This window comes from Silene latifolia, chromosome 2 (genome assembly GCF_048544455.1).
Source record: "Silene latifolia isolate original U9 population chromosome 2, ASM4854445v1, whole genome shotgun sequence".
Classification (NCBI taxonomy): Eukaryota; Viridiplantae; Streptophyta; class Magnoliopsida; order Caryophyllales; family Caryophyllaceae; genus Silene; species Silene latifolia.
In genome coordinates this window covers 197,756,329-197,828,417 of record NC_133527.1, presented here as the reverse complement: position 1 = coordinate 197,828,417, position 72,089 = coordinate 197,756,329, and the positions used below count along the sequence as shown (strand labels likewise).

General features: G+C 36.3%; 1 protein-coding gene across 2 annotated transcripts; it reads right to left on the bottom strand.

Moving 5' to 3' along the window:
• Nucleotides 1–48,701: 48,701 nt before the first annotated feature.
• LOC141644328 (uncharacterized) lies at nt 48,702–51,495 on the bottom strand. 2 transcript variants are annotated; one of them, XM_074453826.1, is made up of 2 exons: nt 50,929–51,495; nt 48,702–50,193 (listed from the first exon to the last, which is right to left on the bottom strand). In XM_074453826.1, exons 1-2 carry the CDS (start codon nt 51,046–51,048, stop codon nt 49,102–49,104), a joined length of 1,212 nt encoding a protein of 403 aa, XP_074309927.1. In that variant the 5' UTR covers nt 51,049–51,495; the 3' UTR covers nt 48,702–49,101. The 2 variants fall into 2 exon arrangements, with proteins under 2 accessions (XP_074309927.1, XP_074309926.1); XM_074453825.1 differs by having other exon boundaries at nt 48,702–50,196; nt 50,929–51,481.
• Nucleotides 51,496–72,089: the final 20,594 nt, after the last annotated feature.

Below are 72,089 nucleotides of genomic sequence, written 5' to 3'. Positions count from 1 at the left end.
TTCATCTTATATATATACTTATATTTTATAGGAAAAAAAAAATATGGAGTCCACAATTGTTTCCGGTTCACTAAGAAAAATTAAAATTTTTGGATATCGTTGTTGAAAATAATTCAAATTTCACATAATTAAGTGAAATTAATGAAAATTAGCTAGTGAAAACTTAAAAGATCAAATTGGAATAATTAATACGGAGTACTAATCTTGAAACTTAAATTATTTTAACGGATTTTCTAACATGTGCCATAAAGGAATTAGAATCTTTTTTTATAGACGCGAGTACGCGACCCAAATTCATCTGCGAATCTAACAATATATGCCATTTGTAGGTTTTATTGGAATTAGAATCTTGAAAAGAAGATTCATGTAGAAGAATTAACGCTCATTTACATTCAATAAAGTTTAACTAGTGCGCCGAAGTATAAATAAATAAGAATATAGTGGACGTAGACTTTAAGAGTGTAGGTCAAATCACTTTAAAATCGCTTGTGTTTATTTCTCTATAATTTACTTTGTTGTTTTAGTTTCTTATTATTTACATATAATCTTGCACGCTTCCGTGAACACAAAGACTCAACATATAGTCTTTTGTGTTTATCTATCACGATTATTTTCTAAAGACTACAAACCATTTCCCCATTTTTTTTGTTTTAGTTGATCAAATTATCACGTATACTCTACAGACAAGTCATTAGAACAGTCAGATAGACTGTTCAATTCTTAAGCAGCACTGATAATTTGTCTTTAAGATTCATAAGCATCGAAATTTGTAAAAAAAGTACTCAATTCACTCCCTTCTCTTCTTGAATACCGGATCCATAAACTCAACATCGCAAATTTTCTTCATGTTGTCTTATACATATATTAAGATCAACATATATTAAGATCCACATGTAAGATCCACATATATTAACATTGCAAATTTTCTTCATGTTGTTTTACAAAAATGAGTTGTTAAGTTTGATTGAAAATTTCAAAAAGTAATAAACGGAGTAGCAAAACTGAGGTGTACTTGTACTTTACCACTAGACCACGTAGATTCTAATTCTAATATAGAAACGTATTATTTATTTATTCATTGACAAAAACCAGAGATACACGGAGTAGCAAAACTTCATCTTCTTCGTCAAATTTTCGGGATTTGGGGTAACGGCTGCTACCCCATGCTACTATGGTAGTTACACACCTCTTGATAATTGTTCGTGTTTCCAACAATAATTACATTGATCCTCATTTATAGGACTCAAAACATCTAAACACAAAGACAATATCATCTAATATTAGTAATATACTCTCTTTATCCCGATCATTTATTATCCTTTTTTATTTTGTGTGTCTCAGTGAATTATTTTCCTTTTCTTGATTTTTGTGCTAAAATCAAATAATAAGAATTGACCGGGAGTAATAACTTATTCAACAATATCAGTATTATTCTGATCACGATATAATCTCCTCTAACAGAAGAAACATTATAGCAAGTATTGAGTGAGTGGATCTCTTGAATTGGTTGAAATTTTCCACGTTTTGAGTTTTGACAGCACGCTGCATGCATAGTCAATTAAGTACTGTTATTTGATGTTACGTATTGTGAATTGTGATGTATCTTCTCGGTCTCGATTATTTATTTACTTGTTCTAGTTTTGAATATAGCTTTACAAGTGTTACCCAGGGTTTTTCTAGTAAATTAATGCCATTTTTAAGGTATTTTTAAAAGGGTTTTTCTAACGTGTGCTCTTAGGGCACACATTAATAACCTAAATTTGTTAAGATTTGCAAGAGATTCTCATCAAATATTCAAGTTTAAACTTATTTTTACCATAATCAGTAAAAAACTTTTACAAATCTTACCATATTTAAGTTCTTAATGTGTTCCCTTAGGGCACACATTAAAAAAAACCATTTTTAAAATTAATGCCACTTTTTACTTTAGGAGGGTATTTTAAGAAGTTTAACTATTTATTTTAATACATCTAGACTAGTTCCAATTGAATAGTTTAAGAATTATTAACATCCTCAATATGTTGGGGATAATTTTAGTAAATCCGGGAATCAACCTAGGGTTCATCATTAAAACATATTCCGTACAACTCTGTGCTATAGGAAATTAAATTATTCCTCATTTGATTTTCTGAGGCCATATGGATTATCGTTATTGAGAATCTGAGTAATCAATCAACCAAATTTCACAAAGTAATCCCATGCCGCAAAATTGTGATTCCTGATTTTGTAAACTTGAAAAATATTCACCATAATTAAAGTCCTCATAATCCATAAAAAAAAGTTGTATATGAATCAACGTGTTAAATTGGCCAACTTGGCAAAATTAATCTCTATTATAGATGGATTTTTCTTCAATTCATAACATTTCTTAAATTTAATCAGGTTAAGTTACCGTATTGTCCATTAAATTTGGCACAAAATCTAAAAGTTGGTTCTTTTTTTTTTTTTTTTTTTTTTCGTTTCATTAAAGGTTCCCTTCCTTTTAAATATTCTAATCCAGAATGAATATTAATGGATCTGGGGAAGGTGATTTGCATGTGATTTGCCATCCTATTCCTACAACAGATATGATGCTCAATGGATCAAGATTATAGCATGCACTAGCTTAATCTATTTTTTATTAATATATATTACGATATTATAGGATATTGGTATGATATGGGTCTAATAATTTACAAATGGTCTTCTCTTCTAGCAATATTCCATTTATAACTCAACTTAAGGCCGCGGCCACCTTCTTTTTTTGGAACACACTACTTTAAGCGAAGTCAACAATGGAGCCTTATTATTCTTTGTAATCCCTTCCCACATAAAATTCCTACATATGGTATCTACTTTGTTCATTACTCCCTTAAGCAAGACAAACATAGATGCCTAATAAGGATGATCTCACCTTTTTAGTTGGAACTTTAGGGGATTCCCGAAAAAAGATAGCGAAAAAAATGATTCCTAGAGTCGAGACTAATAAAAATGTATAAACCAATGCTTCCATAGATTTGATTGTGGTTTACAATTATAGCTTCCATACCTGTTTACTCGAGATTATTTTCTCGATAATGATGAAAGTGCCAAAATTTTGGTAGATAGGGATCTCGTAAAAACGTTTTTTGAGGAATGGGCCAGACCCGGCCATTTTTCAAGAACAATAGCTAAAGGCCCTGAAACTACTACTTGGATCCGGAACCTACATGCTGATGCTCACATTGTATAGAAAGGACAACATTAACAAGGATGACTGTCAAAAAAAAAAAAAAAAAAAAAAACATTAACAAGGATAAACCTTTCTGCAAAGGATAATTTCTTAGCTCCAAGACTTCTAATCCTCTTAACAATTTTATCTATCAACACACTACAATAATCTCTTTTTTTTAACCTTCCAGTAGTTATGGGCACTCCCAGATACTTAAAAGGCAGTTTGTCTTCCATGAATCCATAAACTGACATAATATCCTTCTACAATCCAGGACTGAGTCCATTAAAATTGGCAAACGATTTCTGTAAGTTCATTTTCAATCCCGAGCCACTGGAAAAAGAGGCAAATATCCTTAACGTACAATATAATACCATTATTATATTGACTGTGCGTCTTCCTTGCAAACCATTAAGAGATCATCTGCGAATATTAGATGAGTTAGCTTCATTTGTTTGACAAACCGTAATCATCAATGTGTTTGGTTTGTTAGAAGTCGTTCAAAGAAGGTGTAATGAACGTCTCATCGAATAATTATTATTTCCAAAGAAAACAATAAAATTAAATCGTTAAATTAACTAATCAATTATTAACATAACCCTTATTCGATGTGAATACGTGATTACAGTTTGTCCAACTTGAGGCACACCGTATTTATGTTAATCCGACTGCAAAACCAAGCATCTTTTAACACTTTAATTAAGTGATTAACTTTTAACCCTTTAATTAAGTGATTAAGAGTGCTAATTGGCTCATGAAGATAAAGTTATGGGACAAGAAATTACACCACCGAATTATTACTAATTTAAAATATTACCCTAAGTAGATTCTCATTATCCTTTGGTAAGACGATGTGATGGTAAATTCGAAAGAGTGCTACATTGGAAGAAACAATGTTAATGTACAAAAAAGATGAGACTTTTGCAATTATTCACATGAGCAACACATGTGATTGTAACATTTATTTATTGTCCATAAAATATGCATAAGAGTGTTTATAAATTAATTTATTGCCCATGAAATATGTATACTTATTTTTAGTCTCACTCGATAATCTATTTTTTATAAATGAAAAGGACAAACACGGTCAACAATTGAATCGATCTCAAACATAAGCCATAATTTTTAAGGATTTATATGCAATATTACATCAAAGAGTGACATTTTAACCATTTATAGATTTAGTTTGACATATTTACATCATATTATTCTCGTTTAACTAAACTCGAACCAACACTTAGAAACAATTAGAATAGACATTATTTACTCTCTATAAATACTTTTTATTTTTTTTTCATATGACATACAATATTCTTTAACCTACGTTATGATACGAATTGAAGTAGTACATCTTATTTGACGATTTTTAGCAACAATAACCACAAAAATTTCCTATTTAAAGATGAAACTTTTATATATATTATCATTTTTTTGCTTTATCTTTCGGTTTGATTCTTTTGTTGCAAGCAACCCAACTATAGGAAATACGAGTAATAGATGATGAATCAAATATTAGCATATGCATGGCATCACCTAAGACACCTATCCTTTTGCGTCATGGATCATGACGTCATTGTAATTTATACACTTATGTAATGGCTTGCTGACGACATATCTTTCATGACTCTATCAAAATAAGTTAGTCGACATATGTGTATGAGTTATTAAAACCGATTGAAATTTTCAAAAAATAATAAAAAGATCCACATAAACTTTGTTGATCACATTTTTTCTAAGATTAAATAACGAGTTGGTGAATTGTGCCTTCGATGTTAGCGATATGGTAAAATAAAAGTACATCTATAATAGTTGTGAATAATACTTCATCTGTCTAAATTACTCCGTATCAGTTTGTCTTTTATTAAAATATTGTTAACAATAATAAAATAAAATAAATAAATAATTTATTGTGACAGATGGATTATTGAAAGGGATAGTAATAGGACGCCATCTCGTGATACCTAATTTCGGCGCCACCATAATTAAAAAAAAAAGAAAAATAGATAAAGAAAATTTTAATTTTCGTTTTTACGCCAAAATTTAAAGGGTAGATATGTAATTCAATATCTATTCAATTAAAATAAAACTCTAACTAAACGTAAATTCATCTACAACATTTTACACCAAAACAATTTATCCGATATTATTCTAATTTAGATTAGACCATCATCATCTGTGAAGTCCGTGATTACGTTTTTTCATTTACTTCAATTCGTTGATCATTTACAAACCTATGAACGAGAAAATTTATCACGATCCCTCGATGAAGAAAACCCTAATATTATCGATGAAGAAGACCCTAATATTATCGATGTTTTTGCGTTTCATTCGAACTCTAATATATACAGTAGGTAGTATTCACTGCCTTTTCCACGAATCCAATACTACTCCGCCATTCTTTATCCGAAGTACATGGCACTATTTGTTTACAGATTGCCGGCAAACCAATTTATTATTGTGTTGTTATTCTTCCTCAAAATATTGCAAAAAGGTTGGAAAATCTTTGCCTACAGATTTTTTTTTATTTACAATTCATTATTGTTACAAGTTACAACTATAATTAAATACTCCCTCACAGTCACTATAATGTTCTGTCTTTCCCAAAACGGATTATTCAACTAATGTTCCCCTTTTTATTTTTAGAAATTATTACTCTTATTTTATTCATTCCTCTCTCTTATCACCAAACCCCACACAACTATTTTACTACTACTCCCTCTATTTTTCTATATATGACTTTCTCACATTTCGAGACACACTTCTCTCTTCAATATCTCTCAAATTATATGCTTAAATATAGTGATATGTATACTCATATGAAAAAGTTTTTCATAAGGAATTTAATGGTATAATTTTTAAAATTTTTTACCAAATATATTTTTGTAAATATTAAAGTCAAAGGCTCGCGTCGAAAAAGTAAAACGTCATATATTAAAAAATGGAGGGAGTATTTTATTACTTTCCTTTATGTTTTGGCCACACAATTCTTTATTTAACAACTACTCCCTCTGTCCCGGTCATTTGTTGTCCTTTTCCATTTTGGGGTGTCTCAGTCATTTGTTGTCCTTTCTATTTTAAGAATGAAGTTGATGAGTAATTTGATCATTCTCATTCAATTTGTTCCACTTGTCATTTTGTTATTGGCCTTTTCCTCTTTCCTTGGTCTTTGTACCAAAACGAAAGGACAACAATTGACCGGGACGGAGGGAGTAATAATTAATTCCTTTCTCCTATCACCAACCCCACACACTTCTTTTACTCTTATTTTAATATTTTTCCTTAAGTATTGTGCCCATAACAAATGGGAACAATATAGTGACTGAGAGGGAGTATGTAATTTAAGATTCCTAAAATACCCTTTTTTACATATTTATTTAAAATTCAAATTTTAGGGGAGGAAAATAAACAAACTTACATAATTTACTATAATATCCCTGGTGGCGTATAATATGAGTACCAATGGGTGACGTCATCTCATTTTTCTACGAAAAATATGCGGAGTACTAAATTAAAGATAAACAAGAGAATAGGGAGTATAAATTATGAACAAATGAAGGAGAGCTCCACCACTCGTTTTTTTTTCGAAAAAAAAAGAAAACACAATACAGTATTATCGCCATTAGTAATACTCGAGATCAGTCGATTTAAGTAACACCCGACATTCAAGTAAATTACTTTGTACATCATATTCAAATTATTCATAGAACACACTATAATAATAACTTGACGCTCACATCACTTACTATTATTAGTTATACTATGACTCGATATTATCTGATGACGCTCCATCATTTTCATAATTATCATAGCGAATCTGGCAAACCATACAAAGCCTTTTAGGAGTACCAAGGAGTAAAACCCTAATAAAGTGCGACACCAACACATTAATCCTTTTTAATGGTTGTCTTGCTAAGCAATAACCTCCTATGCTTCTCTCGAATGAAAACTTCAGCATCACAATCAACATTTCTACTCTGGCACTCATTATTGACCTCGGAAAACTTCACTTCTCGCTCTTTCGATTTCTCCTTCTTATTCTTGTTCTTGTTCTTCCTAAAAGGCGAAAATATGTAAGCGAAATAACTCTCTCGTTCGTCTATATAGCGATTCATGGTGATAATATTTTTTTCAAGTTTAAATTCTTGGAATTTTTATTTGCTTGTGTAGTTTGATAGTGAAACAAACAAATTATGGGTGTTATATATATAGCAATAAAAGCATAGTAGGGATTTATTCTTAATTATATAATTTTACTATTTATACGTAAGTTATATTAAATTATTGATTAGTGATATGAGGGATCTAATTCGTTTTGCTTTTTGCGTGCATGCATGCATGTGCGTTGGAAGAAATTGTTGGAACTATGCCCCAGAGCAATCGTTAATGAAACGTTTTTGAACGAATTTCATACAGTATAATTATTAATGGAGATTAATAATTAGATGGCATTTTCATATTATCTCATTAAGGTGTTAATACGATAATAAGTCCTTGATTAAACTGGTATACTTGACATCATAATGGAGTTTATGATAATGAGAGTCGAGTATTATAGAGTTTAGTCTAAAAGTGTTCTTGGTCGTGGGATTATCAGAATGGGACTATGATAATCCGGATAGACCAATATATTGATAACGGTACTCATAGGATGAGTATTAATGGATCTCATTCATTAAGTTATAATATAAATAATGCATATGTAGATATGATTATTGAACGTGATCAACAGTGAGATTTCTCAAATGGTTATTATTACCTATGCACTGTCAATGTGGAAATTCTCTTAAGGAATAGTTGTATATTTTATCCTTTGACCTGAGATCATCATTGTAGTTAATAGACTACTTATTGTACTTAGATACCGGACACCTAGTGTGTAAAAATGCTAGTTGAATGGTCATTGGGTATAATTAAGTACCTATGTAAATTAGTGGTGAGTCAAGATGGAATCCGTCAGCTCAAGGTAATGAGTTTGAACTCTATGTTCTCATTAATCTTATTGGTCATATAAAGACCTTGGCCAGGGCATGTTAATGATTTAAGAAAGGAGTTTCTTAAAGTCATTCCCGACCAATAATGATTGACATGTAACATAGTGGTCGTCTAGTGGGGTTTGACAATCAAACCATACCCTAAGATGATCCGGAGTTGGAATGACGGAGGGAAATAATGATTTCCCGTCACTTTTATATACGGAACACATAAATACTAAAATACGGATTATATAATAGGGGATGGTTAATAGTCCGGAAAAAAAAAAAAAAAACTATTGTAAGCATACATTAATTTACTAGAGAGTATATTTTGTATTTGGGTTTTTCTAATATGTGCTCTTAGGGCACATGATAATAAGCTAAATAGAGAAATATTGTCAAGATTATTTCACTAGTTATGGTAAATATGAGTTTCAACTCTAATTTATCATGAAATATTCTCAACAATATTTCTCTAATTAGATTATTATCATGTGCCCTCAGGCACATGTTAGAAAATCCATATTTATAATTATTCAAGCCCATAAAATAAGGAGGATTTTACAAATATTAGAATCTTGAAAAAAAGATTCATGTTGTATATTCTAGCTCATCTACATCCTTTAAAGTTTAACTAGTGAATAATAATGCTAATGTACCTTTTTGCAATGTGGAAATGTATTGATTATTTATAAATCTATCGACCTATATGACCTATATATTCAGGGACCTTGCGGCTTGTTTTGTTGAAGCAGTGCTAAATTGATAATGTCGATAAATATAGGATTATAGGTCCATTCGTCACAGTGATTTTTTTTATTTTTTTTTATTTTGTATGAGGTATTTTAATTATTAAAGTTAAATAAATTATTTAAATAAACGTAGTGCATTGACTGCATAATAGATACTTGATGGTTACATATGCGACCATGCATTAAGTGCATAATATGAAAATGATACAGAGTATGATCATAACGGACAAATAAGAAATACTCCGTATCAAATTAACAAGTTATTATTGCTATAAACAAATTAAATACTTAAATTAACTTGGACGTAAAATCTTATCCAATATATATCAATTTATGCTCGAGGTCCTTGTGTTTTTGTCGAATGAAAACCTCCGCTTTACAATTGATGTCTCCGTCACAACATTCTTTCTTATAACCACCATTCTTGGCCGCGTACTCCACTTTGTGGCCGCCGCTTGGACGATGTTGCACCGTTTTAGGCGTTTTGGGAGCATATAAGTATGAGAAATAACTCTCTTGTTCATCTATGCTATGTGCCTATGTGGGTTGTTGCCATAATTGTTATTTTGTGGCTTCATTTTTTTCACTAGATTTTCGGTATAAATAAATTAGAATTGTTGTGTTTTTAATTGAGAGATGTTATTTGGTAGATGCATATTATGGAGTATAATTTCGGCATGTTCCCTAATAACTCATTAGCATCATTGTTCTAATTAAATATAGAGCTCCACTCTCATGTCGTTTAAAAAAACAAATAATCTTCTTTATTATTTTCTCCTTCTAATAAATTGACATAGAATAAAGCATACACGTAGTGTTTGTGATTTTGCACCCAAAATCATATTATTTACTAAAAGATCTATATACATCACCATTCTTATATTAGAAAACAACGAATCTCGATGATTGTTTCACTTAAATTTAATAGTTTATCAGTTGGCTTGCCTAATGGTACGTTAACATTAGCCACTCACATGGGTGATATTCAATTTTCTAATCGTTTAATCCTACGTGATGTGTACTTTGCGGCACAATTAAATTGCAATTTAATATCACTCTCTAGTTTGCTACTCGATAAATCGCTCACCATTCAATTTTCCCATAAACTCTGTCTTATACAGGACCGTTCCTCGAAGATGGTGATTGGTGCGGGTGAGCAAGTCGATGGGCTCTATTTTTTGACTGGGGTTCGACAAAGCACACTACAAGCGAATTCCGTATCCGTTCCGACTAATAACGAAATTTGGCATCGGAGGTTGGGGCACCCCTCTTCCTCTATTTTACGTTTCCTTCCTGGTTTTAATTCTAGTTCTAAAACAATTTTTTCAAGTTCTCATTGTGACATTTGTCTTCGAGCTAAACAAACTCGTGAACATTTTCCTTTAAGTTCAAGTATTGCGGATGGTATTTTTGATTTGATACATTGTGATTTATGGGGCCCATACTCGGCTAATGCTTCATGTGGGTCACAATATTTTCTAACCATCGTTGACGATTTTTCCCGGTCCACATGGGTTTATTTGCTTCGACGAAAAAGTGACACTCGACAATTTCTATTAAATTTTTTCGCCATGATTGAACGACAATTCCACAAGAAAATTAAAATTTTACGCAGTGACAATGGCACCGAATTCACAACTCTCACTGATTTTTTCTTTGAAAACGGGATTATTTTTCAAACCTCCCAAGTTGACACCCCTCAACAAAATGGGAGAGTAGAACGCAAACATCGACATATTTTAAATGTAGCTCGTGCCCTCTTATTTCAAGCTAGTTTACCTATATCTTTTTGGGGGGAGTGCATCCTAACCGCCGTATACCTTATTAATCGAACCCCATCCGCCATACATAAAGGTAAGACCCCTTATGAACTCCTCTTTCAAAAACCGCCTCCCATAGGCCATTTTCGAACCTTTGGTTGCCTTTGCTATGCACAAAACATCAACCGATCTAATAACAAGTTTGCCCCGAGAAGTAAGAAATGTATATTCATCGGGTACCCCTTTGGAAAGAAGGGATGGCGAGTTTACGACTTGGACACCGGTACTTACTTTTCCTCCCGTGATGTTGTCTTTGTCGAGAATGAGTTCCCCTACCAAGCCTTACACATTAACGACCCTTCTCCCGACTCCACATCTTTCCTTGATGACACAACACAACATCTCGATCCTCTCCTTCTTTTACCACCCACCTCCACCACCTCCAACGCTCACCCTCACGACCACACCACCACCGCTTCCACATCATCCACACACACCACGGCCTCCACGACAACTTCTACCGCCTCTCCCGTCCCTAACCCAAACACCACAGTCACGCCCGCTACCACAACCACGACGCAACAACCCGACACCCTCACCCCCGAAGTCCAACCACCCGACCCTACCACTATGGGCAAAGGCAAACGCACCAAGTTCCCGAACTCTCGCTTATCCGGCTTTGTACAACCCCCACGAAATCCCTCGACTCATGCTCTCCTCGCACCGGCACCATCTTCAGGTACGAAGTACCCAATTTCCCATTTTATTAGCTATGATAAATTTTCACCTACTCACAAATGTTTTCTAGCGGCCGTGACTAACAATCACGAGCCTAGCACTTTTCGTGAAGCCATGCAGGTCAAGGAATGGCGAGAGGCTATGCAAAACGAAATTGACGCGCTCGAACGAAATAAAACCTGGACTCTCGAAGATCTTCCACCAAATAAGAAGGCTATCGGATCCAAATGGGTTTACAAAATCAAGTACAACGCCGATGGGTCCATTGAACGCTATAAAGCTCGCCTTGTGGTACTGGGTAATCGGCAGGTTGAAGGCATCGACTACAACGAAACTTTTGCTCCAACAGTAAAAATGGTGACGGTCCGAACTCTCCTTGCGGTAGCCGCCGCAAAGAATTGGGATCTCCATCAAATGGACGTACACAACGCATTCCTCCACGGTGATCTTAATGAAGAAGTATACATGAAACCTCCTCCCGGATTCTCTTCCAATACCGATGGTAAAGTATGCCGCTTACAAAAATCCCTATATGGTCTCCGACAAGCGCCGAGGTGTTGGTATGCAAAACTGGCCTCTGCTCTTAAGTCTTACGGGTTCACTCAGTGTCCTTATGATCATTCGTTATTCTCCATTACGAAACCCGATAACGAAATTCATGTGCTGGTCTATGTCGACGATCTCGTAATTTGTGGCAACAACTCCTCCACGATCTCGCACTTCAAAAAATATTTGAGTGAGTGTTTTCACATGAAGGACTTGGGGCAACTTAAATACTTCTTGGGCCTTGAAATTGCACGAAATAAATCCGGCCTCTTTATATCTCAAAGGAAGTATGCCCTCGACATACTCAACGAAACAGGATTGCTTGGCTCGAAACCCACTACAATACCAATGGACCCCAACCATCAACTTACTCTCTCGACCTCTCCGTTGGTAAAGGATCCTCAACCTTATCGCCGGTTGGTAGGCCGGTTGGTTTATCTCACAATTACCCGACCCGAACTCCTTTACTCCGTTCACATTCTCGCTCAATTCATGCACGCACCACGACTCGATCATTGGCAAGCAGCTTTACAAGTGGTGCGGTATATCAAAAATCAGCCGGGTCAAGGTTTGTTATTCCCACGAGACACTACCTTATCATTGCATGCTTATTGCGACGCCGATTATGCAAGTTGTCCAACAAGTCGTCGTTCCTTGTCCGCCTACATTGTGTTTCTCGGTGGGTCCCCAATCTCATGGAAAACCAAGAAGCAATCCACGGTTTCAAAATCATCCGCCGAAGCCGAATACCGTGCCATTGCATACTCGGTTTGTGAACTTAAGTGGCTCAAAGGTCTTCTCTCTTTTCTCGCTATCAAACACGACAAGCCCATCGATCTCTTTTGCGATAATCAATCTGCCCTACACATTGCCCGCAATCCCGTGTTTCACGAAAGAACTAAACACATCGAGATCGACTGTCATTTCGTACGCGATGAAATACTCAAAGGCACTATTCGTCCAGGTTACGTCCACACAAAGTCCCAATTGGCAGACATATTTACCAAAGCACTTGAACGCATACCGTTTGATACATTACTCTCCAAGTTGGGCGTTACGTCTCTCCACGCGCCAACTTGAGGGGGGGTATTAGGCCAAACGGCTAGCTCACACCTCCAACGGCTAGTCAATCTTCTATCAAGGCAATTATATTATTCTTTGCCATATATATTGTAAATATATTTACTTCCATGTATATGTATATGTAGCATGTATATATAAACAGCATGAGATGTAAATCAAGGCAACGAAGTTGAATACAATACAATTCATTCTCATATATCGCATTCCGAATTATAACAATTTTGCACCCAAAATCATATTATTTACTAAAAGATCTATATACATCACCATTCTTATATTAGAAAACAACGAATCTCGATGATTGTTTCACTTATATTTACCCTTTGCAAATCCACAATATTTCACAAAAAGAATTTGACTTCTTACAAACATGAAATCAATCATCAAAATCTCATATAATGTGGTGTAAGCAAAATGTAACATAAATAATTGAACCTTACGCAGCCATTATTTATTGACATAGCCATTATCCAACAAATTAATATTTGTAATTTTGGTTAAATTAGTCACGTATAAAACATGCGATTATCATTTTCTCTACACCCTCACAATCAAATATATACATACTCTTCACAAATTATAATATCAGCTCTAAACTTGATGAATAATTTTATCAAATAAGTTGAACGTCTTCCCCCACATGTTGTCACGCCACTAATTAGTGATAAAAATAATCGTTCAAACAAAATATACACATTATTCATTCATTAATCATCTCAACGTTCAGATATCATATAATCATTGAAAAAAAAATTATGTTCTCCATAATCTACTTTTATGAAGCTTTGACAAATAATCATTTCCAATTTTTGTCACATATCCAAGATACTATATCAATTTAAAACAAAATATTTAACCCCCACATTTGGTTCATAACTCAAATATCAATTTTAGTTTATCTTATAATCAAAACTAAATAACCAATCCAAATGTGTGAAATATTTTGCTTGATAAACATATTGTACACATAACAATATCTTGGACACTTAATCATTCTAGCTACTTGTCAATCAAAAATTTTGGAACAATTTTATTCACATATTCTTGAAATCAATTATCAAAGAGTTATTTTGTCAGTATTATAGACATATCATAGCAAATAAAATAGTAGCTTAAACATACGAACGATTAAGGCATATATAATTTGACCAAACCTTCATATTTATCATCATAAATATTTTAAAGGAAAGTCTCGAGAACATACCTTAACCACAAGAATGGAATTGAGCAATAAAATTATAGATAATACCATTCTTTATAAGTCTTCATAAAAACTTTCAGCATACTACCATGACATTGGTGTCTATTTTAAGAATGAAAGATGACCGAATCTGCTCATGGCTTCAACTACAAAGTTGTAGCCTTTCTTCTTAGCTTTCCAACGCCATCTTACACGCCTCAAACAAAGCTCTAGAGACCGAGTTATGGCCAAAATACCAAACTGCTGTCTCACCTTTCGCGGCCTGATTCTTATACCCGAAGAACAATATTTTTAGCCAATAGAAATAATTCTAATGACAAAAATAATGAACATAACAACAATAATAGCGCTAAAATTTCGTTTCTCAATTGTTGGAAATATAGTATCACTATAGGGGCGAAGATATAATTAGAGAATATTTGTTGTTGTGTCGTGATATGGTGGCCACTGAATGAGAAACGAAATCGCCCCGACTGCGGTCCAAATCGATATAGGCGTCGTCCCCCAAGGTCACACAACACTCCTAAAAGTTGTATACTCAACCATTAGGAGTTGGAACTCATATGATATGCTCAAAATTATCATAGAGAAGTAGTAGAGATATATGGAAGATGTGTATCTCAAATGACTACATGCTTCTCAGTGATTAATTAGCACTATAAAGAGGCATAACCACTACCATAAACATGGAGTTAGTGGGGTTATAAACATGCATTTAGTTGTGAGATGCTTTTACGAGATAATAAAAGGCATCTCACTAATACAATGTATTTAGACACATTGCTAGCCTTAGCATTACTTCCAATATAAACTGTGTGTACATACTACGTAGGAGTGTTCCCGTAAATTTGACACAAATTTACGTGAAGTGATTTATTTACTTTCACCGACCAAAACTACAATCACGTAAATGCATGCGCCCATGCAGTTTGTAGTCAATAATTTCAATAATACATCTTCGAGTGCGTTATAACTATTCTTGATTTAGTTTGGTGTTTTTACATCATTATTCTCATCTAACTAAAATTCGAACCAACACTTGTTAAAAAAACTAGAAGAAACATCATTTGCTCATCTTCAAATACGGACTTAAATAAGACCATGTATCATACGATATGCATTATATATTCTTAACCTATGTTTGACGATTAGCGATAATAACCACATATTATTGTGCACCGTATCGTATAATAGACTTACATAAAACTAAGCGTTTCAAATTAACTAGATGATCATAATTGATGTTGATGGGGCATATTCTGCACCCGCTGACCAAGTCAACATATTGAGCAAGGTCAAAGATATCCACAGCAAGTCAACGGCTTAGACAGCCCAACCAACGAGGCCTGTCGGCCTGTCTCTCGGGTCCCGGCCGGGGGAACTAGCCAGCCGGGGCACACATCCGCGTTCTCATATCCAAGACCCCTCGGCGGCGAGTCAACAGGGCCCGCCGGCCTGCCATGGGCCCCTCGGCCGAGGGTAGGTCAGTCTTTCCACCTGCTAGCCACTTGGCCACTTGGCCACTACGTGACAAAAGGTGAAAGTCTATAAATACTCCTCAACTATCATTGAGGAAAGGATCCACAATTGAACCTAAGAATCACTATTCATCTGGTAATATCTTCTTTATCTCTCTACAATATATACTTCGCCAAGTAACAACAACTTATCTCTCTAAGTTTACTGACTTGAGCGTCGTAGTGAGTTCGCTCGGTCCAAAGCCGAGCCCTCAGTTTGCTCATCGTTTCAGGAGGACTCAACTAAGGACGACATTCTACAAGCACGGGTGGTAACTTATAACTGCTCTGGAATTACACCCGGAACAATTGGCGCCGTCTGTGGGAAAAGATACTAGAAGCTAGACACATTCATTCCCAAAAAAAAAAAAAAAAAGAAACTCACCCAAGAAGCTAAAAAGATGTCGAAACAACCAGAGAAGGTATTGGTGGAAAACGAATTCTACCAAGACGACACATTCCACAACTCAGAAATCGAGCAGTCCCCCACCGGCCGTATCACTGATACGACGAACGGGACGCCAAAGGAGCAAGATATGCCGCTGCCCGTCGACCAGGTCACCATCATGGGACATGTGGTTGATGCAGCAAAGCTGAAGCTACTCCTGGACATAATTGGTAGTACGCCGGCTCACACTGTCACACCGACAAGAGCGGCGGAACTCGTCCAGGAGACCAGGGCCCAGAATGTGACTCCAAGAGACTCGAACGGAGCACAGGAAGAAGCTTGCCCTGTCAAGACGCCGGGGGAGCCCAGAGCGCTAGTGGTAGACCTTAATCCTTCCCGCACTCGCGGGAGGACGGCGTCGCCGCAGCGCCAATGAGGCACCCCCCGGAGGAGTAGAAGAAGCCCGACTCACCAGAGTCGGAGAAGAAGCCCTTCCCGCCACGGGGAGAAGAGCCGGACTAGGGATGTGAGGAGCCGATCGCCGCGTGTCGTTCGACACGTGGTCAGACAGCCCTTCAGCGCCTACGTCCTAGGTACCCCGGTACCGACTAAGCTGAAGTTGCCACCCATAGCATACAAGGGGGAAGGCGACCCAACCGACCACGTCGAGGCTTACGAGTCTCACATGTCGGTCTGGGAACAACCCGATGAGGTTTGGTGCCGAGTCTTCCCAACGACACTGCATGGGATGGCACAAAGTTGGTACAAGGGGCTACCCGACGGGTCGGTATACTGTTACGCCGACCTAAAGGACACGTTCTTAGCCCAATATTCTTGCAACAAGAGGAGGGCCGTTGAGACATCGGACCTCCTTGCCATCAGACAGGAGGGAGGCGAGTCTCTCCGGAGTTACGTGAAGAGGTTCGACGCCAAGGTTCAGCAGATTCGTGAACTGAACAGCGAACTGGCGGCCTTCGCGCTAATGAAAGGCCTCCCGAGAGGAGACCTAAAAAACGAGCTTATCAAGTGCGGCGGCCTTAACTTAGACTCCGCCAGGAAGTTGGCCGATCAAGCCATAAAGGTGGAGGACTACCACAAAACCTGGGTGGGCCCCAGCGAGGCCGAGCACTCAGAGAGTAAGAGCCGCCGGGAGAACAACCCGGACGAAAGGCGTCGTGACAGTAATAGGTCACGGTCTGACAGATCCGCCAGGAAACAGGACTCGGCGGGCGCCGGAGGGAGTTCAGGACCGAACTACCAGAAACGTTTCAATGGCCACACCCCCTTGGTCGTATCTGCCGCCGAGGTCTTCGCCCTGAGCAAGAACGAGGGTCAGAAGTGGGAAAGGCCTCCCAGGCCGAGGAGTGACGGTGACACGAGCCAGTACTGCGAGTACCATGGCCACACCGGCCACTTGACTGACGACTGCCGGCATCTGAAGAATGTCATCGAAGAGCTGATCCGGAAGGGGAGCCTCGGCAAGTATGTCGCCAAAGGCCAAAAGACTGATGTCGGCGGCTCGAATAAAAAATCCGTCTTCGAACGGATAGGAGTGATCAATGTCGTCATCGGGGGCAACGAGAACGGGGGGTCCGCTCATGGGCACAAAAGGCATCTGAACGAGCTGTATCAGGCCATCAACTTTGTGCCCAACACAGCGGCCACCGCTTCCAACATCCCCGATATAACTATTGGGAAGAAGGACTACGAGGGAGTCATCGCCCCTCACAGCGACCCACTTGTAGTCCACTTGGACATATCCAACCACCTGGTCAAGAGGTGCCTGATTGACACAGGCGCCTACACAAACATTATGTTCAGGGAGTGCTTTCTGGGACTCGGCCTGAAGGTTGAGGACTTGAGCCCCCGCACCAATCCATTTGTACGCTTTCTCCGGGCCGGCCTGGTACCCCTGGGTCAATCGACCCGGTGATGTTCGGCGAGGGGAACGCGGCTAGGAATGTCCTAGCTGAGTTCGTGGTCATTGACGGCTCGTCCTCCTACAACGTTCTCATAGGCCGAGTCACTCTGAGCGAGACCGACGCCGTGATGTCCGTCCGGGCCCTGACACTGATGTATGTCTCGGACCGGGGGGAAGCGCATAAGCTCGTCTCCAAGGACGAGAAGGACGAGGTGGTCAACGTCCAGGTATCTGCCAGAGGATGCAACATGCAATCCCTCAAAGTGGCAAAGAAGTCAGAAAAGGGGAAGAGCCCATCCTTGCAATAGGAGGGCGACTTCATGGATTCAAATGTCGGCATGGTCGAGGGAGCCGAGACCGAAGAGGTGGAAATTGACCCAGGGCGCACCGTGACTATCGGTGTCAACCTGGAGCCAAAATTTAGGGCCGCTCTCCTGGACTCGCTAAGGAGAACAAAGACGTCTTCGCCTACTCGGCGGCCGAGATGCCGGGCGTGAGCCGGAGGTAATTGTTCACAAGCTGAACGTACTCCCCACCGCTCGCCCTGTCAAGCAAAGGATGAGGAACTCCTCAGCCGAAAAAGATGAAGCCATCAAAGCCGAGGTGGATAAATTACTGACGGCGGGCTTTATCATGCCCTGTACGTATCCTGAATGGTTAGCTAATGTTGTAATGGTGAAGAAGTCGTCGGGGGCGTGGAGGATGTGTGTAGATTTCACCAATCTTAATAAAGCGTGCCCCAAAGATTGTTATCCCTAGCCTCGGATAGATAGTCTAATCGACGCGACGGCAGGCTATACTATGCTGAGCCTGCTGGACGCCTTCTCAGGGTATCATCAGGTATTCATGGCCGAGGAAGACATGCCCAAATGCGCATTCATCACTGCTAACGGCACGTACATGTATAAAATGATGTCGTTTGGTCTAAAGAACGCCGGCGCAACTTACACAAGACTGGTGGACAAGGTGTTCCAAAATAAAAAAGGGCAAACATTGAGGCTTACGTCGACGATGCTATTGTAAAAAGCAAGTCCGACAGCGAGCACTTAGCCGATTTACACGAGACATTTTGTTCACTAAGAAAATACAAGATGAAGCTCAACCCGATGAAGTGCAACTTCGGTGTCCGGGCAGGTAAGTTCATCGGCGTACTTGTCAGCGCCAGGGGAATTGATGCCAATCCAGACAAAGTCCAAGCAATCCTGGATCTGCCAGAGCCGAGGAATCGAAAAGAGGTTATGATGCTGACCGGGAGGATGGCGGCTCTAGCCCGTTTCATCTCTCGGTCAGCCGACAAGAGCACCCCATTCTTCAAAGTGTTGAAGGGGAATAAGGACTTCAGCTGGGGGGAGGAACAGAGCACAGCTTTCAAGCAACTGAAAGCTCATCTCCAGACTCTCCCAACCCCGTCCCGGGCCGATCTTTGGGGAGACGCTATATCTGTACATAGCGATTACCTCGGCCACGGTCGATCCGTGATCGTCAGAGAAGAGGACAAACAGCAGCACCCAATCTACTTTGTCAGCCATACGTTGTTGCCCGCCGAGAGAAATTACCCGCTGATTGAGAAAGCAGCTTTTGCTGTCGTCGTTGCGGCAAGGAAACTGAAACCCTACTTCGACGCACATCCCGTGACGGTCTTAACCGACCAATCATTGGAGAAAGCATTGGAAAAATTTGAGCAATCCGGCAGGCTCATCAAATGGGCAGTAGAGTTATTCGGCTTCGGCATTCAGTACAAGCCGAGGCCCTCGATAAAGGGACAGCACCGCGATTTCTGGCCGAGTGCACATACCAAGAAGAGCAAAACCCCGCAGTATGGGAGGTATACACCGACGGGTCCTCCACGACGAACAGCTCAGGAGCCGGCATACTTATCATCAGCCCAAACGGGGACGAGTTTGAGTATGCCTTGAAATTTACCTTCTCGGCCTCAAACAACGAGTCCGAATACGAGACGGTGATAACCGAGTCGAGCTAGCTAGGGTGCACGGGGCAGAGCACATCATTTTGAAAACAGATTCACTATTAGTGGCTAATCAAATCAGAGGAGAGTACGAGACTCGGGACGACGGGATGGTGAGATACCTGGAAAGGGTAAAAGCCGACACTTCGAAGTTGAAATCCTTCCAGATACAATGTATTCCCAGGTCTGAGAACAACCGAGCCGACGCTCTCTCAAAGCTTGCCAGTTCAACCATCAAGAATATCAGTCGAACCGTCTTTGGTGGACATCGGGAATGCCAAAAGCATTACTGAGACCGTCGGAATGGTGGGCGACATAGAGGCCGAGACGACGTGGATGACTCCGATAATGAAGTACAAACTGATGAACAAGTTACCGGAGGACCGCAGTCTCTCACAGAAGCTAAAGAGGATCGCAGCAAGGTACTTGGTGTTTGAAGGAGAATTATACAGGAGATCCGTGACAAGGCCACTCTTGAAGTGTGTCGGTCCAACCGACGCGGAGCTGATACTGACAGAAATTCACGAAGGCATCTGCGGCCATCACATGGGGGCAAGAACACTAGCCCACAAAGCTCTCCGAGCCGGCTACTTCTGGCCCACCATGCTTGCGGATTCCAGAGCCAAGACCAAAAAGTGCAACAACTGCCAAATGCATGCTCCGGTGATACATGCGCCATCCCGAGACCTGCAGCCGGTACTTAGTCCCCTTCCTTTTGCACAGTGGGGGATGGATCTCCTAGGGCCATTTCCGACGGCATCCGGCGGAAGAAAGTTCTTGATCGTCGCTGTGGACTACTTCACCAAATGGGTGGAAGCGGTAGCAGTACCTGCGAAGACGACGGCGGCCGTAAGAAAGGTAATCTGGGAAAATGTCATAACTCGTTTTGGGTTACCCCAGGTCATGGTATTCGACCACGGCCGAGAGTTTTGGAGTGACACAATAATGAGCTGGCTGGAGGAACTCGGTATCAAATTTGCATACTCCTCCGTCTGTCACCCACAGAGCAACGGACGAAAGTGAGGCGACCAATAAAACAATCCTCAACGGTTTGAATAAGACAGTTGAAGACCTAAAGGGAAGATGGGCCGATGAACTACCCGGCGTCCTATGGTCCTTGCGAACCACGGAGAAAGAAGCAACGGGTGCATCCATTCCACCTAGTCTATGGGTCCGGCGTCCTACCAATTGAAGCAACGGTGCCACATACGTAACGGCCACCTTTAACCCGGTTGAAAATGAGGAAGGTTTAAGAACCTCCCTAGACCTGGTCGAAGAAAGCCGAGATACAGCACGTCTCAACTTGGCAGTATACCAGAGCCGAATGAAAAGAGCCTACAACCGAAGAGTCCACAAAAGGGACTTAAAAGTAGGAGACCTAGTCCTAAGAAAGTCGGCCGCCACCAACAAAGGAAACATCCATGGTAAACTTACGGCCAACTGGGAGGGCCCCTACAAAGTGGTTGAAGAAATGAGGCCGGGTACATACCGGCTGACCGACATGGAGGGTGTACCTCTGATGAGCCATTGGAACACTGACAATCTCAGGAAATACTTTGTGTAGCGGCGGAGGTGTCCAAAACAATTGTTGGCACCCCAACGCATGTTTACATCTAATGAAGAATCACCCAATTTTTCCATCAAAGTGTTCATCCCCTCCGCAGTCGCATCGAGGTAGACGCCACGGCCCAAGCCGTGCAGTCAGCCCAAGAACGCTGTCGCGCCGTAACCTCTAGCCGCCTCGGCCCGCCGAAGGCCTGGCAGGGGACACAACGGTCGATACGCCAAAGAATGTTGTCGCGCCGTAACCCCTAGTCGCCTCGGCCCGCCGAAGGCCTGGCAGGGGACACAACAGTCGATACGCCAAAGAATGCTGTCGCGTCGTAACCCCTTGTCACCTCGGCCCACCGAAGGTCTGGCAGGGGACACAACGGTCGATACGCCAAAGAACGCTGTCGCGCCGTAACCCATAGTCGCCTCGGTCACCCGCAGGCCCGGCAGGGGACACAACGGTCGACACGCTAACATGTTCACAACGGCGGTTGGGAAGCGCAAATCCGACGCCTCGGCTAGACCGAGAGTGAAAGAGGAAGCGACCAACACGCTAACATGTTCGAGAAAAAGACGTTAAAACGCAGTTGAGATACGCATCCTAGCTGCCTCGGCTAAGCCGAAGGTAAAAAATGAAAAAGCGCTCAATTAATAACGCAAGAAGACAAGAAAAGACCTCGGCCAAGCCAGAGGCAAAACAAGCAAACTTTCATTAATGATAAGATTACAAACGAGAAGAATGCAGACGACGGCCATCCCCATAGGGATAAGCCAAAACACAACCTACCAAAGTTTTACATAAACAAGGAAAAGAAAAGCAAAAGGTTACAGACATGACATTTGAAGCGCCAAAAGATGGCAGGGAGGAAAGGCTCGAGTTGGCCCCGAACAGCTAAAGCTATCCGAGACGCCGGGTGAGTCTGGAGACGACCGCCCGTCTCCCTACGCTTGATGCTGCCCACCATCGGCTGCAGCAGCGTCAACTTCGGTGGCCGGCCTAGAGGAAAGCAGCTCATCTCCGCATGCCTTCAGCCTTTCAGCCTCCTCTTCGGCCTCCTTCACCTTCGCCGCCTCCTCCTTTTCCGCAACCGCTTTTTCCGCGGCATCGGCCATCTCATCCAGAAGCTGTTCAAATTTCTCCCACGGGAAGGAGCCTTCAGGAATGAGCCTCTTGATTGCCTCCCTGGTCGCTTCCTCGGCCTGATCCCGGAATTGAGCGCACAGGTCAGGGAGGATCTTATCTTGAAGCACCTCAATATCTTTCTCCCTTTGGGCAAGAACAGCCCTAGTGTCCGCGAGCGCCTCCGACTGAGCCTCATACATCCCCCTTCATTCTTCCCTTTTGGCAACAACGGCGTCGTAGCCACCCTTATACATGTCCCGCTCCTCCAGCAACTGGGCAGAGGTGGCATCAGCGGCCTCAACCTTGGCCCTCTCGGCCAGTAGCTGCTTCTCAGCTTCCTCCGCACGCTTCCGAGCAGCAAGGAGGTCAAGCTTAGCCTTCCCGGCTTCTCCCTTCGCAGCAGAAAGATCAAGCTTAAGCCGTTGGATCAGCGGCCCGGCCTGGGCCATGGCCTGTTCTTGCTCCATAATGTAGGAGCCGGCCAGTTGAGTCCACTTCGCCAGCCTCTTGTGTATTCTTGTACCCTCTGCCACAAGCTCGGCGGGAGAAACCTTCTGAAGTACGGAGTCAACGGTGACATTCCCATCACCCGCCTTCTCAGGCTGCTTCTCTAATTGCCGCTCAGTAAGAACGGCGGCTGCCGACGGCGGATCTACAAAAAATTTACACAGCGCATCCATGTCAACATTCATTGACACATCAGAGAGTCTGTCATCGGGAATGCATAACGAACCAGCTAAGTCTGAACCACAAGTTAGGTCCGTACCAGTCCGGGCCCTCTTAGACGGAGAGCCGGCTGAATCTTTCTTTTCCCCGGCAACGGTAGAAGCCGGCAGTGGCTCGTTTCTCTTCTTCGCAGGAGGAGGGCCCTTCGCAACGGTCACCACCTCCTCGGAGACATCGATGACCTCCACATGCTCCTTCTGGGCCGACGGGGTTGAAGAAGGAGTTGGGATTGACGCCGTCGCCAACCTGGACGCCGCCTTTGGTCTTCTCTTCGGCACGCCTCCGAGAACCCGTGCTTGAGCCGCCGCCGGATCCAGTGTCTTCAGCTGCTTATCCATAAGTTCGTTGGGAGCCAGTCTACGATCACGTCCGTCAGCCTGAGGGTGCCGCTCAACGACGTTCCCGTCCTTATCAAGCCCTAACCTCTTCAAGGTCCTCTCAGACAGATCCTGGCCAAACCGGTCTGCAAGAAACCAGACAAGGGTTACATAAAAGAAGTAAAACAAAGCTCTAAAAACAGGAGTATAACAGGCAAAGATGGGCCCCACACCGACCCTACTCGCCCTGGTTGAGGGCCGGTATGAGGCCGACGCGGCAAAGCAGCTCATCCTGAAGAATAATCTGAGTCGGGGGCACCCATCCTTTCTCAGCATCAAACAGCTGCATCGCCCGCTCCTCGTCCGCACCAAGAGGAACCTTACTGGCATCCATCTTGAGTTTACTCTGGGAGACCCATTTTTCACGCTCCCTCTTACTCTCGCACCGTAAGTTGACTTGGTGCTGGAAGGACCGAGGCAGCGGATAGTCATCCGGCACTTCGACATACACCCACCGCCCCTTCCAGTCTTTGCAGGAAGAAAGCTTATCAACAGAGAGGACGCCCGGCTCCATCTGCACGCTGTACCACCCCACCTTACCGGGGGTCGATGCCCGAAGATGATGAAGCCGGCGGAATAAGTTAACTGTGGGTACCTCCCCCTTAAAAAGACAGAGCCACACGAAGCCAATTATCGTCCTAATGGCCAACGGATGCAGTTGAGCCACGACGACGTTCATAGCTTTGATGATGGCCGTGACGTATTTATTCAAAAGAAACCGGAGCCCATACTCCAGGTGCCTGATATACACGCCGATATGACCCGGAGGAGGGCAACAGACCGCCTGACCCTCCCCAGGGATAACAATTTTGTACCCCTCACCAAAGTAGAAATGACCCTCTAAAAGAGTCCCACCGGAACAACTGGCGAATTTATTGGTCCAGGCACGGTCAGGACCGGTCATGCACGCCTCGCCGTGATCCAGGATATGCGGCCTCTCCTCACCAGAAGGAATCCCTTCCTCACAGTCATCATCAACGTCATCATCCTCCCGACCCTCCAGAGCTTTTGGATCGACTTCAGGAGACGGAGACCTAGGGCCCCCAAACCTTATCGGGATGGCGTTTAGTATCTCCTCCTCATCAAGACGCGACGGGGAACCCCCCGGCGCAGGCTTACTAGGCCCGGCACCAGCAAAAGACATGTTTACGACAAAACTTACAAGTTAAAAAGAGAGGATTTGTTTGTTTACCTTGAAGAAAAATGCTACGCCGGAGTAATGATTCTGAAAGCTAGAGAGAAGTTTCGTCAAAGAGGGCTAGAAAGAAGAAAATTTTTGAGAAAATGAAATTGGTGCCCAATTTCAGGATTAACTTGCCCTATTTATAGGGGAAAGCCCATGAAGAAGGGCCAATCGGGGCTCCCATGAAACGCACCAATCGGAAATGACACGTGTCGGACATGCAACCACGGAATGTCAATCGTTGCAACAGTTGGACGTCAATCAATGCAACAAGAACTAACCCAGCGTCTTCAACACGCCCCTTCAAATCTCTCTCGCCTATTCGTCTTCCTCAACAAATTCCTAAGTATCTCTGTTCTCTCCGCCACCGATCAACCAAACTTGTCGACCGGACAGGGGCAATCGAAACAACCTAAGACTCTCCACCCTGGTCTCAGCCAGCGTCTTTGCCTTTTCCACATCGGATGTCCATTACACAACCATGTGGAGGGGGGATATGGTACGGCCTAAGCAGAACCACGCCGAGGTAGAAGAAGCCGGAGCAGATATTTTTACTTGCGCAGAATATACGCTCAACATACATCGGAGCCCATACCACGGCATAGACTACGCTGGGGGCAAATTGATGGGGCATATTCTGCACCCGCTGACCAAGTCAACATATTGAGCAAGGTCAAAGATATCCACAGCAAGTCAACGGCTTAGACAGCCCAACCAACGAGGCCTGTCGGCCTGTCTCTCGGGTCCCGGCCGGGGGAACTAGCCAGCCGGGGCACACATCCGCGTTCTCATATCCAATACCCCTCGGCGGCGAGTCAACAGGGCCCGCCGGCCTGCCATGGGCCCCTCGGCCAAGGGTAGGTCAGTCTTTCCACCTGCTAGCCACTTGGCCACTTGGCCACTACGTGACAAAAGGTGAAAGTCTATAAATACTCCTCAACTATCATTGAGGAAAGGATCCACAATTGAACCTAAGAATCACTATTCATCTGGTAATATCTTCTTTATCTCTCTACAATATATACTTCGCCAAGTAACAACAACTTATCTCTCTAAGTTTACTGACTTGAGCGTCGGAGTGAGTTCGCTCGGTCTAAAGCCGAGCCCTCAGTTTGCTCATCGTTTCAGGAGACCGCAAGGAGGACTCAACTAAGGACGACATTCTACAAGCACGGGTGGTAACTTATAACTGCTCTGGAATTACACCCGGAACAGATGTGTTAGAGAGGAATCTAAATCTAATGCCCTCTAGCTTGGCTTTTGACGATTAAGGCGCGAGTAAATTATTGGACGAAAATTAAAGCAATAGAGGAGTACGTAAAGAAGGTCGGAATATTTGCTATTTTCCCTCTAAATCTATTAGATGAAAATTAAATCTATCATTCGATTTGATTCTTTTGTTGCAAGCAACCCAAGCAAAGGAAATGCGAGTAATAGGATGAATCAAATATTAGCATATGCATGGCTTAGCCTATCCTTTGATGTCACGGATCATGAAGTCATCGTAATTTATACACTTACGTAATATGTACCACGTAATATGCATGGCTTAGCCTATCCTTTGATGTCACGGAGACAGCGGAATAAAGGCAAGAATGAGCTCACACTCATTCAACCTAACAAGTTTTGAATTAAAGCTTCGATATATTCTTGGGGGTCTCAGTAGAAACTCTATCTATCAAAGATCGAGACGATGACGATTGGTTCCAGAGATTAATTGGTGGCATAAATTTGCTGGATTGAGTGTGAAATCGTTTTGATGAAGGAGTTGATGTTTCAGGAGAAGAGAGCCTTCGTTGTGGATTGAGGCTATTTAGGGTTTGTTCTCTAATTAGGGCATGTTTGAGAAAATGTAATTATTGCTTTCCTTTAGATTGAGCCCATTCACTTGTAACTTGTTTTTTTTTTTTCAACAACTCTCCAATAAGACCGTCTTATAGCATATGACTGACCTAAATGGATTATAGCCCAAAATTAAAATTTTATTTTATTTATATTCTAACTTTATTTTGATAATCTTACATCCTACATCTTATGATAATCCTTCAGATTGGGTTAGTCTTATATAGAAAATACAATTTGTGTGTTTTTTTTGGTACATAAGAGGGGCAAGCACCGAAACTAATTAGCAATAATACGAGGTAACACGACTCTTAACACATCCTCCCAAAGAATAGAGTGGAGAGTAGGCGGAGGAGCCGAAAGAAGAGTGACGGATGAAGACGAATCCATTCCTTGATTAGCGAGCCAATCCGCAGCACGATTAGCTTCTCTATAGGTATGCTCAATAGATACCGACCATCACTGATCTAGCTTGATAAGCTCCTTGCAGCGTAGAACTAAAGGACGAAGTCCATTACTCAAAAGCTGATCTTCGTGGACAAGTGACTTACTGATGCGTAGGGACCGAGCATGCTTTAAACCCGCTAACAAAGCCCGTATTCAGTTGTAACTTGTAATTGTCGAATTGATGACTCGATAATCCTTGTATGATGACTTATCCAATTTATTAAGTATATTCTCATTTTTACCATATTTAATGAGAATATATGTTGTAAATATTACCCATGCCATATATGGGTTATTAATATATTCTGTTAAGGGCACACATTAAAAAAACCTTTTATATATATATATATACTTATATTTTATAGGAAAAAAATATGGAGTCCACAATTGTTTCTGGTTCACTAAGAAAAATTAAAATTTTTGGATATCGTTGTTGAAAATAATTCAAATTTCACATCATTAAGTGAAATTCATGAAAACTAGCTAGTGAAAACTTAAAAGATCAAATTGGAATAACTAATACGGAGTACTAATCTTGAAACTTAAATTATTTTAACGGATTTTCTAACATGTGCCCTAAAGGAATTAGAATCTTTTTTTATAGACGCGGGTACGCGACCCAAATCCATCTGCGAATCTAACAATATATGCCATTTGTAGGTTTTATTGGAATTAGAATCTTGAAAAGAAGATTCATGTAGAAGAATTAACGCTCATATACATTCAATAAAGTTTAACTAGTGAGCACCGAAAAAAAATAAAGTTTAACTAGTGCGCCGAAGTAATAATATCCATAGATTATTTATAATCTATCAAACTATTCAGGGATCTTGGGGCTTGATTCGTGGAAGTGCTAAATTAATAATGTCATAAAATTATCCATTCGTTATAATTATTTTTTTTAAAAAAAAAAAAATCGTAAGGGATATCTTAATTAAATTTGATTAAAAATGAATAAATAGATAAAACAAAAGGAGTAATTACAATGACATATCAAGATAAAGGAAAGATGTCAATTACTGAATGACAAGTGGAATAAATTGAGTTTGAATGATCAAATTACTCATTAAATTAATTCTTAAAATAAAAAGGACAACAAATGACTGAGACACCAAAATGGAAAAGGACAACAAATGACCGGGACAGAGGGAGTATAAACAAACCTTTGTGCTATTGATGTTGTATTATGATTTTCTAAAAGATATTTTTTGAATAATTTTGGATGAAATCTTCACCCAATTAACTTCCTGATTTTATGGAGATAATTGAGGAACAAATTGAATTAATTTTGGAAACTATTTCATACTAAGAGAATAAGTCAAAGATATTTCATATCTTAAAAGATTGTTTAGAATAAGTCAATTATCTTTTATGCTTTGTTCTGTATGGCGCAAATCTCTTGCTTAAGGAAGTAATTTCGTCTCTATTAGTCTTATAAGAATACATTGTTAAGAGACACATTTAAATATTTAATTGTAATATTTCCTATATAAAGAGAGAGCTTTGGGGTGCTAATTAGGGTTTATTAGGACTCTTGCACAACTAGAGTTAGTTGTGGGGTTCCGGAGTACAAGGGATTTTGGACTCTAGTCGCAAAATCGGAGTAGGTTGACGGTTGTGGGAGTTCCTTTGTAGTCGGGGCAGATTATTAAAGAAATATAAGTAAATAAGAATATAGTGGACGTAGACCTTAAGAGTGTAGGTCAAATCACTTTAAAATTGCTTGTGTTTGTTTCTCTTTAATTTGCTTTGTCGTTTTAGTTTCTTATTATTTACATATAATCTTGCACGCATCCGTGAACACAAAGACTCAACATATAGTCTTTTGTGTTTATCCATCACGATTATTTTCTAAAGACTACAAACCATTTCCCCATTATTTTTGTTTTAGTTGATCAAATTATCACGTATACTCTACAGACAAGTCATTAGAACAGTCAGATAGACTGTTCAATTCTTAAGCAGCACTGATAATTTGTCTTTAAGATTCATAAGCATTGAAATTTGTAAAAAAGTACTCAATTCACTCCCTTCTCTTCTTGAATACCGGATCCATAAACTCAACATCGCAAATTTTCTTCATGTTGTCTTATACATATATTAAGATCAACATATATTAAGATCCACATGTAAGATCGACATATATTAACATCGTAAATTTTCTTCATGTTGTTTTACAAAAATGAGTTGTTAAGTTTGATTGAAAATTTCAAAAAGTAATAAAAGGGTCCATGTAAAATCTATTAATCGCATTTTTTCCAAGATCAAATAACGAGTTCGTGAATTGTATCTTCGAATTTATTAAGTTAGCGATATGGTAAGCTAAAAGTCCGTCTATAAAAGCAAGTCCAATGGTTAAGCTTGAGGACTTGCTTGCAATTTCTTAAAATTACAAGTTAGTAGCTTAAGAAATTGTTTAGATAGACTTGCTTAAACAAAACTAGTAGCTTCATTAGAGCATCTTCAATGGTAAGCTAGTTGGTACTAGCTTACCTTTGTCACATCAACTTTTTAAGTTACAATAGTTTTAAGCTATAATTTGCTCAAATGGTTTAGCCAACATACTAATAGCTTGATTGGACTCACTTAATTAATACAATTTTCTATTTATTTATTTATTTTCCAAATTTTCAACAAAAAATTAAAATTTAATTAGTATGACCACTATTTTCTTAATGGGTACATATATCTAGTGGGTCAATTTAAGCAAGTAGCTCCAAACTACTAGCTCAAAAATTTTTGGACAAAGCTTAGTCTGCTTGGACTACTTCAATGGTTAAACTACTAGCTTAAGTGGACCCCCAACAAGGAAGCAACCAATAGGAAAATAGTCTTAATTTTTTTTTTTTTAACTTTCTACTTTTCTAGCTACAAAAAAAAAGTAAGCTAAATGAATGGAGTACTTTATTAGCTCACATTTGTTGTATCTTAAAATATGGTATGCAAAGTTAAGCTGGTATCAACTAGATTACCATTGTACTTGCTCTAATAGTTTTAAATACTACCTCTCTTTTCCCCGGTCATCTGTTTATCTTTAATTCGAATAACTTTTACAAAATATGAAAATAAACAACTTTCATGAACAATATGAACAAAATATGGGGAAAAAAAAGCACAACAGATAATTTGTATCGTCGTTAATAATATTTTGGATCCATCCATTTAAGTAATAACACCCGGCCTTCGACTATATTAATTTGTGTTACATATTCAATAGGAACATTATTATAAAATATGACACTCACATCATTCTACTATAATCAGTGATATTATAACTCGATATTATTTAGGAGTAATTTAGAAATTACTTCCTTTTAAAATCTAATTTTTTTAATATTACTCCCTTATCAAAAAAATTCTAAAATTTACCCCTTAAGTTACGTTTTTATCAAAAATTATTTCAAAACTCCAACTAAATTGACTTATTCCATCTGTGTTGAATTCTCCTTCCATTTGCCTACATAGTTATTATACCTTTGAAAGCACAAATTAACTAAACCGCAAATGGAATGAGTTCAAAAACAGATGGAATAAGTCACTTAATCTCGAGTTTTGAAGCATTTTTTAGTAAAAAAATTATCTCAAGGGAGTAATTTCATTTCATGAATTCTTTTTATAAGGATTTAGGGTTTATCTTACCATTTTCATAATTATGATAGGGTCTGGCAAACCATTCTCTTAAATAGAGAATAGAAATACAAACCCTAATAAAGTGCGACCTAAATATTAACCCTTTTTAAAGGTTGTCGAGCTACGCAATAACCTCCTATGCGTCTCTCGAATGAAATCTTCAGCCTCCCAATCCACATTTTTACCCTGGCATTCATTATTGACCTCGAAACGCTTCACATCTCGCTCCTTTGATTTCTCCTTCTTATTCCTGTTCTTGTTCTTGTTCCTCCTAAAAGGTGACAATATGTAGGAGAAATAACTCTCTCGTTCGTCTAGATTACTATTCATTATGTAGAGTATATTTTTTAAGTTTAAATTCTTGGAATTTTAATTTGCTTGTGTAGTTTGATAGTCAGACAAACAATCAATGGTGTTCCTATATATAGCAATTTACGTAGATAGAAATTACTGTAATTGTTAATTTTACTATTTGTAGGGGTTATTTAAAAATAATTAGTGATGTGAGGGATCTAATTCGTTTTGCTTTTTTACGTGCATGCATGCATGTGCGTTCGAAAGAAATTCATGGTTCGAAGATTGAGAAAGAAGCAAACTAATCAAATTTTTGAGAAGTTATTTGATTCAAAATTTCAAAACAAAGATCTTAGAAATAGAGAAGAGATAATTCATAAAGGTAACTGTATATTTGTATTATTGATAATCAGGGGTGGAGTCAGGATTCAAAATTTGGGATAGCTAGTAGCGTGAAGTCGTGAACACTATAAACAAAATATAATTTTTTTTATAAACAATTCATATTTTTATTGTATATAAGCACTACATTTTCAATTTGAAAATAAGAAAAATGTTTTCGCAATTATTGACGTGGTTGTTGTTGACGAGAATGAATGGCAGTGCCTCAAAACCTACAAAGTTAAGATTTTCATCAAGCGTTTATTTTGCGCAAGAACAATTCGTATGACCATCAAACATAACTAATAAAAATAAAAATGATTCAACATGTAATAGACTAATAAGTATACGGAGTAATTTATATAATCTGATGAGTTGGAAATTTTAGGACAAACTAAAATTTAATCGTAAAACTTTATACAATAGGATATTAGTAGAGATATTATTTAGGAATGAGTGAAAAAAAAACGGCTTATTATAGGGGTTGAACCCGCAACTCCCCTAAGGTGTACTTGTACTTTACCACTAGACCACGTAGATTCTAATATAGAAACGTATTATTTATTTATTTATTCATTGACAAAAATCAGAGATAGACGAAATAGCAAAACTTCATCTTCTTCGTCAAATTTTCGGGGTTTGGGGTAGCGGCTGCTACCCCATGCTACTATGGTAGTTACACCCCTCTTGATAATTGTTTGTGTTTCCAACAATAATTACATTGATCCTCATTTATAGGACTCAAAACATCTAAACACAAAGACAATATCATCTAATATTAGTAATATACTCATTTTACCCCGGTCATTTGTTGCCCTTTTCCATTTTGTGTATCTCAGTGTATTATTGTACTTTTCTTAATTTTTGTGCCAAAATCAAATAACAAAAATTGACCAGGAATAATAACTTATTCAACAATATCAATATTATTCTAATCACGATATAATCTCCTCTAACAGAAGAAAACATTATAGCAAGTATTGAGTGAGTGGATCTCTTGAATTGGTTGAAATTTTCCACGTTTTGAGTTTTGACAGCACGCTGGATGCATAGTCAATTAAATACTGTTATTTGATGTTACGTATTGTGAATTGTGATGTATATGCTCGGTCTCGGTTATTTGTTTACTTATTTTAGTTTTGAATATAACTTTACAAGTGTTACTCAACTTAGTATAACCCAGAGTTTTTTTTTAGTAAATTAATGCCATTTTTGAGGTATTTTTAAAATTAATACCACTTTTTACTTTAGGAGGGTATTTTAAGAAGTTTAACTATTTATTTTAATACATCTAGACTAGTTCCAATTGAATAGTTTAAGAATTATTAACATCCTCAATATGTTGGGGATAATTTTAGTAACCGGGAATCAACCTAGGGTTCATCATTAAAATATACTCCATACAACTCTGTGAAGTAATCCCATGCCGCAAAATTGTGATTCCTGATTTTGTAAACTTGAAAAATATTCACCATAATTAAAGTCCTCATAATCCATAAAAAAGTTGTATATGAATCAACGTGTTAAATTGGCCAACTTGGCAAAATTAATCTCTATTATAGATGGATTTTTCTTCAATTCATAACATTTCTTAAATTTAATCAGGTTAAGTTACCATATTATCCATTAAATTTGGCACAAAATCTAAAAGTTGGTTCTTTTTTTTTTTTTTTTTTTTTGGTTTCATTAAAGGTTCCCTTCCTTTTAAATATTCTAATCCAGAATGAATATTAATGGATCTGGGGAAGGTGATTTGCATGTGATTTGCCATCCTTTTTTTTGATTAAAAAGGGATTAACCAGTGACCTACAGCGAGTAGGGCCACAAAACGAAGTTCACAACAAAAGAAAACAAAAAAACCAAGAAAGAAGCATTAGTATACTATCTAATCATCTATTTTTTATTAATATATATTACGATATTATAGGATATTGGTATGATATTGGTCTAATAATTTACAAATGGTCTTCTCTTCTAGCAATATTCCATTTATAACTCACTAGACCCAAAGCTTGTCTAGCTTCACTGACATCCACCACACTAACTTGCCTATTATAGCAATATTCCATTTATAACTCAACTTAAGGCCACGGCCACCTTCTTTTTTTGGAACACACACTTTAAGCGAAGTCTACAATGGAGCCTTATTATTCTTTGTAATCCCTTCCTACATAAAATTCCTACATATGGTATCTACTTTGTTCATTACATTGTAAAAAGGACAACATTAACAAGGATGACTGAAAAAAAAAAAAAAAAAAAAAAAACACATTAACAAGGATAAACCTTTCTGCAAAGGATAATTTCTTAGCTCCAAGACTTCTAATCCTCTTAACAATTTTATCTATCAACACACTACAATAATCTCTTTTTTTTAACCTTCCAGCAGTTATGGGCACTCCCAGATACTTAAAAGGCAGTTTGTCTTCTATGAATCCATAAACTGACATAATATCCTTCTACAATCCAGGACTGAGTCCATTAAATTTGGCAAACGATTTCTGTAAGTTCATTTTCAATCCCGAGGCAAATATCCTTAACGTACAATATAATACCATTATTATATTGACTGTGTGTCTTCCTTGCAAACCATTAAGAGATCATCTACGAATATTAGATGAGTTAGCTTCATTTGTTTGACAAACCGTAATCATCAATGTGTTTGGTTTGGTAGAAGTCATTCAAACAAGGTGTAATGAACGTCTCATCGAATAATTATTATTTCGAAAGAAAACAATAAAATTAAATCGTTAAATTAACTAATCAATCATTAACATAACCTTTATTCGATGTGAATACGTGATTACAGTTTGTCCAACTTGAGGCACACCCAGGGGCGGATCTATTGCAAGAGCTGTATGGGCTTGAGCTCAACCCATGAAAAAAGAAAAAATTCACTAAGTTAGAATCCTAAGTTAAGTGTTGGGCTTGGATGCTCCTGTAAGTGTTGCTTTCTCACTAAACACAAGTGTAGGGAGTTGGCGAAAACAAATGCATGCTTCTTATAATTAACATTATGTTTGATTGTTTGGGTGGGACAAACAATAGCCACAATTTGCATCCTTAAAGCTTCGAGTAATCTCCTTAACAATCAATCGATCATAGAATAAAACTGATCATGTGCTATCCGATATAAATAGATAAGACAATATTTTGATCCTTCTAATTTCTTTCTCATCTATTGAGTACTTTACTTACTTTAGTGCCAAGTTATGTTGCACATTTTGCCTTTGATCTGTTCCATAATTACTGATATTACGAACAAATTTTATAAAGAGACGATTTTAAAACGTAAGTGTTTTTATTGATGGACTCGCCCCTGCACATGCTTTATCTTTCGGTTTGATTCTTTAAAGATGAAACTTTTATATATATTATCATTTTTTTGCTTTATCTTTCGGTTTGATTCTTTTGTTGCAAGCAACCCAACTATAGGAAGTACGAGTAATAGATGATGAATCAAATATTAGCATATGCATGGCATCACCTAAGACACCTATCCTTTTGCGTCATGGATCATGACGTCATTGTAATTTATACACTTATGTAATGGCTTGCTGACGACATATCTTTCATGACTCTATCAAAATAAGTTAGTCGACATATGTGTATGAGTTATTAAAACCGATTGAAATTTTCAAAAAGTAATAAAAAGATCCACATAAACTTTGTTGATCACATTTTTTCTAAGATTAAATAACGAGTTGGTGAATTGTGCCTTCGATGTTAGCGATATGGTAAAATAAAAGTACATCTATAATAGTTGTGAATAATAATTCATCCGTCTAAATTACTCCGTATCAGTTTGTCTTTTATTAAAATATTGTTAACAATAATAAAATAAAATAAATAAATAATTTATTTTGACAGATGGATTATAGAAAGGGATAGTAATAGGGCGCCATCCCGTGATACCTAATTTCGGCGCCACCATAATTAAAGAAAAAGAAAAATAGAAAAAGAAAATTTTAATTTTCGTTTTTACGCCAAAATTTTAAGGGTAGATATGTAATTCAATATCTATTCAATTAAAATAAAACTCTAACTAAACGTAAATTCATCTACAACATTTTACACTAAAACAATTTATCCGATATTATTCTAATTTAGATTAGACCATCATCATCCGTGAAGACCGTGATTACGTTTTTTCATTTACTTCAATTCGTTGATCATTTACAAACCTATGAACGAGAAAATTTATCACGATCCCTCGATGAAGAAGACCCTAATATTATCGATGTTTCTGCGTCTTCCTTGCAAACCATTAAAATATCCTTAACGTACAATATAATACCATTATTATATTGACTGTGCGTCTTCCTTGCAAACCATTAAGAGATCATCTGCGAATATTAGATGAGTTAGCGTCATTTGTTTGACAAACCGTAAACATCAATGTGTTTGGTTTGGTAGAAGTCGTTCAAACAAGGTGTAATGAACGTCTCATCGAATAATTATTATTTCGAAAGAAATCAATAAAATTAAATCGTTAAATTAACTAATCAATCACTACCATAACCCTTATTCGATGTGAATACGTGATTACAGTTTGTCCAACTTGAGGCACACCGTATTTATGTTAATCCGACTGCAAAACCAAGCATCTTTTAACACTTTAATTAAGTGATTAACTTTTAACCCTTTAATTAAGTGATTAAGAGTGCTAATTGGCTCATGAAGATAAAGTTATGGGACAAGAAATTACACCACCGAATTATTACTAATTTAAAATATTAAAATATTACCCTAAGTAGATTCTCATTATCCTTTGGTAAGACGATGTGATGGTAAATTCGAAAGAGTGCTACATTGGAAGAAACAATGTTAATGTACAAACACAAAAGATTATTATTTTGCAATTATTCACATGAGTAACACATGTGATTGTAACATTTATTTATTGTCCATAAAATATGCTCATTGTTTAGTATAACTCCAGTTCAAATATTTAAGCCAATTTCAAACCTTTCGAAGTTTAAGCTAGTATGAGCTGGATTAGACTTATGTAGACCTGTTAAACAGGTCGAATGGGCGAGTTACGGGTCGAGTAATTATTTTGGATTAGGATAAAATACGGGTTGAGTGTATTTTGGGGTCGATTTCAGGTAAGAAAACGGGTCGATCAACAACATTTTTTAATATTTTTATAAAGTTGTTTTTTGACACAATTCCTACCATCTATACGTTTTGTCTCCTCTTGCTCGTCGTAATAAGTCGATCAACAAGTCGTAGATTACGGGTTCAAGTGAGATAACGCTAGCTAGTCTAACTACCTGCCCTCCCGAGTATAGGTAACCTCTTGGGTTGATAAAGGGTCTCACTTCCATGAATAACAAAAACAGAGTCCAAGACATTTTGGGTCCACGTTATTGCATTGGTCCCAACTCCCAACTAAGATCTTTCCCACTCCATGGATGAAAATTAGACCCGTCAAAATCTGATCCGACCCGTAGTTCTGACCCGTATTTTTAGGATCAAAGACCCGCAAATCTTGACTCGTGACCTAAAAAGACCCGTTATTTTAGAGTCGGAACCCAACCCCGTTTGACCATTGAGTCAAAGATAAATTAAGAATGTTATTAAAATATTAATTTTTGTATATTATTTTTGAAATAATAAATATAAAAATTATTATTTTAATATAATTAATTAAAAAATTAATTTAAAATTCAATTTTATATAACTTTTATATCATTAAAATAATAAAATAATTGTTAAAATAATGAATATTAAAATAATTTAATTTCAAAAAATTCTTTTTTTACGGTTGAAAAATAATAAAATAAAAGACGTCATAAATTTTTCTCTAACCCATATTCTGACCCTAACCCAACCCGAGACTCGTATAACCCAACCAGTATCTAACTCGGCTTATATTTGACCTAACCCGTATTCTGACTCAACCCATATAGCTCGAACCGTTTGACAGATCTAATGAAAGTCCTTAGTCTAATGGTAGAGTCCCTTTAGAAAGATCTCACTTCCATAAATAACCCAAATAGAGGGGACTCTCAAGTCTCAAGCCTACCCATTACCATCCTAACAAGCCCAACTTCCTTTAATAGCCCATTAGGAAAGGTAAGGTTCGACAAGGGGTAATGGAAAAACACTACCAAAAACCATTGTCCACAATACCACAACTCGCTATTCAAACTATTTACCAAATTAAACCCATTATTAGACTTAATCGGATCCCAAAAATGCGATTATTCACTACTCATGTTAATAAAGCCTAAACATGTTGTCGAGATTGAAGCTTTAATATGATTATTATATAAGATTGATTATTATAGCTTAACATGCAATAAGTGACTAATGTGTTAATAATATAAGGAAAAGTATAACTGAACGAATGAGGTGATCTATTATTGATGGATACAGTTACATATATAGTGGAGTATCTTGGGAAATACTCTAAAGAATATTCCTAAACATAATATCCTACCTAATATATTATCCTAATATATTATCTCTTGATAATATATTTTCCTAATATTCTATTTATCTAATATGTATCCTATTCTAATATTCTCTAATATAATATATAGAGAGACTAATTAAACTAAGATTAATTGTGATTAAGCTCAAAACTTGAAACTTGGACAACAAGTAAACTAGATATTCAAAACTAGCATGAAAATAATCTGAGGAAATGAAATTAACAAGACAATACAAGAAAATCAAGAGGGAAATAAAATTATATCCTATGTTCAAAGGCCAAAACAAAATACAAAGCTTAATTAAAAATAACTAAGGCCCAAAATCCACTATATATGTAAATTATATCCTATGTTCGACTACCAGCTGGAGCGATGATCACTTGGCCACTGCAGCTCCCAAAGGTGGTGGCTTACATGGTCCATGTGATGGTGCGGGAATGCTTGGGTCCGGGGGGATTCAACCCCCTCGTCATCAAAAAAAAAAAAAAATAAGGCCCAAAATCACGCGTGTCCGGATCCGGTGTATTGGATACACCGGCCACATCAACTTTGCGCCAGATAAAGAGGGTTACGCCATACGCTAGTTTTACACCCACTAGTTGAAAGAGGGTCATTTGGCTCGAGTTGGTCTTTGGCATTTGCTTGATGCTAGCACGATTTTGCATGGGAAAGCGTGAAATACTACAAAAACTCATCAGACGACCCGGTGAAGCTTATATGCGCAATTAAATCATAAAACTAGAGCATTTACCTTAGAAATGCATAAAAAAATGGGATTAAAGATAGGTTTTTTTTAATCTAAATATGAGGACGATAATGTCATTATCAGACGTGGCATAGTTGACTTGGATAGTATGTGGTCCAAGGTGATGAGGTGGCAATGCTGAAGTGAAATGCGGTTCGATGTAATATGGTGAGAGTGATGGCGACCATGGCGTGGCACGCAGTTCGATGTGATGGTGTGGTAAGCGACGTAATAGTATACGTACAAAGAAGAAACATGGATGTTTATCGTCTGATATTTTGCACATAATGGTAACCGACGCGGCCATGCATGGAGAACATAAAAGTGACACATAACGATTAATAACAAATTTTAAAAAGTTATTACTATAAACAAACGTTAAATAATCACAAATAAATAAATTATACTGCAGGATGAATATGTTGTAAATAAAAACAACATTTTAATTACATGATTACAAGCAAATTCAATAAATTAAGTACTAGAACGTAAAATCTTATCCAATATATATCAATTTATGGTCGAGCTCCTTGTGTTTCTGTCGAATGAAAACCTCGGCTTCGCAATTTACGTCTCCGTCACAACATTCTTTCTTATAACCACCATTCTTGGCCGCGTAATCCACCTTGTGTCCGCTGCTTGGACGATGTTGCACCGTTTTAGGCATTTTGGGAGCATATAAGTATGAGAAATAACTCTCTTGTTCGTCTATGCTATGAGGGTTGTTGCCATAATTATTGTTTTGTGGCTTCTTCATTTTTTTTACTTGACTTTTGGTAAAATTATTTGGAATTTGTTGTATATGTTTTTAATTGAGATGATATTTTGTAGATGGATATTTTAGAGTGCAATTTCGGCCAATATTTATAGAGTTCTATTCTATCGTAGAAGTATGTCTTTTTCGCTTTGAAATGTTTGAAGGAATCTGATACCTTAGGCTTTTGAGATGTGTATAAAATACTCTAAGTTGGCTGAATTAATCAATTTTGTTTGGCTAATATTCCTTCAATTTTTTGCTGCGGAGATTTTCAAATCTTGATTTATTATTTGGATTAATCGTCGGTCGCGTCACACAATTAGTTTATTACGTGTTACATAAATCGTATTACAAAGATGATGAGACCAACTCACCCATAAAAGTAGCTCATAGAGTGAAATAGTGAATATAGGATGCATGGAATTTATGTGAGATTGCCTCGCTTAAAAATTTAGGATTATTACACTACAATTAACGATAATTTTGTACTGAATTTCGACACCATCTTATAACAAAAGCCTAATTTCAAAATATAATTAAACTAATAATTAATAAAACTGTGTATATTGGAGTGTTCGATCGCGTAAATTTGACAAAGATTACGTGAGTTTTTTTTTAAATTACACCGACCAACTACTATCACGTAAAGGTGCCCATGCAGTTGAATTTGTAGTCAATAATTTCTTGAGCCTTCCTTGAATATACTTTTCTTAAACTTTTGGTCATCGATTTTGACGTTCTAGACCTTATAAATTTTGTTGTAACACCTTGAATTTTGCATAATATGGTCATGTATTAACTCCAGTCGAAAGATAAAAAAAAAATATCATTTTATTAAGGGCGTTGCATAAATTTAGGACGGTGATAACATGCAATATGATAGATGAACCATATCAACCAAAACCTTAAGGTGATGGTTGAGGCCCAACAATTATATTTATTCCTATTACGCCCCCTCACTCGAGTGCCCATTGGGCTCGAAGAGTAGTTAGTGCACAGGCCCCCTCATACCAAGCGAGGAATTTCCACTTCGTGAGTTATTGGAGGCTGCCAGGATTTGAACCCGTGACCTTTGTTTACTCTGGCTCTGATAGATGAACCATCTCAACCAAAATCTTAAGGTGATGGTTGAGACCAACAATTATATTTATTTCTATTACAATATTACATCAAAGAGTGACATTTTAACCATTCTAGATTTAGTTTGACATGTTTACATCATTATTCTCGTTTAACTAAAATTCGAACCAACACTTAGAAAAAATTAGAATAGACATCATTTACTCTCTATATATACTTTTTTTTTCATACGACATACAATATTCTTAACCTACATTATAATACGAAGTAGTACGTACATCTTATTTGACGATTATTAGCAACAATAACCACATACGTCGTACTTTAATTTGTAGTATCATATAACGGACTTACATAAGATTAACCATTTTAAAATAACTAGTTGATCATAATTGATATAGAGCCCGTGCGAATGCACGGTATTTTAGAATGTCATGTGTATAGAACTTAACAATTAGAGCTAATAATAATATATAAATGAACTTTGAATTTTGTTTGTAGTTATCTACAATTGTTAATGTGTAAAAATACTAATAATTAAAACAGAACGAATTTTACATTTTTACTCGGAATACGTTTATGATTAAAAAAAGAAGATTGTTAGTTTAATACAAAAACTTATGCTTATTTTTTTGCATTTGAAGAATATAGCTATTTTTGTAATTTTGTTACAATATACGGAGTAACAATTTAAACGGAGTAAAAAATTTAAAGAATAAAAAAGTGAAAAGCACACGCTGATTTTAATAATATGAGTAAAATATGCATATATTTTAAATAGAAAATTTACGACATTTAAAATACATATATTTGACTAATGAGATAATAATGAATAAAATAAATTTGGCCCAACTATAAAAGGTGTTTGATAAGATACTTTGACACATAAAGACCATATATTAGGTCCAATACAATATCTAGATAAAGTTAGGCCCAATTTCTAGTTCAAAGCATTTAGGCGGGAAAATTTTCAGTTTTCTTATTCTTTTAGTTTAAGGGGGATTGATGTGATAGAGAGGAATCTAATGCCCTGTAGCTTGGCTTTTGACGATTAAGGCGGGAGTAAATCTATTGGACGAAAATTAAAGCAATAAACGAGTAAGTAAAGAAGGTCGGAATATTTGCTAGTTTTCCACTAAATTATGTAGGAAAAATTTCCTATTAAAGATGAAACTTGTATGTTTATTATCATTTTTTTGCTTTATCTTTCTGTTTGATTCTTTTGTTGCAAGCAACCCAACTATAGGAAATACGAGTAATAGATGATGAATCAAAAGCATATGCATGGCATTACCTATCCTTTGGTGTCATGGATCATGACGTCATTGTAATTTATACACTTACGTAATTTATCAGAGCGATTTTGATGCTGACGGAATACCTTTCATGACTTTATGCGTATGAGTAGTTGAAACCGATTAAAAATTTCAAAAAGTAATAAAAAGATCCACATAAACTTTGTTGATCGCATTTTTTCCAAGATTAAATACCGTGTTGGTGAATTGTGCCTTCGATGTTAGCGATATGGTAAACTAAAAGTACGTCTATAATAGTTGTGAATAATACTTCATCCGTCTAAATTACTCTGTACCAGTTTGTCTTTTATTAAAATATCGTTAACAATAGTAAAATAAACTAAACTAATTAATTACTGTGACAGAGGGATTATAGAAAGTAATTTAAAAATTTAACTCATTCTAATACACTCTTTTACGGAATATAACTGTGTATTAGGTTAAATCTGAATTTTGTAAGTAATTTACTCTGTATATATTATCAATAAATTTCCATTAGGCCATTATCCACAGTAAGAGGATTATACATCTGATGTACTACCTCCAATTCTATAGTTTCTGAGCACTATAATAAAAATTTTGAGTTTTGTTTTAAAGTTTCTGAGTTTCACTCACTACAAGAAAAAGGCCAATTAGCAACCAACCCTAGCAACCATTCATTAGTTAGTTGCTAATTAGCAGCTAATTGACAATTGGTTGCGAATTAGCGACCAAATTGAACTTGGTAGCAAACAGTAGTTGCGAACTTGCATCTAATCGGAACTTGGTCGCTACTTTGCAATCAGATTCTCAGTGGTAGCTAATATTGGTCGCGAAACGTATAAATACGTGTATACTATAGCATGAAGATAGGCGGGAGAATTTAGTTCCAAATTTTCATTTTTCCGCCAAGCGTGAGACTCTTGCCATCATATAAAACCAATTTCTAGGGTTTATAATTCCCCATCTTGCAGTAGCCGCACCCTCCTTTTCCTATTCCATATTTTTTCAACATTGTAAATAGATCTCATTAATTAACCATTTTATCTCTTCCCCATCTCTAAAACGACTTAATCCCCCTTCTTTTTTTTCTTTCAAATCCTTGGCTTATTCATTCTTTTATCATTTCAATAAAATTTGTTCCTAAATCAAGATCAAGCTTCGAGTAAACGTCCATTAATTCTGGGTTTTCAAAAGGTTAACATCTTCAAATTCCATTGTTATTGCTACTTGATCCAACTTTTTGTCATTAATGTTGGTCTATTATGGTCGGTTGCTAAGTTTAACTTGACAACATTATATAAATGGTTGATTTATTTTATATTTAAGGTGTATAGATGTGGTATGATAAATCTTATTTGGCTTGATTTTTAGCATTTTTCGTGCATATATTGGATCTTTCTACCAAACAAATCTAATATGTGTTGTCTCACTTTTGCATTTTAGGATCAATTATTCATGTGGATGAAGAACTGAAAGTTTCAAGTTTTGTTGAAGAACTCAAAGCCCAACCTTTTGTTGAAGAACTCAAAGTCTTAACTTTCTTTTAGAAATTGTGCACTGCTACTTTTGCACTTTTGATTTCCTGTACTTCTATTTCTTTCAAATTAAACAAATTTGTAGATTTCTTGTATACTGAAGAGTGAAGACCTATGTATGTGTAGGATTGTAAAGTATGTTGATTATAGAGTATATAAGAAATTAAAGTTACTAATAATCTAAATTGTGGACCTGCGTATACTTTTAAATTAATTACATACTAATTTTGGGTTAGACATTTCTCTTAACCTAAAATGGGTTAGGAGTATGTATTTTTTTTTATAATTGAAAATACATTTAGCGACCAACATGGGAAAAAAAATAGTTGCTAAATTGATACCAATCTTAGATGGTTGCTAAATTGAAACCAATAAAACATGGTCGCTAATTAGCTACTAATTTAATATGGTCGCTAATTAGCAACCAATTTAGCAACCAATTGAAATTGCGACTAGGCCTACAGCAACCATCCAAATTTAGTCGCTAATTGGTCGCTAAATCCATTTAGCGACTAATTTTTGACTGTTAGCAACCAACTTGGTTGGTTGCAAACTGCCCTTTTCCTTGTAGTGACTATGAAGTTTCTAAGTTTATTCATTTAAACATTAAGCTCTAAAAAATTACAATAAAACTCAAAAACATTACATATAAGTTTAGTTAAATTTGAGTTTTGACGGTAAAAATATTAAAATTTAACTTATAAACTTTATTATGCTCAAAAAAAAATACACATATGCTCAAAAACAAATAAAGTTTGAGGTAATAAGCTCAAAAAAAATACATATATGCTCAAAAAATAAAAAAGTTGGAGGTAGTACATCCGATGTATCTTTCTTTTTCTCCATTATCCATCCTCAACTATAAGGATTAGCTTTAATTACGATACTCCTTACGAAAAATATGCGTAATACTAAATTAAAGATAAACAAGAGAATAGGGAGTACAAATTATGAACAAATGAAGGAGAGCTCCACCACTCGTTTTTTTTTTCAAAAAAAAAAAACACAATACAGTATTATCGCCATTAATAGTACTCGAGACCAGTCGATTTAAGTAACACCCGACGTTCAACTAAATTACTTTGTACATCATATTCAAATTATTCATAGAACACACACTATAATAATAACTTGACGCTCACATCACTTACTATTATTAATTATACTATGACTCGACATTATCTGATGACGCTCCACCATTTTCATAGCGAATCTGGCAAACCACACAAAGCCTTTTAGGAGTACCAAGGAGTAAAACCCTAATAAAGTGCGACACGAACATTAACCCTTCTTAATGGTTGTCTTGCTAAGCAATAACCTCCTATGCTTCTCACGAATGAAAACTTCAGCATCACAATCAACATTTCTACTCTGACACTCATTATTGATCTCGGAAATTTTCACTTCTCGCTCTTTCGATTTCTCCTTCTTATTCTTATTCTTGTTCTTGTTCTTGTTCTTCCTAAAAGGCGACAGTATGTAAGCGAAATAACTCTCTCGTTCATCTATATAGCGATTCATAGTGATATTTTTGTTTTGAAGTTTAAATTCTTGGAATTTTTATTTGCTTGTGTAGTTTGATAGTGAAACAAACACATAATGGTGTTATATATAGCAATAAACATAGAGATTATTAATTATTAGTTTTACTATTACAAGTAATTTTAAATTGCTTAGTGATGTGAAGGATCTAATTCGTTTTGCTTTTTATGTGCATGCATGCATGTGCGTTAGAAGAAATTCTTGGTTTAAAGTTAATGGATGGTGAAAGAAGCAAAACATTATTCAAGCCAAATTTTCGATGAGTTGTTTTCATTCAAAATTTCAAATCAAAGATAACTTTATACCAAGTGTTGAGTGAGTGGATCTCTTGTATTGGTTGAATTTTCACACGTTTAACATGTATAATCGGGGCGTAGCCAAAAATAAAATTTTAGGATAGCAAAGTCTCTTCTTATAGTTTTGTATATTTGATAAGACTTCTAGAAATTTTTAGATAGCAGAAATCAATAATTTTAATTTTTTTTTTTGAGATTTAGGGTAGCCAGTGTTACCCATTGCTTCTATATATGTAGCATTGTATGTAGCTCTCCTCAGTCCTCTGTTATCTAATCAATCATCAAAATAACCTTTATACGATATGAATATGTGATAAAAGTTTGTCCAGGTGATATAGGAATACTAATTGGCTCATGAAAATAAAGATATGGGACAAGAAATTACACCACTGAAGTATTACTAATTTACTGTAATATTACCATAAGTAGATTCTCATTCTCCTTTCTTAAGACGATGTGATGGTAAATTCGAACGAATGCTACTCTAGAAGAAATGACGTAAATGTACAAATAATAACGAGAATTTTCCAATTATTCACATGTGTAACACGCGATTGTAACATTTGTTTATTCTCTGTGTAAATTATTTATTTACCTTTATTCTTTCTGATGAGTATTTTAATCAAATGTCAACAAATGAAGATTACGGAGGAAGTACATTTGTATAGTTATTCCACCAGTCTCATTCTATGTTTATTATTGAAAATGAGAAATATTTCAATAAAATAGAATCGGTCTCAAACGTAAGCCATATTTTTTATGAGTGATATTTTAATTTCCAAGGGTCACCCATTTTTTACTAGAACAGTAGAACTCGAGTTCAAATATTTAGGCTCCGTTTGGCACGACACCTCAGGTAGTATTTGAAAAATCAGGTACCTGAAATGACTTATTTTCCATTTTGTACCCCTTTATTTTATGATATTAAATAATTTTCATATTCTATTACGTCATTTTACCAAAATAAACTACCTTTTCAACTAGTTTGTCAAACACATTTTTATATATTCAGACCTTATCAGCTCCTAATTTTCAGCTACCTTATCATTTACCTTTTCAGGTTTCGGTTAGGCTCTGTTTGGCAAAACTAACTGAAAAGGTAGCTGAAAAGCTAACTGAAACCTGAAAAGGTAATCGATAAGGTAGCTGAAAATTAAGACCCGATAAGGGAGCTGATTATATAAAAAAATGTTTGGCAAACTAGCTGAAAAGGTAACTGATTTTGATGAAATGACGTAAAAGAATATGATAATTATTTAATTGTATAAATTTAAGGGGTAAAAAGGGAAAATCAAACCAAATCAGGTACCTGAAATCTCAAATGCTACTCTAGGTAGCATTTCATTTCAGGTAGCTTATTTGGTTAAATAAACTACTTGCCAAACGCTTACAAAAAAATAAGGTACCTGAAATTTTGGTCAAATAAGCTACTTTGACCAAATCAGGTACCTGAAATGTCTTACCAAACAGAGCCTTAGTTTTTTAGTTTTCAGATACATTTTCAGGTTTCAGCTACCTTTTCAGGTAGTTTTGCCAAACAGAGCCTTAATCTGATCTCAAACGTACTATAGTTTAAGCTCGTATGAGCTAGTGAGCTACGGAGTAAAATATAGAGAGTGAACCAAACCTAGTTAAAGTAGCAGCCCAAATTCAAAATTATCAAAGAACGGAGAGATAAATGTCCGGCCCAAACTTCATATATTAATTGGGCTAAAGAATTATCGAGCCCAATTTGCTCGAAATCCTACTCCATCCATCTCAGTATCTCACTACAAGGTTTAATAGCCCTGCCTTTCCCCTCGACATTCACGAGCGATGTTATGAGACATTGGGACTGCTCGGTTGCCATGTTCATGACTGACGAGGGAAAGCATATTTTCAACAGGTAAAATAGTCGTAGATTATTAAACTAACAAGCTGCTGGACTGTTTGATCTCAAGTCTCGGATTGTTTGATAAGTTTATGCTGTACAAATTCAGATTGTTTAACGAGACGAGTTGAAGTTGAAGTTCTCCAAAGTCTACTAATTTAAAATTTTACGTTATTTAAGGTCAACTCGCTTCACGAACCAATACAAATTTATCAGATACAGTCGGTCAAAAAATAAATACAGGAAATGCATTGGGTAAAGGGGAAACTAAAAACCAATACAATATTTTTGGTGTAAACTGAGGTATCCAACGACGACGACAGTGTGTAATCCGTCAACAGAAAAAAATAATAAAATTGGAATAAGTTAAGCAAACATGCCAAGAATGGATCACATGCCTTAATAATAGGGACAGAACAAACTAACATGGGATGTTTACCAAACCCACCTCATCATTTGCCCCACTTGGACTTCCTCATTACATCTAATTACTTCATAATTGCACCGTTTAAACTAACTAACTTGATGTTGCAAATGTCCTTGCGACTCCCTTTACACCCAAAAAAAAAAAAAAAAAAAATGCTAGTAGAGAATTACAAGAATACAAGGCCAATGTCTGGTAATAAGTTCGAAATGAGATCATATGTACCACCCGCCAATGACTTTAGCATCTAGCTTAGCTAACATCGACACACAAAATTTAGAATTCGAGAAGTTAATGTCAACTACCTACTATCCCTTGTGACGGTCACAATTTGCAACGGGCAAATGTGACCACTTTTTGATAAAATGTAACCACTGAAATACTGTTCATAAAATGTCACTTTTTTTTTTTTACAAAAAAATGGTCACATTTTTTAATAAACTGTTGACATTTGGCCCGTCGCAAATGTGAATAGTGTTTGTGACGGAATAGTACCCGTCACAAATGAGAATTGGTGATAAAGTAAAAGGTTGACATAGACGCAATTAAAAACAAGCTGAGATTAGAAACCAAGGGCCTACTAATTCTTCTTAAGATATTTCTTCCAATTATAAGAAGTCGGCCGACCGACCAACCATAAGCCTAAACACGGCCTACACAGGCAAGTAACTAATTTGATATTGTGTAGAATGAGATGTGCACAGCACATCTTAGCCAAACATAAGCACAACAAGGTCCCACGCTGAGACGAAACCGTCACTACAATGAGAATAAGATTCAAGTTCATAAAGCTATCTAATACTTCCGTCTTAAGTCTTAACCACTAGCATATTGGTTCTTAGAAAGGGCAACCCGAAAGCGTGCAAATGCACAAGCAGCGCAACCCACCGTCTCATTGGGCTACATCTAGCCCAGTAGCCCCTCTTGGCTTACACCGTCATTAATTTTGCCAAGCATAAGACAACTGTAATCCAGATTTCAAAGAAATAAAAAGCCTAAAGGAAGTATCGGGTTCTATATAACAGTTGTCCCTAAACAGCAAATCAAACCTAAATCTACCAAGCATAAACCAACCTGGACAAGTAGGTGGGAGGTGGTTGTATCTTATAGAAATAGCGAACAATTATGAAACATGAACGATAGAGGAAGGCAAATAGATTCAATGAACTAATTGATCGGAAAGAAGTAAGCAATCCATAGAACATTGTCACGAAGAGGAGGAGGAGAAAGAATATACGAACATATTAGTCTAATAAAACCACAGCGAGAAAAACAATCCTATCGCATTAAAAAAAGCTCCGAGTATTCTGAATCTAAAAAGAGTATTTATGAGATTAGTCATGCCATACCAAGCTCTTGAATTCATGATCGAACAACAAAGCTTCTTTCCAGGGGATTTGATATGTACCTCTTTCCAAGCAAAATTGGGGATTAGAAATATGTACAAGGTTCCCCAAAACACTCCAGTTGACCATGTGATTTCTCCAAAAAAAACACGGAAATGATCGCTGAGAACAAACACCGCACCACACTGCTTCAAATCTCACTCACCTTCTCTTAAGCAGTTTCCGGGTAATAGAAATTTGTAATCATCGGCATTATCCAAAAGATAGGACGGTAAATGAACTGCAGAGTAGGAATGTGGAACGGGACCCATCTTCCCGATTATGGCCTTGAATGTGTATTCCTCGGGTAGCATATCAAATAGGTCAGCCCCTTTGCAGATTACTCGCTGAATTCTCTTAGGGTTCAAGAAATGAGAGAATCGTACTCTATCATTATGGCTATAAGCTTTCATCTTGAATATAAACTCGCTGATACAACGGAAACAAAAGCTACAGTGCCACCCGGCATCAGCCAAGAGATTATCAGTCTGCCTGTAATGGACGTACCTCGTCTTTCCCGTTTGGTACTTGTGGATTGAAGCTCTCCAACTATTGCTATCCACAAGAAACTCGAAAGAGTAAATGTAGTTCTTAAGTTGAAGATGAAGGACATCGGGAATATCATCACACCATCTCAAGAGATTGATAGTGTGCCTACTCGGAATCTCATCAACATCTGACATTATCAACAGGTCATCATCTGATATGCCCGCTATCCTTAGAAGTTGGTCTAGTGCAACACGTTGATAAGCTTCCTCAACAAACGGGTTCTCCCCCTTCTTAAACCGTCCTCCAATAGTTCCATAAGTCAAACGAGGGTCAATAAACTTAAACTTGTCTCGATTGGCAGCAAATTCCAAAGGCTTAGGCAACCCCGAGAATGTGGAGTTAGACTCAAGTAACACAAATTGCGTAATGTAGGGGTACAATTCCTGCCACCTTAAAGTAAGTATATCCACCTCATTGCTAAATAGAACAGCATCAAAAACACGTCTTGGGTAGTCACGAACTTTCCAACCATGAAGCTTGCAGAGATTCTCCATCGTCACGTTTTCATTGTAATAGTGAGGGATTACATGAAATGGTTTCGGAGGCTTTTCCCACAAAGGCCGAAGAAAGTAGGTAATTTTTTGCCCATGTAAATAAACACCAAGGGTGCACATCGGAATAATCAAGAAAACGAACAAGCAAATCCTCAAATCCAACCCTCTTAGAACACAACATAATCTCGAAATTCTCGATTTGCTCGACTGCTAGACAAAAAACACACCATAATCCATGAGTTACTGAGTCAAAACCCACCCTAAAGCAACAACATTGACACATAGCTCCTCATCTTTACATTTAATGCACAATCATTCACATAAACTGAATTAATACACCGATTTCATCATAAAGATTAAAGCTTTCCTTGGTTATGCTTAAAGTTCATCTAACGACATGATAATGCTAGATCAACATCAAATTTGGTGCCATACATCATACCATTAGAATTACTTAATACGACAATAATTATGGAGTAAGACGGTTTCACACTATGAGACATTAACATTACTCATTCATTACTGGTAAATGAGTTATCCTTCTACCTACAGGACCGTCTCACAGTATAAGACCGTCTCACAGTATAAGACCGTCTCAGAGTATAAGACCGCCTCACATAATAACTATATGAAATTATGAATCAACTTTACTAGACTTTTCATACAGAAAAAACACCAACTTTACTAGATCCAAATAATCATCCGTCTTAATCAACAATTATCATCACGAATTTTCCAGGAAACAACAATGCCAACCCATAAACAAACAAAGCACAGAAAATTCAAACTTTAGACCAACACAACGAACAAAAAAAATCAATCAATCGATATAAAAAAATCATTAAATTTTCAATCTACATCAAATTAAGACATAATTAAAACCCAGATCACAAAATTAAATTAATTGATTAATTAATTAAAATTGATAGATAGAAAAATTACCTGACAACAGCAATCTTTGCAAATAATATCGGTTTTTTTAGAACAATAATGACCGCCTTGTTCCGCCATTAACAACATTTTCTCAGCCAAATCTTTAGCAGTTCCTAATTTCGTCGACATTTTAGGGGTAAAGATTCAAACTTTACCAATAAAATATCAATCTCAACCCACAAAAACAAACACCCAAGTAATTAAATTAATTAAAAACCCTAAAAAATCACTTTTTTAAACCAAAAAAAACAGAAAAAAATTGTGGGTAAATGAAGGAAAATAAACGTTTTTTTTTGGGAAACTAAAAGGGGTTATGGAAATAAATAATTTATAATATATTGTGGGTTAATTATGGTGAATTAATGTATATGATTAAGAAAAATTGAGGAAAGATGAGATGTTAGGATAAATATTACGTTTGTAAGGAGAAAGAAAGAGAAAGAGTCTTAATTTCTCAGGAAAATTCTGAAGATGGGATGAAGTTGGAAACTTGGAAAGAGTAAACATAAGCTGTTTTTGGATGATATAGCCGTTTTTTGTTGGATTTATTATCTTTTTTTTTTTTCTTGTTGTGTGTGGGTTGTATTTTTTTTATACTGTAGTTTTTATTTAATTTAATTAATTAAACATGGAGCAGCATGAGTCCATGAGTTTGAGTTGTATGTGGTCCTCAAGGTGGTTAAACATTCGGGTCGGACTTGGTCTGATGGCCCAAAACCGACCTAGGGTAGGGGATGAGTCAACACGAGCCGGGACTGACTTGATGGAGGTGGACTCGGAATCGGGCCGCTCTGGGCCGAGGGTAAGTCGATGCCGAGTCTAGGAAGCCCGATTCAGCCTTATTTTCATATAATATCGAAGCGTGTCTGGGTGGGTCGGGGCTTGCCTTTGTTCGACCTGGCCCGGCCCTAGTTTTTGGCTGGTCGAGTCAGGCTGGTCATGGCTGACCCGAGATGCGGGTCGGGTCACGGCGAGCCGGGTCGCCCTAATGTTTGGTCACCCCTAGTCTGTAGATTCTTTTCGAGTGCTCTTTGATGAACTTTTTAAATGGTCCTCTTTATTGTGAATTAATAAATTGACATAACTAGTACTTCGTAGTTAATAAGGGGTGTTTATCGGTTTAGGAACTTGATTGGACTGAACCAGACGAGACTGTGTGGACCGGAGATTGAACTAAAAGACAAGGGTGGACGAAAGACTCGATCATACTTATAGTGGTCTATTAAGTCCGAATCGAAAATATGTGTGGTTTGGCGTGGCCCAATGGATGAAATTGGGTATTATGTCGATTGTGGGTTGAGATCATTTTTTTCACTTTTATGTTCATCTTTGTTCTATTACCAAGTGATTATGTGTCATAAAGAAAAATAATATGACATGAGATAAGATACAAATTGGGACAAAGAATTTGCATTACCAGATTATAGAAAAAATGATTAATTTAAATTATAAATATCAACCATCGACCAAATATTTATACAATACAACATTTTAGAAAGACAAAGTATTTCATCTTATAGTTATGATATTCTTGAAATCTCGGTCGTTATCTAGGTAGCACGGACACTCCTCCTAACTAGCCGTCCCGTGTCCGACACCGTGTCGGACACACGGACACCCGACACTCGTCGGACACACGCCTAATCATGTTATAGTTTACACGAGGAATAAATTCTCAAAAGAGATTGAATAGAAGATTCGTTTGGGTGCTAAATTAGAATTAGTTATAGTTAAGGTCAAATTTTATCTTCAGTTACCTAAATTTACTATCAAATACATCACAAAAATAAAATCATACGTTATTTATAATCATAAAATATGTTTTTTTATTAAATTTAAATAGCGTGTCCCGTGTCCTAAATTTCATGGGATGCCGTATCACGCGTCCGTGTCGTGTCCGTGTCCATTTTGGTGCTACCTAGGTCGTTATTCGTCGTCCACGCCTCAAAATACCCTTCGTTCTTTGTCATTCTAGTTAAGAGAGGAGATTCTCTGTCCCATTTTGTGTCTCATCTTGTGTCCCACTATATTCACCTTGTAACACATCATTAGTTTAAGAGAATTTGGAGTGGGGATCCTCTGTCCCATTTGGTGTCCCAATCTGTGTGTCACTCCAATCACCTTCTAACACATCAACAAATTAATACAATTATTGCAATATTTTATTTTGCAACAAGTGATGTGTCAAAAGATGAGTGGAGTGACACACACAATGGGACACAAAAGTGGGACAAGGGATCCTTACTGGAGAATTTGCTATCAATCTTATCATATTTTTGATGATGTGTCACAAGATAAAGACAATGGTACTGGAGATTGGATATAAAAGTGAGACAAGTGATCTCAACTCTCTAGTTAAACCTAAATAGCAAAAAACAATTTCTTTGTTCCTTTTCTTTAAAACTAGTATAGATCCCGCGCAAATGCGCGGTTTTCTAGATAGACATATTAGAGAAACTAACAATTAGTAATAGTATTAACTTCAATTGAAATTTAATTATAAAATTTACTATTAATAATGTTTAGTATTAAGAGGTAGAAAATAGAAGGTTCAATACTTTTAGCTTTTTATCAAAAAATAACATTTTATATAAATTTTTTTCATAATAAATCTATATATATTTAAATTTCATCTATCAATTTTTTTTTTTTTGATGGTATTCAGAGTTAAAATAATTGAAGTTGGACTCCCAAAAAGATAATGTAACCTTTGGTTTGGAATTTTGAATGAGGGGAAGTAAATGAAATCAAACAGTATGGCCCAATTGTAGATATTACATAATGAAGCCCAATTATAGAGTAATGTTCATTTAGGCGGGAAAATATTGGTGATCTCTTATTCTTTTAGTTTAAGGGGGATTAAAAATCAAAATTGAAAATACCGCTTTTAAGTTCATCAAAACTTGAAATCCGTCATCAACAACGAATCGACTGAGTATTGTAATTACTTTTGCGCAATCATTAATTTCAAATGTATAACTTAGAGCGATATGTAATAAGGAATGACTATCACAATTAGACCTGGCAAAAGCAACCCGACCCGATTGACCCGACCCGAAAAAGATGACCCGAGACCCGAAGTGACCCGAACTACATCACCCGAATGTGACCCGAAAACCCGAATTGACCCGACCCGACCCGAACATGACCCGAGCTTTCTTGACCCGAACTGGCCTGACCCGAAAATGACCCGATCCGAAACCACCAAACCCGAAAATGACCCGACAAAATATAACTCTAATTGAACCGAAAAGACTTGAAATGGCAATTTCTTTATTATTCATTGACCCGAAAATGACCCGACCCAAAACAACCCGACCCGCTTGACCCGAAATTGACCCGACAACAAACCCGAAATGACTCGTCCCGACCCGAGTTAACCCGAAATCAATGAGAAACCCGAACTGACCCGACCCGAATTGACCCGACCCAAACCCGACCCGTTGACCCGTTTTGCCAGTCTCACAATATAGCATATCGCTTTAGTGTGTGGGCACTCTCAAAACACCAAACAACTATTTATGCCAATTTAAGTCACAATAATGGCTCTCATTGACCTATCGCCTTCTGCATAGGAATGGGAAAGTGTGGATCGTTACTAACTTGATCGTTGTTTACGTTATCAGTCGACTGAAAATCGTCTTAATCAGAAATTGTGAAATTAAATAACATAGCAATTGATTTACAATTTGTTTGGTTACGTAGTCGTCATGTTTAAAACCGTCTAATTTTGTTTTAAAATTAAAAAACGTCTTGTTTTTTGAAATTTCTAATATTTTTTTTTTTTTGAAAAATATTAGAGATAGTGTAAAGTGGAAGCTTATGAGGAGGCAATATTGGAAGTTTAATGCTAATTGTCAACGTTTTTTAGTAATGTGTCGAAGTTCTTTAACATGCCCCTTTATTTTTCATGGAACACAACCCAAACGGTTAGAGATTGTCTAATGCGTGGACAACTTGCTCAATCAGAGTCGTATCAACCCTTCAAGTTTAATTCATCATTAGAAGCTACTTCTAGTAAGCTACATCTAATTGGCAATGGGTGAGCTGTATCTTGACACTCCCCCTCACATGTGAGGTCCCGCGGTTCAGGCAGATTGGATTCTTTTTAAGTCTTTTGTCCAACTGCAATTTTTCTGGCCCAGTTTTTCTTTTCTATTTTTCATGCCCAGGTCTTTGTTTTAGTTTTTTCGACCATGAGCTCTGATACCATGATAAGTTAGTTATCGGGCACAAAGTTTTCGCACCGCATGAAGGAGAGAGAGTCCGACTTATAAGTCCAAGGAGGTTCCATCCCAAAACCAATTGGCAATGGGTGGATAATTCCTTGGTTTATATGATAGACAACTTTCTTCTTTTTCCATGTGGGATCTTTCGCGTGTCGCTTTATCATGGGTGAACATGTCTTGACACTCCCCTCACATGTGAGGTCCCGCGATGTCGAAGATACAAATTTCACCCACGATAAAGATACGCGTGAAGATCCCACATTGGAAAAGAGGAGAGAGTTGTCTATCATATAAACCAAGGAATTATCCACCCATTGCCAATTGGTTTTGGGATGGAACCTCCTTGGACTTATAAGTCGGACTCTCTCTCCTTTATGCGGGTGCGGCCCAAGCCCGATAACGGAACTTATCAAAAGTTCAAATAGAAGAATGCCTTTAAGTTTCTAAATCCAAATTCAGGGTTTTCTTGTACCCGACTACCCGCCCTGTTGACTCAAATCGGGTTCATGCACTAGTCATGGTCTGATCACTGATGGACGACCCATGAATCGTGAGTGCGTCTTAAAGTCAAGTCAAGCAACTTTCTGCCAAGTTTGTACGTTTTGCTAATCATAATAATTCATAGTTGTATTACATTTGCACTAGCTAGTCTATAGTAGTACTCAACTACTCACTTTAGTCACTTTACCGTCAATGCACATTGCAACAACTCCGCATTTTACGAGCAAGACTCGAGAGACATGTTTTCTTGCGGAAATTGCACTCCTTTGACTTTATATTTCCCTTTTTTTTACACAATTTATAATCATAGAATCATTGATACGGAGTATAAACTTTTTGAATTACTTCAGATGAATGTTAAACTCAAAAATTTATAACGCAACTCATAAACAATACATATAAAACACGTTAGATTATTTACCTAAACATTTGTTAATAATAGAGGTTTATAGCAAATTGTTAACTGTTTATTATAGTGCAAAATTGTACGAGATTTCACGGTTTTGTCAGTTGTTAAAAATAAAGTCATGCTCAGAATTTATACTTCCTCTGTCCCGGTTATTTGTTTAACTATTTCATTTTACGGTGTCTCAATCAATTGTCTACCTACATTTCTATTTTAGGATTGTCTTTAATAGATAATTTTATCCTCCACGCCCAATTTGGTCCATTTCAAATTTAATAATGGTTTCTCCTACCTGATCTTTGTGCCAAAATCAAAGGTAAACAAATGATCGGGACATAGGGATTATGTGATTAGGTTTAACTTAGTGATCAAGTAATGTTTTTTTTTTGGTGTTGACCAGGAGTATCCCTACCGACAGCTGGGGCAATCTCCTTCGAGCACTGAAGGCAATTTAATGGGTTAACCCCTCCCAAGTTTGGCATTTTCATTCGCAAGAGTCAGGAATCGAACCCCTGACCACTTATTTAAAAGATGAGAGCCCTTACCACTCACACCAACCAACTTTGATAGTGATCAAGTAATGTCATTTTGTACATTTGATCTAACTAATGTCTAATTGTTGTGCAAAAGGCTTTGTAAAACTTGGTTACGATCAATTATCCTAGTTTAATATTTACCATCGTCTGTTCCGTTTTGTCTGTTGTCCTCTTTCCTCTTGGACTTGATTGACGTCTTTGGGTTGTTGGCTTTCTTTGGGATCGGCCGAGGCTTTGATTTTTTGTCTTTTTTTCTGTTCGTTTGGTTGCGTCTTTTGAAGCTCTTGATTTCCCTTGTTTTTGTTGGTTGGATGGCCTCTGTTTTGTCTTGGTTATAATTGGTATTCTGGTTAATCAATACGAAAATGGTGTGTCTAGGTTGTGTCGATATGGGGTGGTCCATGGTTTTGGGTGTGTCGGTTGCGGAGGTTTTTCAGATTAAATGTCAGCTTATCAAAATAGCTTTTATTTTCTTTCCCTCCAAATAATTTCGTTGCATATGCTAATAATGGCCTATTCGAACTTGGGTGTCCTGTCCTTTAGTTCGGCTGAGGTCTTCTCTAGTTCACAAATTCTAGTTTGAAGGTGGTTGCTTTGGCTCGGAATTTGATTGCGGGGCTCTTTTTGGTCCTTCTTCACTGCATTTCGTATCTCTGGCTCAGTTGGTCTTATGATCAAAGAAGTCGATCTCTAAGGTGTAGGAGTTTTAACTCCGCCGACAACAGACTTCCTTGTCTTGCTTGTCAATTTGTCTTTCTACGTTCTTTTCGCAAGAGCGTAAGTACACTTTGTTATCGTCTCTCTGCGGCTCGTATGTATCGACGGTTTTTGGAGATCACTTCTGCTTATAAAGCTGGTACTCTCGCCCCTGGTCAATCTTCTGCCAGCTACCATCATTGCTCCGTTGCTATGGTTTATCTTAATGTTGTAACTTTAGCTTTATATTATTTATATGTTTTTCTTAGGTATGGCTTTGTAGTGCTAGAGTTAGCTGTCCGTTTTCTGGTGCTACTTAGTCGAGTAGCTTACAATGTAACTGGTAGAATATTGTAAGTTATTCTCCTTCCGTTGTCAAAAAAAAAAATATATTTACCATCGTCGTGTGATTGCATGTATTAGTTTAATATTTTAAAATAGGTCGAGAATATAATAATTTACCAATGAGAAGAAAACATGTAGTACCAAGCATAACGGTCCAAAAATGATCGTTGATTAAGTTTTGTCAATTAGGTAATTGATAATTCTAGGGTGTTTCGTTGCACCATGTGATAAGATTGCATATATACACTAATGACTAATCCTCGAATCATATGATTAACTTATATTATACGGAATCTTCTGTTAAACTTTGTTAAACTTTGCATATGATAGATTAATTAATTTACTTAACATAATACTCCCTCTGTTCTGGTCATTTGTTGTCCTTTTCCATATTAGGGTGTCTCATTGAGTTGTTGTTCTTTCTATTTTAAGAATGAACTTGATGAACAATTTGATCATTCACACTCAATTTGTTTCATTTGTCATTTGGTAATTGGTTCATTCCCTTTTTCTTGGTCTTTGTGTTAAAACCAAAGGATAACAATTGACCGGGACGGAGGGAGTATATATCACTATGTGAGAATTTGCCTATGTGGTGCTTTGATAATTGTGCTCTGAATAATTTATTTAACGTAAATTTTTATTTAAGACGGACACCAAAAAGTTTAAAATGAGTTTATAGGGACACCAAAAAGTTAATTTCCTTTTTAAATTCTATTTAGTGCGATTAAATTATTCAAGCAACTTTTATGAAGTACTAAAAAATATGTGGAAGTGAAAAGTTGTGGGTTTGATGAAGTGCATGGCATCAAAGGAAAATGAGCCACATGTTTACGTAGGTGTCAATCGCAAAACAACGGAACAAATTAGTTCCAAAGTAAACGCAACAAAGTCGTTTATATTCCACTAAAAATCATCAAAGTTGCTTAAACATTATATCACCAATTATCGTCACCCACGTCAGTCAAACCTTTTTTTAATGGAGTCTCCCTCATTCTTGGTCAATCAATTTAAATTGTTTATTTCCATTAATATTTGAAAAAATTGCATATAATAATCTTGTGTTTGGTCGATCTGTAAATTTTTATACCGAGTTACAATCTTTTAAAAATGATTAATGGGAAACCGAGCTTATATTGACATTCAGTTTCGGAGTCACCCTCTCACATGTAATAACTAGAAATCCCTAAAATAATTGGTGCGTGTGAGAGTGTAAGACGATGGCGCTGAGATTGGGTATCACCGGGTGATGCCCTATCTATATTGTTGTAGAAAAATTACATAAAATCCTTCATCCATATTCATAATACGAGTTGAATTGAAACAGAAGTTTTCAAAAAAGGAAAATCCCATAATTTGGGATAACCAAATATCTTTTATTTTTCCTGAAATTTTACAATTCACTTATTTTTATGGGGGCAATCAAACAAGACTTTAGAATGGCTAATGGCAACAAACACTCCTAATCATAACTGGTACAAGACGATAAAGCCACTATTGGTATCACGTCTCTTTGTCCTTGACGATGATCAAGTATATGCTACATCAGTTGCAAGAATATTCTTAGGCCGACTATAACTCAATAATTCATACATGATGAATCAATAATCAACGTCGGATAAATCAAACAAGTTTACGTGAACCGGTTTTCTTTAACAATATTAACAACCTTGGACAATTTTAGAGTTTTCATGTACACGTGTTTTTAGATGGAACATCGACTCTTTAGAAATATACAAATATACTTATGTAAGGCAGTCTTACACAAATTTTATCGTATAAAACGGGATATTTAAGTAACCACCTATACTTCATTAATAATTATGTTTGAATAATCCGTTTTACAACTCTTAAAAGAAAATATAAACAAGTATCTAAAAATATAACATTTTTGCGAGTAACACATTATTTTCTATTTAAAGTACGATTAATGATTTAATTTTTATGATAAATTAAAAGACAGAAAAGCGACTTTTGAAAAACCTCTCTTAAAACTCGAAATCTATACGAAATTTAGAGGGGAAAGTTCTTCACGACTTCACCAAATAATGAACTATTACCACCAATTTGAAACGTAGAGAAAAGTTAGAGGTAAATGACGATTTGAACGTGAGAGTCGATTTCGTATTCTTCTTTTTCTTCTTCTTTTTCTAATTCACTTATTCCTTAAATCATTTTATTATTATCATAACTAGAGCTGTCACAACGGGCCTAGCCCAGATTCGTGGGTCGATATCTAGCAGTCCGGGCAGCACTAGTGTCAGCCCGCCTAGCCCAGTGTCATCCTCGGGCCAAACTAGTTCCGCAATTTCCTTGACCCAGCACGGTCCAAACACTAATTAAAAAAATATATAAAAAAAATACTCTTTCTCTCTCTAAGTTAGCTCTCCCTCTCTCTCTCAAAAAAACCCTCTCTAAAAACCTAGCCTCCATTATTATTCGGGGGCTTCCATCGATCATCCATCGATGGTAAACCCACAAAAGCTTTCTTAAACAACTAATATTATGCAGATCTATCTTATTTTCAATAATTGTCTCCCTTTTGGTGAGATCTGTTGTTCCGTCCCTTCTTTCGGGGTTTTTCCATTTTTTCGTGGGATTGTTATCAATATAATAAGTTTTAATCGACGAGGAGATTATCAGATTTGTTTCGTGGATGAATACATCAAGACGACTACACTGTTTCCCTCCATCAAGAAGGATGCAAAGACATCGATTATTCATAGATTCAAGAAATTTATGATTTTGGAGCGGCGCCATTACGATATTTAGATAGTTATTTTGAATGTATTTTTTACGTTAGCAATCTTGATTTTCCTTTGTCTATTTGTTATCTTCATTGTAACCTACGCTTAGTTGATTATTAATGAGATGACAATTTCAAAAAAAAAAAAAAAAAAAATATATATATAAAGGTCCAGCATATCTCGGCATTGACACGCTACTCAGTGGGTTAGCCCGTCCCAGCCCAGTCATCATTTAGTACTGTGCTTGGGCTGTTGGCACTCATCCCAGCCCAGCCCGCCCAATCCCATATCATAACAGCAAATTTCTTATGTATTACTGACTAAACAGAGATTAACCTAAAAATAAGACTTAATTTATATTTTAATTTTATTTTAACAATCCAATATTATATGATGAATATTAACGTATTTAAATATGTAAATTATTAATATAAAATTTCACATTGTCAAAATAAAATATTATTTTACAAATTTAATAGTTAATGCATTTTCTAAATGTAAAATGATCTTACACAATAATTTGGGTTATCATAAACTCTGTTAATGATAGGGCATGATATACTAGGGTCTAGGTCCACTAAGGGTTTAAGAGTTAACCCACATCCAAGGACAAACCCATATGGATGAACCATAAAAATGAGCTTACACAAGGACCTAGTTGGGCCGGTACAAGCGTTCGGTGAGGGACAACGCAAGCGTTAGCCCTTAGCCAAGTGAAAAGCCAAGAGCACCTTCAAGACTTGGTCGTCGGCCGACGGTTGCGAATATATAACAACCTTAGCCAACATGCCCCGGCTAGCTGATGACCATTAACTCATAGAGTCATAGGTCATGTACAGTCAATATGACGTCATTTATGCTATGAGGACAAAAGTATTGGCGAATTTAAACTAAGTAATTAAACTTCAAGTGTGATCCTATACATTTATTTATATTGATCTTTTTAGCGACACCGATTTGTGTAAGACGGTTTTACAGAAATTCATCATAAAATAGGAGTTTTTAGTAATCACTTTTACTCAATAACAGAGTTAAGTTTAGTTTCGTTTTACAATTATTTTAGTATTAAATCCCCTTACACAAGACTAACTAACTATTTTACCGAAACATTTCAGTTATCTAACAAATGACGATTGGTACTAATTGGGCCTAAAACAGCAACATATCCACCATTAAGTGGGCTCACCTAGTTTAATGTCCATTATGAGGAGAAACCCAATACGTTATGCAGATAAAACAACTGCTAAAAAGTCAACTATCCATCTAATGATAAAATTCATAAATGGTAGGCCCAAAAACCGTAAACTTGTAGAGATCACCTTCATCCCTCTTCCAAGTCCCAACCTAGGTAGCACCAAAACGGACACGGACACGGACACTGACATGACACAGACACGCGATACGGCATCCCATAAAATTTAGGACACGGGACACGTCATTTAAATTTAATAAAATATATATTTTATAGTTATTTATGTGTGATTTTATTTTTGAAAAAGTATTGAATATTAAATTTAAATAAGTGAAAGTAAAACTTGACGTTAATTATAACTCATTCTTATTTCCAAAACCAAAAACCAACTTATAATCAATTTATTTCGACATCTCATTACTAGACTAAAGAACATCATTTGCCCCCAATTCAACTTATTTCCCCACCAAATTCAACCATATAACAATTCACGCCATTTAACTTAAATTCAACTTGATTCCGTTTAAAGGTGTGTCCAAATACCATGGACACGGCACAAAATACGGTGGACACGTGTCGGACACGTCCCCAAATAAAAGATGAAAGTTAGACACGGCTTTACAAGTGTCCGACACGTTTTGACGTGTGTCCGACGAGTGTCGTGTCCGACGAGTGTCGTGTCCGACACGGTTGTCTGACACGGGTGTCCGACACGGGAATGTTGATTAGGAGGAGTGTCCGTGCTACCTAGGTCCCAACCACACAACCGCTGCCAATTTGTTATTCTATACTAGTTTTATACCCGTACAAATTACACGGATAAACTATTTTAAATTTGTTATTATGAAAAGATTAGTAACAATTTGATCATTTTTATAGTAATTAATTATTTCCTTTTAAAATTAGTTATCTTTAGAAATATTACACAATTTTATATTAGTCATATTTTAAGTTATATTTGAATAATAAATTTCATTTACGATTAGCGTAGATGCATTAGGGTCAATTGGTTGAATAGTTGTTGTAGGCAGACATATCGTCTTGCTTAACTAAATTTAAGTTTTTGTTTTGTTTTATTACTTAGGCGACTACATACAAACTTGACTTATATATATGAGACAAAATTATTCAGATGAAAAATAGCATAAAGTCAGTAAAATTAAAGTGGCTTGAATAGAATTCCAGGCCTTTGCAATTGTTAAAACGATTTCTCATTCGTCCAACCCATGCTCGTTTGTAGGACCTAGCCACAGAGAAGGTGAAAATTTTAACCCGTGCATGTTTAAAATGACACTTTTAACCCATTTCTCATTTTGTACATACTAGAGTATAACATACTCTCTCCCTTTCCTTAGATTCTTTGCAATTTTCTTTTTCCATAAATTCAACTAAAGTTTTACAAATCCTTTTTCGAGCTATATATGTATATTTAACACAACATAAGTGTCATTTTATGTAACTAGAAATACAACAACTACTAAACTAGATTCGTATCTATATAAAATTTCTATATGTAATCCATTTATGTACATTATCTATACAAACAATTAAAATAATTAACAACTATTTCAACCAATTTATGTGACACAAATTCTCATTTAAGACACTAAAGTATCCGTCTTAAGCTTCAGAAATAAAATGTATACACTATTTAATTAAACAACTACTAAGAGGTCTCTCATAAGAGGTTATGAAATGTCTCTCACAAAATTATTCAGATGAAAAATAACACAAAGTCAGTAAGATTGAAACGGCCTGAATAGAATTCCAAGCCCGTCCAATTGTTAAAACGATTTCTAATTTGGTCCAACCCATGCTCGATTGTAGGACATAGCCACGAAGAAATGAAAATTTTAATCCGTGCATGTTTAAAATGACACTTTTAACCCATTTCTCATTTTATACATACTATAACATACTCTCTCCCTTTCCTTAAATTCTTTGTAATTTTTTTTCGAGCTATATATGTATATTTAACACAACATAAGTGTTGTCATTATGTGTACACTATTTAATACAATAACTTCTAAGCTAGATTCGGTACACACTATAAAAAAACGTTAGAGTAGGTCTCCTGAGAGACGGCTTCTTAATAAGCTTTATTGAGAGACTATTGTACAATTTTAAGAAAAAGTGGTACTAAAGATAATAAAATAGGTACAAATCATGATTAATGATAAAATGGGTACATTTTTAATGTAAATAAGTACGAAATTACTATGTTACGATCAACAACAAAAGAGATACGAAATACAAATAAAAGGGTACGAAAGATTGGTCTCTCAGTAACTTAGTGAGAGACCGTCTCTCCCAAGTTTTAGTGAAAACGTTATGTATACAAAATTTCGATACGTAATCCATTTATGTACATTATCTATACAAACAATTAAGATAATTGACAACTATTTCAACCCAATTTATGTGACACAAATTCTCATTTAAAACACGGAAGTATCCGTCTTAAACTTAAAAAATAAAATGCATTAGGATTAATAAAATATTTTTCTTATTTAAACAAATGAACTATTATTTAACCCGTTTTAATTTTGAGATGAATACGTATATTGTTTTTAAAAACCACTCATTTTTATCGAGTATTAGCCCATAAATAAAAACCACTCATTTTTATCGAGTATTAACCCATAAATCCTAGCACTAATAATACCCCTTGACTCATGTATATATACATAAACCCTATCTCAACTCCATATTTCAATATTTTCACTTCCGCCGTTTTCATCTATCCCAACTCCATGCATGCTTCCATATCTTTTCTACTTCCTCCCTAATATCTTGAAGTTTATACACTGCCTAATTTTAATTCCGAATTCCGTACCCGGGCAAATTTTTTAATCTTCAAGTTTGTATACATCTCTTCTTCCTACCGAAGATGTCTTAGTCTAGTGGTTAAGACGGAGGTATTGTGGACAATAGGTCCCAGGTTCGAATCCCCCCTCCCCTTTATTGTAATGCGACTATGTGCGCGCTTCGTGAGACCAAAAAAAAAAAAAAAAATACATCTCTTCTTCCTCCCTAATTAATCTGTGTTTTAAATTTGCATGTACGATGTATGGTCGGTTGGTCACCAAATTTTTTAGTGTGATTTTCATCTATAATTATTATTTATTATATTAGCACGTCAAAAAAGCATTTTTTTATTTACTTTTACAATTATTTATGTTTTCTTTCAGTGTATTTTCAGTCACTTAATATAAAGATTTCTTAATTTATTTTAAAAAAACTACTCACTACTGTTTTTTGTTTTCTCCATATTTATGTTTTTTTTTTCATTTTAAAATTGGAGCGATATAAATTTAACTATCGTTACTTTGATTTTTTTTTATAAGGTAGTTTAAGTAATTAACTTTGATTACTAATAACATTTGTTTATATAACTTGATTATTAAAAAAACTATCATCACAATTGACATAACTGAATATTGTTTTTAAAATTGATTTTTAACGCCTAGTATGACTTTGATATTAATTGTGATTTATGTGTTATTTTTTTTAGGGATATTAATTTTCTTAATTATAATTAGTTGATAATTTAAATAAATTTATGGGATAAATTATGTCATTTTTTGTTTTTGATTATTTATTTAATGAGCCTAAGAGATCTACTCTTAGAAAGTACCAAACAATGTAAATTAAATCACTCTTGGAACGTGGGTGTGTAGATTAGCATGAAAAAAGGGACTCTTTGACAAATTGACTTTTAACCATAGTGTTATAACTCAGCATTGTGATTGTTGCTTTAATAAATAAGATTCACCCATAACCCCAAACTCAACAACCATTCACCACCACGTCCACTCACAACTGCCGATATCTTCTGTTGTCCACCACAATTTTCAACACTCACTGTAACATTACACTATTCATTTTTTTAAAAAATATAAATTATTGAAAACATTACGTAATTTTTTTTAAAGGACGAAACATGTACTATAGTCTGTAAAAATTTTCAATAGTATACAATTCACACATATATCAAAAAAATGGGTCATCGTCACCCATCTACGATTAATCAATAAAAATAACTAGTTTTAAACCCGTGCAAAATTGCACGTTTGCACGGGTATGTATTTACGACGATATGAATGTTTTTTGATGAATATTTTATTTTTACATTTCTATTGTAATTATCTAATAGTTTTATATCCGTGATCTATATGTTTAGTATGTGTAGATCAGTGATCTAACTGAAAATGAACATTCTTGACGTTTGTTGAAGAGTAAATTTACTTGGTAGCATATCATTGTCACCTACCATTTTCGGTGTGCGCGGCTAGTAGTTAAGTTGCCGAGTTTTAAACTGTAAGTAAATACTCCGTCATGATTTTTTTTTTATATATGTCGTACTATCTAGTTTTAAAAACTTATGCCTGTAATTTATTCGCATTATAGGTAGTTCAATCCCTTAATTAAATATAAACCCTTCTCGTAATTATGTAATTTTATTGTTATTCATTTTTTTTGTAAAATTATGTAAATTCTATAATTTGTAATTAGTTTCATTTATTCCGATTTGTAATTCATACGGCTTATATGCCATTAATTTCATTTATCCGGAATGTATAAAATTATTTCATAGTATTTGTTCTAAGACATAATTTGTCGCATGTTTGTATTGGCGGAATTGTGAAGAAATAAATACTTTGCACACTAACAGGTCCCACCATAACATGAATTTCCAAAAAAAAAAAAAAAATTGTAGTAATGATGTGGCGCGTCCTGGATTGAGTATTGTCTTCTTAATTAATAAAGATAAGATGTTAGGAATACTTTTAGAGAAAGAAGCGCAAAGTTGTAAAATCTTATATTTATTAATTCAGAAGACAATACTCAATCCAGAACGTGTCACCTCGTTAATTCAGCTTTTTTTTTTCTTTTTTCTTTTTTTGATATTCATGTTATGGTGGGGCCCGTTAGTGTGTAAAGGAGCATATTTATTCAGAATTCCGTCAATACAAATATCCTACAAATTCGGTCGTAGAACAAATACTATGAAATAATACTATGAAATAATTTTATACATTCCGAATAAATGAAATTAATGGCATATAAGCGGTATGAATTACAAATCGGAATAAATGAAAATAATACTATGAAATAATTTTATACATTCCGAATAATTTGATAAAACTACATTTATACATATGCAATAAAGTTACTAACAACGAATCCAAATCGATAATAGCCCAAGCTTTACACTTTGATTTTATTTGTATACGGATTATTAATTTTATTTTAACAATTCGGAATTTTATGATAAATACGGCATATTTGAATTTGTTAGTTAAAATAAGAAATATTTAATTATCAAAACAAAATATGAAGTATTATTTATCGATCCATGTACTTCATTGTATATGGGTTTACTAGCACACACTAATTTCACCAATAAATCATACGGAGGATAAGCTTTGACATTCTGATGTTACACTAAGTTGTGTTAAAGTAGATTATTAAACAATATTTCTTTATTCGGAGTGTAAAGTTTTTTATGTATGCAAATTTTATTTACAATAGTATATTATTACGTTATTTCCCTTTAATCATTGCATTTGAACACGTATTTGAAACAAGTGTAAACATTAATTATGTAGATCACTAATTAGACCAACTAGATAATTACAATAGAAATGCAAAAAAAAAAAACAAAAAAAAAAATCATCCACTATCATTAATATCGGCTCAAATACATAGCCGTACAATTTTGCACGGGTTTAAAACTAGTTGGAAATAAAAATGGAGACAAAATGAGTAAAATAGGAACGAAATATAGCAATTTTGAATTTATTTTGTCCGAAAGGAGAGACATGATCAAGTTATCAAGACTAGAGGTGGACTCCAGCCCGACCCACACTGACCCAATCCGCCCAACCGGGTCTAGATTTCCTCAGCCTGCCAGCCCGTTCCATTGGCCCGCACATGCCGCCCCTATACCCGGGCCAGTCATCGGCTTCCCCTACACCAGTCCACACCACCTAGCCCGCATGGCCCACCATTTTTAGCCCATTTGCCCCAATCTGGCCGGTTCAGGGCCATAATTTATCCACCCCAGCCCGCACACCCTCAGCCCGTGGCGAGGGCTCTCTCCAATAGTCCGGCCCGCCTACAACCCAACCTGACCCACACCAACCCGACCCGATTTCCAGCTTATTCAACACTGTGTAGTCTGTACTACTCCCTACTCTATTCCATATATAATAAGACAAAAAAAAGAAGAGAAACGCAATAGTAGAAACGGGAAAAAAGCTGTCATCCTTGCAGCGCAAGCTCTCATTTCATAAACTCTTCGAAAAACCAAAAAAAAAAAAAAGCAAACAGAAAATTAAAGCGTAAAAAAATGAATAATCTACTCCAAAATTCTTTCCGAAAACTGTCTTGCGCCAGATATGTGTCACGACTCGCCGGAAAGTCGTCTTCACTTTCCAGCGCCGGTGATGAAGACTTAGTTGACGTTGGTCTTATGAATGCACCTGCTGTGTTTAGGGTTGAGCAGAAAATCCGATTATCCGATTCGATCCGCTATCCGCTCCACATCCGATCCGATCCGATCTCTAGCAGAAAATCCGATTATCCGATCTTATGAATGGACCTGCTGGGTTTAGGGCCAAGTTTGAGAGAAAAAGTTTGTGGAATTCTTGAAAGAAGTTTTTATAATAGAAGTTAAAGTAAGAAAAATGTTATTGTAGGTTTGTCTTTATTGATATGAAGAGAGATATAAGAAGTGATGTAAACTTTCAATGTTTATAATTTTCTTTTAAGGTTAATAACGTTTTTGTTATTATTTTTACAAGTTAATAATTTTCGTCTCATAGAGTTGATGCAGAGCAACATCAGTATGAAGCAGAAATTCATATTAAATAATCTAAAACTTTTTTTTTCATTGCTATGAATTTTTGTGTAATTTTTTGTTTGATTAAAGACATTGTATATTTGATGAAATACTTTGGTAATATCAAGGTGTTGTTTTGCACGTACTTGTCCAAATGACACGTCTGTTATTTTGTATTGATAACTAGGCTAGCCACGGAAAATATATATCTTACCACGCTGTTATATTGTATTTTAAAAGGCATCAGCCACAGGAAATAAATGTTTTGCCACGTTAAATAATACTTCATTCAATTTTTCACATTGCTACGTTAGAATGCCATGGCTATTAAAATTATAGCCACGGTGAATAATTTTTTTGCCACGATTTTTAGCCATGTAGATCTGTGGCAAACAAAGTAGATGTTTGTCACTTCATAGTTTTTCCCGTGGCTAGTTAGTAGCCACAACCACTTGCGTCACGAAATATTTTTCGTGACCAATTCGTTTAGCCACGGGATTTTGGCACTTGCGCCATGAATTATAACGTCGCGCAAGTGGTGAATTGTTGTAGTGTTTCTAGTTCCCTATTTAAATACATTGTTTTAGATATGTAGTATTTCTTCCATCCCAATCGTCATTCGCTTTCTTTCGGTATTTTCTGCTATTTTTCCTGTTTTCTTGCTGTTTTGAACTGTGAAAATGGTGGAAAGGTAACATTTTGTTTACCTTCTATGAAACCCTAGTGAAATGCACAAATTGTGTGTTGTAATTAAGCATAAAAATGTGTGTTAAAAGTTTAATTCTTGCTTCATGGTATGAAAGTTTAAATCTTTTATATTCCCTTCGTCTCAATTATTTGTTAGCAGTTTTTATTCTTTATAAGGAGTATTTTAATCGAAGCTAAACAAATGACTTGGACGGAGTATCGTATTTTTGTTGAGATGTAGTCGAAAGGAAAAAAGTTTGTATCTTTGTGATGTTAAGAACATTGTGGAGGGAAAACTTGATTTTATTAAGAGGATGCATCAGAGAAATTCCTCAGTTCAACTTTCAAGGGCATTTTTGACCAAAAACTTGGTTTATTTTATTCTCCCTCCTATTCTACATAAACTTCTCTTTTTCCTTTTTCATCTATTCACAATTCTTTCCCTATTTTCTTATTTAGAAAAGTTTTATACTTATTTTAATAATCTTACCCCACGACAATACCCCACCTCACCCCACAACAATACTTATTTTAATCAACTCACCCATAATAATACCCACAAGGCCACAATATCTTCCCTCTCTCAAATTATCAAACCCCACTACAACATTTTACCTTATTTTAATTCCCCTCTTTAATTCTAGTGCTTCTACCCACATGTTTGACTGGCTAGTGTAAAATATTGTACAAAAATGTGTGGGGGAGTGTTAGTCGTGTTGCTGCTTTTAAATAATAAACTCAAAGAGTGTTGAAGTTTTGATATTATCCCGTAATTTGTGGCCCTTGTGGTACTGGGATAAACTCAAAGGGTGGTGTTGTTTTTTGTTGTTGAAGTTTCGATATATATTAGTGTTGCTGCTACTCTTAACTAGTAAACTCAAAGAGTATTGAAGTTTCGATATTATTACCCTGCAATTTGCAGGTGCCACAACTAAGGTAATGCATTTGTCATTGTTTTTTTTTATTATTATTATTTTTTATTTTTTTTATTACAACAATAAACTTTCATATATAAAACAAAACTACTACTACAAAATGTTAAGTTATTAGAGACCTCTGAACTACCTAGTATAACCGAGGAAAAGATAGACGAAATCGTAACCGAAGTGTAAATACGACTTTTCTTAATAGGTGGATGATAGTGGGTGTCAAATTCAATTGAATGAACTGTCTTTCTCTTGATCCGTGTAACCATGGTGATAGGGTAAGCTAACCTGCAAATTGAATTGGAGACAGCGACAGAAACCAACGATTGTTTCTTCGAAATAGTAAAATCTCGGCCCTTGCGACCTTTACCTTGGGAACGCCCGTCAATATGTTTGCATTTGGACAAACTCCCTGTTGGAAATCATATTTTAAATATCACATATTTTGGTTTAAAGTTTTAGTTATAAAAACTTAAGGATCTTATGCATGCAAAACAAATAGAAGAGTAATGAGAAAAATGGTTCTTTACATATGATATTTCGGATATTTGGGCACAAGTAAGATCTCCTTCTTACTTGTTCTTGAGCTTTCCTTATAATGGATGAACAATGATCCAAAATAAAATCCCTCCCAAAAGTTTATACCCAAGGTAACCTCTTAAAAGACTAATATTATTTGATCTAGAACAATATTAATCTTACTAAAAATGACCCAAAATATTTATTTTTGTCTCTTGTAATTTCGGCCAAGAGAGGAAGATTTTGGAGATTTTATTTCTCTAATTTTTCATAAGATGTAGAGAGAATATATTTTTCTTACACTAGAAAAATTAGTTGAAGTTGTGAATGAAAATTGTAGAGGAAACACTCTCTATTTCCCCTTGGTAAAACCGGTGGTGAGAGGGAAGGGTGCCCTATACATGGACTTGTTTTTCTACCCAAGAAGATAGACATGCAAGGCTAGTCCTTAGGGTTAATAATCATGTTCCTTTTTAAAATAAAAACACAATATTAATCCTCATACTCCCTCCATTTTCGGCACTTATAAGATAAAATGGTTGTCAATTTATCAATTTTGTCACAATGTCACATGTAACATGTTACATGTTTATGTCTCACATTTATGTATTTTTAACACATTAAAAATCAACATACTAATAAAAATATGTCATATACAAAATCGACTAGTAATTCGTAATTACTTATACCAAAATGGTTTATTGAATTATAAATCACAACGTCTTGTATTTATAATAAATTATTCATTCAATTTCAATTGTTTCGTAAACAATAATTTTATCTAAGTAATAAAATAATTTGATTACTTAGACCGTATCTTATTTAATCAAATTACAATAAGACACGTCAATAATACTCACAAAATCGTCCGTCAATTTTAAGCAATTTAATTAACCCGTATCGACATACGATCAATTAAATAATCAATTAAGAGTGTCACCTTTTAGGTATGACCTAAGGGGATCAACTGATCACCACCGTCGCACGACAGTAATGTCAAACTCTAGTCAGCCAATCATTACCGATATGTGTGGACCAGTTGACTGTAAAATATTACATCCCACATGTATTCTTAAAAATGAGATTTAAACATGTGATCATCATGATCGACAATTGTGATCACATTATTGTCGAGTACACTCCAACAATCTCCCACTTGTACTCGACAAGTGTGCGTCACCAATTCTCTTATCCTATTACTATCTCCCACTCAATGCAAGGTGTCTTTCAGGTCGTACTTGCAAGTGATCATATCGAGAGTGGTTTCCTCGATCTGGAGAATAACTGATTTGACCGGAATTATCTACCATAGATACCTTCCAAGCGTGACCACGCATTTCCAGTTCATTACTCCTCGAGTGGCCCTGAGATATTGTTTTAACCCTGACAAGGGGGTGGACAATTCCTATCGCACTATTCCCTTCGACTAGCCACATCCATCATAACCCAAAATATCCCCATTTGACCCCATTTACGAAGGTAGTAGTAACATAAATCAAAGTTAATCTGAAACTGTTTTACCTTGGGCGAACAGTCTTT

What these genes read in the sequence shown, in the direction of transcription:
- LOC141644328 (XM_074453825.1), bottom strand. Translation starts at nt 51,048, where the DNA reads ATGTCGACGAAATTAGGAACTGCTAAAGATTTGGCTGAGAAAATGTTG. An exon ending in GCAAAGATTGCTGTTGTCAG is followed by an intron (nt 50,197 to 50,928) that starts GTAATTTTTCTA and finishes TTTTTTGTCTAG; the next exon opens with CAGTCGAGCAAATCGAGAAT.